This window comes from Hemitrygon akajei, chromosome 15 (assembly GCF_048418815.1).
Source record: "Hemitrygon akajei chromosome 15, sHemAka1.3, whole genome shotgun sequence".
Classification (NCBI taxonomy): domain Eukaryota; kingdom Metazoa; phylum Chordata; class Chondrichthyes; order Myliobatiformes; family Dasyatidae; genus Hemitrygon; species Hemitrygon akajei.
The window spans coordinates 97383162-97455250 of NC_133138.1; positions in this window are offsets into that span (position 1 = coordinate 97383162).

Below are 72089 nucleotides of genomic sequence, written 5' to 3' on the forward strand. Positions count from 1 at the left end.
CCCCACTCCACACTGGGTAGTACAGGAGTGTCTGTGTTTCCCCCCTCCACACTGGGTAGTACAGGAGTGTCTGTGTTTCCACACTCCACACTGGGTAGTACAGGAGTGTCTGTGTTTCCACACTCCACGCTGGGTAGTACAGGAGTGTCTGTGTTTCCCCACTCCACAATGGGTAGTACAGGAGTGTCTGTGTTTCCCCACTCCACACTGGGTAGTACAGGAGTGTCTGTGTTTCCCCACTCCACAATGGGTGGTACAGGAGTGTCTGTGTTTCCCCCCTCCACACTGGGTAGTACAGGAGTGTCTTTGTTTCCACACTCCACACTGGGTAGTACAGGAGTGTCTGTGTTTCCCCACTCCACACTGGGTAGTACAGGAGTGTCTGTGTTTCCCCACTCCACACTGGGTAGTACAGGAGTGTCTGTGTTTCCCCACTCCACACTGGGTAGTACAGGAGTGTCTGTGTTTCCCCCCTCCACACTGGGTAGTACAGGAGTGTCTGTGTTTCCACACTCCACACTGGGTAGTACAGGAGTGTCTGTGTTTCCCCACTCCACAATGGGTACTACAGGAGTGTCTGTGTAGTACAGGAGTGTCTGTGTTTCCACACTCCACAATGGGTAGTACAGGAGTGTCTGTGTTTCCACACTCCACACTGGGTAGTACAGGAGTGTCTGTGTTTCCCCACTCCACACTGGGTAGTACAGGAGTGTCTGTGTTTCCCCCCTCCACACTGGGTAGTACAGGAGTGTCTGTGTTTCCACACTCCACACTGGGTAGTACAGGAGTGTCTGTGTTTCCACACTCCACACTGGGTAGTACAGGAGTGTCTGTGTTTCCCCACTCCACAATGGGTAGTACAGGAGTGTCTGTGTTTCCCCACTCCACACTGGGTAGTACAGGAGTGTCTGTGTTTCCCCACTCCACAATGGGTAGTACAGGAGTGTCTGTGTTTCCCCACTCCACACTGGGTAGTACAGGAGTGTCTGTGTTTCCCCACTCCACAATGGGTAGTACAGGAGTGTCTGTGTAGTACAGGAGTGTCTGTGTTTCCACACTCCACACTGGGTAGTACAGGAGTGTCTGTGTTTCCACACTCCACACTGGGTAGCACAGGAGTGTCTGTGTTTCCCCACTCCACACTGGGTAGTACAGGAGTGTCTGTGTTTCCCCCCTCCACACTGGGTAGTACAGGAGTGTCTTTGTTTCCACACTCCACACTGGGTAGTACCGGAGTGTCTGTGTTTCCACACTCCACACTGGGTAGTACAGGAGTGTCTGTGTTTCCCCACTCCACACTGGGTAGTACAGGAGTGTCTGTGTTTCCCCACTCCACACTGGGTGGTACAGGAGTGTCTGTGTTTCCCCACTCCTCACTGGGTAGTACAGGAGTGTCTGTGTTTCCCCACTCCACAATGGGTAGTACAGGAGTGTCTGTGTAGTACAGGAGTGTCTGTGTTTCCACACTCCACACTGGGTAGTACAGGAGTGTCTGTGTTTCCCCACTCCACACTGGGTAGTACAGGAGTGTCTGTGTTTCCCCACTCCACACTGGTTAGTACAGGAGTGTCTGTGTTTCCCCACTCCACACTGGGTGGTACAGGAGTGTCTGTGTTTCCCCACTCCACACTGGTTAGTACAGGAGTGTCTGTGTTTCCCCACTCCACACTGGGTGGTACAGGAGTGTCTGTGTTTCCCCACTCCACACTGTGTAGTACAGGAGTGTCTGTATTTCCCTACTCCACACTGGGTAGTACAGGAGTGTCTGTGTTTCCCCACTCCACACTGGGTAGTACAGGAGTGTCTGTGTTTCCCCACTCCACACTGGGTAGTACAGGAGTGTCTGTGTTTCCCCCCCCCACACTGGGTAGTACAGGAGTGTCTGTGTTTCCACACTCCACACTGGGTAGTACAGGAGTGTCTGTGTTTCCACACTCCACACTGGGTAGTACAGGAGTGTCTGTGTTTCCCCACTCCACGATGGGTAGTACAGGAGTGTCTGTGTTTCCCCACTCCACACTGGGTAGTACAGGAGTGTCTGTGTTTCCCCACTCCACAATGGGTAGTACAGGAGTGACTGTGTTTCCCCACTCCACACTGGGTAGTACAGGAGTGTCTGTGTTTCCCCACTCCACAATGGGTAGTACAGGAGTGTCTGTGTAGTACAGGAGTGTCTGTGTTTCCACACTCCACACTGGGTAGTACAGGAGTGTCTGTGTTTCCACACTCCACACTGGGTAGTACAGGAGTGTCTGTGTTTCCCCACTCCACACTGGGTAGTACAGGAGTGTCTGTGTTTCCCCCCTCCACACTGGGTAGTACAGGAGTGTCTTTGTTTCCACACTCCACACTGGGTAGTACAGGAGTGTCTGTGTTTCCACACTCCACACTGGGTAGTACAGGAGTGTCTGTGTTTCCCCACTCCACACTGGGTAGTACAGGAGTGTCTGTGTTTCCCCACTCCACACTGGGTAGTACAGGAGTGTCTGTGTTTCCCCCCTCCACACTGGGTAGTACAGGAGTTCTGTGTTTCCACACTCCACACTGGGTAGTACAGGAGTGTCTTTGTTTCCACACTCCACACTGGGTAGTACAGGAGTGTCTGTGTTTCCCCACTCCACAATGGGTAGTACAGGAGTGTCTGTGTTTCCCCACTCCACACTGGGTAGTACAGGAGTGTCTGTGTTTCCCCACTCCACAATGGGTAGTACAGGAGTGTCTGTGTTTCCCCACTCCACAATGGGTAGTACAGGAGTGTCTGTGTTTCCCCACTCCACACTGGGAAGAACAGGAGTGTCTGTGTTTCCCCACTCCACACTGGGTAGTACCAGACTGTCTGTGTTTCCACACTCCACACTGGGTAGTACAGGAGTGTCTGTGTTTCCACACTCCACACTGGGTAGTACAGGAGTGTCTGTGTTTCCCCACTCCACACTGGTTAGAACAGGAGTGTCTGTGTTTCCCCACTCCACACTGGGTCGGACAGGAGTGTCTGTGTTTCCCCACTCCACACTGGGTAGTACAGGAATGTCTGTGTTTCCCCTCTCCACACTGGGTAGTACAGGAGTGTCTGTGTTTCCCCACTCCACACTGGGTAGTACAGGAGTGTCTGTGTTTCTCCACTCCACACTGGGTAGTACAGGAGTGTCTGTGTTTCCCCACTCCACACTGGGTAGTACAGGAGTGTCTGTGTTTCCCCACTCCACACTGGGTAGTACAGGAGTGTCTGTGTTTCCCCACTCCACACTGGGTAGTACAGGAGTGTCTGTGTTTCCCCACTCCACACTGGGTGGTACAGGAATGTCTGTGTTTCCCCACTCCACACTGTGTAGTACAGGAGTGTCTGTGTTTCCCCACTCCACACTGGGTAGTACAGGAGTGTCTGTGTTTCCCCACTCCACACTGGGTAGTACAGGAGTGTCTGTGTTTCCCCACTCCACACTGGGTAGTACTGGAGTGTCTGTGCTTCCCCACTCCACACTGGGTCGTACAGGAGTGTCTGTGTTTCCCCACTCCACACTGTGTAGTACAGGAGTGTCTGTGTTTCCCCACTCCACACTTTGTGGTACAGGAGTGTCTGTGTTTCCCCACTCCACACTGGGTAGTACAGGAGTGTCTGTGTTTCCCCACTCCACACTGGGTAGTACAGGAGTGTCTGTGTTTCCCCACTCCACACTGGGTAGTACAGGAGTGTCTGTGTTTCCACACTCCACACTGGGTAGTACAGGAGTGTCTGTGTTTCCCCACTCCACACTGGGTAGTACAGGAGTGTCTGTGTTTCCCCACTCCACTCTTGGTAGTACAGGAGTGTCTGTGTTTCCCCACTCCACACTGGGTAGTACAGGAGTGTCTGTGTTTCCCCACTCCACAATGGGTAGTACAGGAGTGTCTGTGTTTCCCCACTCCACACTGGGTAGTACAGGAATGTCTGTGTTTCCCCACTCCACAGTGGGTAGTACAGGAGTGTCTGTGTTTCCCCACTCCACACTGGGTAGTACAGGAGTGTCTGTGTTTCCCCACTCCACACTGGGTAGTACAGGAGTGTCTGTGTTTCCCCACTCCACACTGGGTAGTACAGGAGTGTCTGTGTTTCCCCACTCCACACTGGGTAGTACAGGAGTGTCTGTGTTTCCCCACTCCACACTGGGTAGTACAGGAGTGTCTGTGTTTCCCCACTCCACACTGGGTAGTACAGGAGTGTCTGTGTTTCCGTACTCCACACTGGGTAGTACAGGAGTGTCTGTGTTTCCCCACTCCACACTGGGTAGTACAGGAGTGTCTGTGTTTCCCCACTCCACACTGGATAGTACAGGAGTCTCTGTGTTTCCCCACTCCACACTGGATAGTACAGGAGTGTCTGTGTTTCCCCAGTCCACACTGGGTAGTACAGGAGTGTCTGTGTTTCCCCACTCCACACTGGGTAGTACAGGAGTGTCTGTGTTTCCCCACTCCACACTGGGTAGTACAGGAGTGTCTGTGTTTCCCCACTCCACACTGGGTAGTACAGGAGTGTCTGTGTTTCCCCTCTCCACACTGGGTAGTACAGGAGTGTCTGTGTTTCCCCAATCCACACTGGGTAGTACAGGAGTGTCTGTGTTTCCCCACTCCACACTGGGTAGTACAGGAGTGTCTGTGTTTCCCCACTCCACACTGGATAGTACAGGAGTGTCTGTGTTTCCCCACTCCACACTGGGTAGTACAGGAGTGTCTGTGTTTTGTCACTCCACACTGGGTCGTACAGGAGTGTCTGTGTTTCCCCACTCCACACTGGGTAGAACAGGAGTGTCTGTGTTCCCCCACTGCACACTGGGTAGAACAGGAGTGTCTGTGTTTCCCCACTCCACAGTGGGTGGTACAGGAGTGTCTGTGTTTCCCCACTCCACACTGGGTAGTACAGGAGTGTCTGTGTTTCCCCACTCCATACTGGGTAGTACAGGAGTGTCTGTGTTTCCCCACTCCACACTGGGTAGTACAGGAGTGTCTGTGTTTCCCCACTCCACACTGGGTAGTACAGGAGTGTCTGTGTTTCCCCACTCCACACTGGGTAGTACAGGAGTGTCTGTGTTTCCACACTCCACACTGGGTAGTACAGGAGTGTCTGTGTTTCCCCACTCCATACTGGGTAGTACAGGAGTGTCTGTGTTTCCCCACTCCACACTGGGTAGTACAGGAGTGTCTGTGTTTCCCCACTCCACACTGGGTCGTACAGGAGAGTCTGTGTTTCCCCACTCCATACTGTGTCGTACAGGAGTGTCTGTGTTTCCCCACTCCACACTGGGTAGTACAGGTGTTTCTGTGTTTCCCCACTCCATATTGGATATTGCTGGAGTGTCTGTGTTTCCCTCCACCACACTGGACAGTATATGCGTGTCTCTGTTTCTCAAATCCACACTGGACAGTATTGAACTGTCTGTATTTGCACTCTATTCAATAAATATTGCTGGAGGGTCTGTGTTTCCACTGCCTGCTCTGGGTAATACAGGAGCGATTGTGTTTCACTCTCAACACTGTATACTGCAGGAGTGTCTGTGTTTCCCCACTCCATACTGTGTAGTACAGGAGTGTTTGTGTTTCCCCACTCCACACTGGGTAGTACAGGAGTGTCTGTGTTTCCCCACTCCACACTGGGTAGTACAGGAGTGTCTGTGTTTCCGTACTCCACACTGGGTAGTACAGGAGTGTCTGTGTTTCCCCACTCCACACTGGGTAGTACAGGAGTGTCTGTGTTTCCCCACTCCACACTGGATAGTACAGGAGTCTCTGTGTTTCCCCACTCCACACTGGATAGTACAGGAGTGTCTGTGTTTCCCCAGTCCACACTGGGTAGTACAGGAGTGTCTGTGTTTCCCCACTCCACACTGGGTAGTACAGGAGTGTCTGTGTTTCCCCACTCCACACTGGGTAGTACAGGAGTGTCTGTGTTTCCCCACTCCACACTGGGTAGTACAGGAGTGTCTGTGTTTCCCCTCTCCACACTGGGTAGTACAGGAGTGTCTGTGTTTCCCCAATCCACACTGGGTAGTACAGGAGTGTCTGTGTTTCCCCACTCCACACTGGGTAGTACAGGAGTGTCTGTGTTTCCCCACTCCACACTGGATAGTACAGGAGTGTCTGTGTTTCCCCACTCCACACTGGGTAGTACAGGAGTGTCTGTGTTTTGTCACTCCACACTGGGTCGTACAGGAGTGTCTGTGTTTCCCCACTCCACACTGGGTAGAACAGGAGTGTCTGTGTTCCCCCACTGCACACTGGGTAGAACAGGAGTGTCTGTGTTTCCCCACTCCACAGTGGGTGGTACAGGAGTGTCTGTGTTTCCCCACTCCACACTGGGTAGTACAGGAGTGTCTGTGTTTCCCCACTCCATACTGGGTAGTACAGGAGTGTCTGTGTTTCCCCACTCCACACTGGGTAGTACAGGAGTGTCTGTGTTTCCCCACTCCACACTGGGTAGTACAGGAGTGTCTGTGTTTCCCCACTCCACACTGGGTAGTACAGGAGTGTCTGTGTTTCCACACTCCACACTGGGTAGTACAGGAGTGTCTGTGTTTCCCCACTCCATACTGGGTAGTACAGGAGTGTCTGTGTTTCCCCACTCCACACTGGGTAGTACAGGAGTGTCTGTGTTTCCCCACTCCACACTGGGTCGTACAGGAGAGTCTGTGTTTCCCCACTCCATACTGTGTCGTACAGGAGTGTCTGTGTTTCCCCACTCCACACTGGGTAGTACAGGTGTTTCTGTGTTTCCCCACTCCATATTGGATATTGCTGGAGTGTCTGTGTTTCCCTCCACCACACTGGACAGTATATGCGTGTCTCTGTTTCTCAAATCCACACTGGACAGTATTGAACTGTCTGTATTTGCACTCTATTCAATAAATATTGCTGGAGGGTCTGTGTTTCCACTGCCTGCTCTGGGTAATACAGGAGCGATTGTGTTTCACTCTCAACACTGTATACTGCAGGAGTGTCTGTGTTTCCCCACTCCATACTGTGTAGTACAGGAGTGTTTGTGTTTCCCCACTCCACACTGGGTAGTACAGGAGTGCTTGTGTTTCCCCAGTCCACACCGTGTAGTACAGGAGTGTCTGTGTTTCCCCACTCCACACTGGGTAGAACAGTAGAGTCTGTGTTTCCCCACTCCATACTGGGTAGTACAGGATTGTTGGTGTTTCCCCAGTCCACACTGGGTAGTACAGGAGTGTCTGTGTTTCCCCACTCCTCACTGGGTAGTGCAGGACTGTCTGTGTTTTCCCACTCCACACTGGGTAGTACAGGAGTGTCTGTGTTTCCCCACTCCACACTGAGTAGTACAGGAGAGTCTGTGTTTCCCCACTCCACACAGGGTAGTACAGGAGTGTCTGTGTTTCCGCACTCCACACAGGGTAATACAGGAGTGTCTGTGTTTCCCCACTCCACACTGGGTAGTACAGGAGTGTCTGTGTTTCCCCACTCCACACTGGGTCGTACAGGAGTGTCTGTATTTCCCCGCTCCACACTGGATGGTACAGGAGTGTCTGTGTATCCCCACTCCACACTGGATAGTACAGGAGTGTCTGTGTTTCCCCACTCCACACTGTGTAGTACAGGAGTGTCTGTGTTTCCCCACTCCACACAGGGTAGTACAGGAGTGTCTGTGTTTCCCCACTCCACACTGGGTTGTACAGGAGTGTCTGTGTTTCCCCACTCCACACAGGGTCGTACAGGAGTGTCTGTGTTTCCCCACTCCACACTGGGTAGTACAGGAGTGTCTGTGTTTTCCCACTCCACACTGGGTAGTACAGGAGTGTCTGTGTTTTCCCACTCCACACTGGATAGTACAGGAGTGTCTGTGTTTTCCCACTCCACACTGGGTAGTACAGGAGTGTCTGTGTTTTCCCACTCCACACTGGATAGTACAGGAGTGTCTGTGTTTCCCCACTCCACACTGGGTAGTACAGGAGTGTCTGTGTTTTCCCACTCCACAGTGGGTAGTACAGGAGTGTCTGTGTTTCCCCACTCCACACTGGGTAGTACAGGAGTGTCTGTGTTTTCCCACTCCACACTGGATAGTACAGGAGTGTACAGAGGACTGAGTAAGGATTAATGGTCAGTTACTTAATAGTGTGGATGCACAAAGGGACCTTGAGGTTTAAATCCATACATCCTTCAAGGTCGTTTGCACAGGTTGATAGGGTAGTTAAGAAGGCCTATGGGATGCTAGGCTTCATTATCAGACAAATTGAGTTCAAGAGTAGAGAGGTCACATTGCAACTCTATAAATCTCTGGTGAGACTGTACTTAGAGTATTGTGTTCAATTCTGGTCACCTCTTTACAGGAAGGATGTGGAAGCTATGGAGAGGGTGCAGAGGAGATTTACCAGGATGTTGCCTGGATTGGAAAACAACTCATATGAAGCAAGTTTAGCATAGCTGGGATTTTTCTCTTTGGAGAGTAGAAGAATGAGAGGGGATTTGATAGAGTTCTACAAATTATGAGAGGCATAGATAGGGCAGATAGTCAGTACCTGTTTCCCAGGGCACCAATAGCAAACACTAGCGGGCATATGTACAAAATTAAGGGAGGGAAGCTTAGGGGAGTCATCTGGGGTAAGTTTTTTACTCAGAGGGTTGTGAGTGCCTGGAATGACTTGCCAGGGATGGTGGTGGAGGCTAAAACATTAGGGGTATTTAAGAACCTCTTGGACAGGCACATGGATGAAAGAAAAATGTATGGTTATGGGGTAGTGTGGGTTTAGTACTTTTTTTAAGGATTATATGGGTCAGCACAACATGGAGGGCCGAAGGGCCTGTACTGAGCCGTAGTGTTCTATGGTTCTATGGTTAGGCAACACTTCACGTAAAGTTCGATTGGGCCAGCTGTTATATCAGGCTCCCAGGTGAAGCAACACTCACCTGCAAGTCTTTCAGTTCATCAGTTGCATTCAGTGCTCCAGGTCAGGCAACGCTTCACCAACAAATCTATCAAGATTATCTGTTATATCATGTGCTCCAGGTGAGGATCATTTCTCTTACAAGTCAATCAGGGTAATCTATTGTATCCAGTAGTCCAAGAGAGGCTCACTTCTCTGCCAAGTTGATCAGATCATCTGCTGAATCCTGTGCTCCATGTGAGGCAACACTTCAAATAACAGTCTGTCTGTTGTTTCTGGTCCCCAGGCGAGGCAGCTTTTCTCCTGCAAGTTTATCAGGTCATCAATTGTATGCAGTGATAAAGGTGAGGAACTCTTCACCCTCAAGCCTAGCATGTCACCTATTGTATCCAATTGTGGAAACATTTCACCTACAAGACTCTCAAGTCAACCATTGTATCCTGTGCAGCATGTGAGGAAACAGTTCCAGTAAAATTCTATTGGTGTTCTCGTTTGTATCCAGTGCTCGAGGCGAGGCAGCACAATGTAAGATCTCTCAGTGTCATTGACTATAACCAATGCTCTAGGTGAGGCAACACTTCACATAATAGTCAATCAGGGTCATCCATTCTATCCTGTAGTCCAAGAGAAGCCTGCTTCTCTGAGAGGTGGATCAGTTCATCTTTTGTATCCAGTGCTCTAGATCAGGCAACACTTTGTCTACAAGTCTATCAAGGTGATTTATTGCATCGAGTGCTCTAGGAGTGAAGCACTTCACCTACAAGTCTATCACATAGCCTGTTATATGCAGAGCTCCAGGTGAGGCAGCTCTTCTCCTACAAATATAGCAAGATTCTGTGTTCTCTCAAGAGCTCCAGGTGAGGCAGCTCTTCTCCTACAAATATAGCAAGATTCTGTGTTCTCTCAAGAGCTCCAGGTGAGGCAGCTCTTCTCCTACAAATATAGCAAGATTCTGTGTTCTCTCAAGAGCTCCAGGTGAGGCAGCTCTTCTCCTACAAATATAGCAAGATTCTGTGTTATATCAAGAGCTCCAGGTGAGGCAGCTCTTCTCCTACAAATATAGCAAGATTCTGTGTTCTCTCAAGAGCTCCAGGTGAGGCAGCACTTCTCCTACAAATATAGCAAGATTCTGTGTTCTCTCAAGAGCTCCAGGTGAGGCAGCTCTTCTCCTACAAATATAGCAAGATTCTGTGTTCTCTCAAGAGCTCCAGGTGAGGCAGCTCTTCTCCTACAAATATAGCAAGATTCTGTGTTATATCAAGAGCTCCAGGTGAGGCAGCTCTTCTCCTACAAATATAGCAAGATTCTGTGTTCTCTCAAGAGCTCCAGGTGAGGCAGCTCTTCTCCTACAAATATAGCAAGATTCTGTGTTCTCTCAAGAGCTCCAGGTGAGGCAGCTCTTCTCCTACAAATATAGCAAGATTCTGTGTTCTCTCAAGAGCTCCAGGTGAGGCAGCTCTTCTCCTACAAATATAGCAAGATTCTGTGTTCTCTCAAGAGCTCCAGGTGAGGCAGCTCTTCTCCTACAAATATAGCAAGATTCTGTGTTATATCAAGAGCTCCAGGTGAGGCAGCTCTTCTCCTACAAATATAGCAAGATTCTGTGTTCTCTCAAGAGCTCCAGGTGAGGCAGCTCTTCTCCTACAAATATAGCAAGATTCTGTGTTATATCAAGAGCTCCAGGTGAGGCAGCTCTTCTCCTACAAATATAGCAAGATTCTGTGTTCTCTCAAGAGCTCCAGGTGAGGCAGCTCTTCTCCTACAAATATAGCAAGATTCTGTGTTCTCTCAAGAGCTCCAGGTGAGGCCAAAAGTCAATCAGAGTCATCGATTATATACAAATACTTTATTGGCACCAAACAATTGATACTAGAGTGTACAATCATCACAGTGATATTTGTTTCTGCACTTCGCGCTCCCTGAAGTACAAATCAAAGTAAATATGATAAAAATTTAAATTATAAATCATAATTAGGAAATAGAAAAGGGAAAGTAAGGTAGTGCAAGTCAGGTCCGGATATTTGGAAGGTATGGCCCAGATCCAGGTCAGGATCTGTTCAGCAGTCTTATCACAGTTGGCAAGAAGCTGTTCCCAAATCTGGCCGTACAAATCTTCAAGCTCCTGAACCTTCCCCCAGAGGGAAGTGGGACAAAAAGTGTGTTGGCTGGGTGGGACTTATCCTTGATATCCTGGCAGCACTACTCTGACAGCGTGTGGTGTAAAGTGAGTCCAGGGATGGAAGATTGGTTTGTGTGATGTGCTGGGCTATGTTCACAATCTTCTGCAGCTTCTTCCGGTCTTGGACAGGACAACTTCCATACCAGGTTGTGATGCACCCTAGAAGAATGCTTTCTATGGTGCATTTATAAAAATTAGAGAGGGTTTTAGGGGACAGACCAAATTTCTTCAGCTTTCTCAGGAAGTAAAGGCACTGGTGGACCATCTTGGCAGTGGACTCTGCTTGGTCAGACCAAGTTAGGTCATTTGTGATATTCACCCCAAGGAACTTAAAGCTTTTGACCTGTTCCACCTGCGCACCACCGATGTAGATGGGGTCGTGCGGTCCTCTACTTCTTCTGAATTCAACAACCAATTCCTTTGTCTTGCTGACATTGAGCGATAGGTTATTGTCTTCGCACCATGCCACCAGGTTCTTAATTTCCTCTCTGTACTCAGATTCATCATTACCCAAGATACGGCCTACAATTGTGGTGTCATCAGCAAACTTATATATTGGGTTCAATGGAAACTTGGCTACACAATCATGGGTGTACAGTGAGTACAGCAGGGGGCTGAGTACACAGCCTTGTGGGGCACCGGTGCTCAGAGTGATTGTAGAGGAGAGCTTGTCCCCTATCTTTACAGCCTGGGTCCTGTCTGTGAGGAAGTTGAAGATCCAGCTGCAGATCTGAGTGTTAAGACCCAGGTTCCGGAGCTTCGGAATCAGTTTATTTGGAATGATGGTATTAAAGGATAGTATTAGAGCTGTAGTCGATGAAAAGGAGCCTTACATATGCATCTTTATTCTCCAGGTGTTCTAAGGAGGAATGTAGTGCCAGAGAGATGGCTTCTGCTGTTGACTTGTTGCTCCGGTAGGCGAATTGCAAAGCGTCGAGGTTGACCGGTAGGTTATGGTTGATATGCGCCATAACCAATTGCTCGAAGCACTTCATAGCAATTGATGTCAGAGCCACAGGTCGGTGGTCATTCAGGCATGCCACCTTGCTTTTCTTCGGCACCGGGATTATCGTTGCCTTCTTAAAACACGAGGGGATCTTAGACTGAAGCAGGGAGCAGTTGAAGATGTCAGCAAACACTCCAGCTAGCTCGCTTGCACAGGCCCGGAGAACCCATCCTGGGACACCATCTGGGCCCCTTGCCTTCCTTGGATTTATCTTCAGGAAGGCTCTTCTAACGTCTTCCTCGGTCACAATGAATCTTGATGCCACCAGGTCCGGTTCATCCAGAGGGGGCGGGATGCCCCTTTTCTGTTTGAATCTTGCGTAGAATACGTTAAGTGTCGTCAGGAAGAGAAGCGCTACAGTTATTGATATTCCCAGCCTTTTCTATCTAGTTTGTATCTTGTGCTGCAGGTGATAAAACACTACATGCAAAAATCAGTGTCATCCATTGCATCCAGTCCTTCTGATGGGGAAACATATCTCCTGCAAACCTCTCAAAGACTTTCATTGCATCTAGTGCTGCAGGTGAAGCAACACTTCACCTAAGATCAATAATCATCATCAATTTTATGAAGCAGCACTTCATGTGCAAATCTCTCAAGGTAGTCTATTGTATGTAGTACTCCAGGCGGGGCTACAATTCACTGACAATTGTATCCAGTGCTCTAGGTACATGCTTATCAAGGTGATTTAATGCATTGAGTGCTCCTGAAGAGATAACACTTCCCCTACAGTTCTATCACATAACCTGACATATCCAGTGCTTTGGTGAGACAACAGTTCACCTGCAAGTCTATCAAGGTGAATGATTGAATCCTGTGCTTCAGGTGTGCCAACAGTCCATCTAAAAGTCTGTCATTTTACCTGGATTGAATTGACATTATCTCTTACATCATATACATGAAGGGTAAAAATCTTTACATTACATCTTCATCTAAATGTGCAACGTGTAATTTATAATAAATAGTATGTACAACAGGACAGTCAATATAACATAGAAATACAATTGTATCAGCATGAATTAATCAGTCTGATGGACTGGTGGAAGAAGCTGTCCCAGAGCCTGTTGGCTCTTATGCTGCTGTATCGTTTCCCGGATGGTAACAGATGGAACAGTCTGTGTTGGTCTGTGTTGGTCCTGGCTGTATGCTGCGGTACCATTTCCCGGATGGTAACAGATGGAACAGTCTGTGTTGGTCTGTGTTGGTCCTGGCTGTATGCTGCGGTACCGTTTCCCGGATGGTAACAGATAGAACAGTCTGTGGTTGGGGTGACTCAGGTCCTGGCTGTATGCTGCGGTATCGTTTCCCGGATGGTAACAGATAGAACAGTCTGTGGTTGGGGTGACTCAGGTCCCCACTGATCTTTTGGGCCCTTTTTTCACACTTGTCTTTGTAAATGTCCTGAAAGTTCACACCTACAGATGCACTAGGCTGTCCGCACCACTCTCTGCAAAGTCCTGCGATTGAAGGAAGTAGAGTTCCCATACCAGACAGTGATTAATTGCACTGTCTGATGTGCTCCAGACGATACAAGTTTATCATGTCATCTATTGTATCCAATGCTTCGTGTCAGACAACTGTTGAGTTACACATCTATTAGAGTCATCAATTATATTCACCTACAACTCTATCAGGTCATCCAGTATCCAGTGGATGTGCCAGCAATTCACCTACATCTGTTCACCTACAATTCACCAATAATTCATCTACATCAATGTCTCCATTGAACATTGACTTCTCTAACTTCTGTTAATGCCCCTTTTCCCCTTCTTACCTCATCCCGGATTTATTTATTTTCCCCCCTCCCCTTTTTGTTCTCTCTCTGCCCATCACTCTGCCTGTTCTCCATCTCCCTCTGGTGCTCCCCCCCCTTTCTTTCTCCCTAGATCTCCCGTCCCATGATCCTTTCCCTTCTCCAGCTCTGTATCCTTTTTGCCAATCACCTTTCCAACTCTTAGCTTCACCCCCCCCCCTCCGGTCTTCTCCTATCATTTTGCATTTCCCCCTCCCCCTCCTACTTTCAAATCTCTTACTATCTTTTTTTTCAGTTAGTCCTGACAAAGGGTCTTGGCCTGAAACGTCGACAGTGCTTCTCCCTATAGATGCTGCCTGGTCTGCTGTGTTCCACCAGCATTTTGTGTGTGTTGCTTGAGTTTCCAGCATCAGCAGATTTCCTCATGTTCACCTACAAGTCTGTTGGGGTCATCAATTATATCTAATGCTCCAGCTGAGTCAACACGTCAGCTTCAAGTCTTTCAGATGTATCCGGTGCTTCCGGGGAGTCAATACTTCTTCTACATGTCCATTGAGTTCACCTGTTACATCCAGACCAGGCAACACTTCAGCTAGAAATCTGGGTCATCAATTATGTCCAGTGATCCAGGTGAGGCAATACTTTACCTACAAGTCTATCAGGGAAATCAATTGTATCCAGTGCTACAGATATGTCAACACATGTCTATCAAGTTCACCTATTAAATTCAGTGCTCCAGGTGAGGTAACACCTGACCTACAAGTCCTTCATGTCATCTGTATCCAATACTCCAGGTGAGATAACAGCACGTAGGAGTCTATCAGAGTCGTCGATTGTATTCCGTAGTCCAGGTGAGGCGACTGCTTACCTACAAGTCTTTCAGGGTCATCGATTATGTCCTTGCTCCAGCTGAGGCAATACTTCACCTTCAGGTCTTTCAGCTAATTGCTTGTATCCAGATGAGTCAACAATTCACCAACAGATCCACATACCTATCGAGTTGATCTATTACATCCAACACTTTGCCTATAAGTCTATCCGTGTCTTTGATTGTATCCAGTGCTCCTGGTGAAGGAACACTTCACCTATCAGCATTAGCTGCTGCATCCAATGCTCCAGCTTAGACAAAGACAGGGCTATTTATTTATAGTCCCCAGTGCTACAGATGAGTTAACACCACCGACAGGTCTACCAGAGTCACCTTTGTATCCAGACTTCTAGGTGAGGCAACACTCCACCTACAAGTCTCACAGGGCATTTGATAGTATCCAGTATCCCATGTGAGGCAATTCTTCATTGACATGGCTGTCGGAGACATATATGCATCCAGGGCTCCAGGTGAGGGAACACTTCACCTACATGTCTCTGAGAGTCATCCAGTGCTCCAGCTGATTCAACGCTTCACATCTATCAGGCTCATTGACTGTATCACATGCTCCAAATGAGGCAATACTTCACCCACAAGTCTCTCAGTTTTATCCGTTGCATCCGGGTTTCCAGGCAAGGCAGCACCTCATTAGCAGTGGACAAGTCGATTTGAAGTGTGAGAGAGCTTTGCATAGGTCGGGGAGAAGTATGCAGATGCAGTAGCTCATCATGGCGCAAGGACACTGAGAAAGCTCCCAAATAAAAGAGAGACTTTGTCTCGTGGAATGGTCATCAGAGTAGTGTAAGTCAGGGTAGTAGGGCTTTGACATCGGAGCTTCGGCGAGGATGGGCCTAGGTGAGGTAGGTTTCTGGCTTTTTTTTCCCCCTTCTAACATAAATAATGGGTATGACTGCGAGGTCAGTTTTCTGTTGTGGGTGTCGGATGTGGGATGTCTGGGAGACTTCCAGCCTCCCCGATGGACACATCTGCATCAGTTGCGTCCAGCTGCAGCTCCTCAGAGACCGAGTTAGGGAGCTGGAGATACAGCTCGATGACATTCAGCTTGTTAGGGAGAGTGAAGAGGTGATAGACAGGAGCTACAGGCAGGTAGTCACCCCAGAGCCACAGGAGACAGATAAGTGAGTGACCATCAGGGGAGGGAAGGGAGGTCGTCAGGTAGTGGAGAGCACCCCTGTGGCTATCCCCCTTAACAGTAAGTACTCCATTTTGAGTGTTGTTGGGGGTGACTTACCTGGGGGAAGCAACAGTGACCATACCTCTGGCACTGAGTCTGGCCCTGTAGCTCAGAAGGGTAGGGAATGGAAGAGGAGGGCAGCAGTAATAGAGAACTCTATAGTTAGCGGGACAGACAGGCGATTCTGTGGATGCAAAAAAAAGAAAAAAAAGGATGGTAGTTTGCCTCCTAGGTGCCAAGGTTCATGATGCTTCTGAGCACATCACAATAACCTGCAAAGGGAGGGTGAACGCCAGAGATCGTGCTACATATTGGTACCAATGACATAGGCAGGAAAAGGGAAGAGGTCCTGAAAGCAGAATACAGGGAGTTAGGGAGGAAGCTGAGAAGCAGGACCTCAAAGGTAGTAATCTCGGGATCGCTGACAGTGCCACGTGACAGTGAGTATAGGAATAGAGTGAGGTGGAGGATAAATGTGTGGTTGAAGGATTGGAGCAGGGGGCAGGGATTCAGATTTCTGGATCATTGGGTCCTGAAAAGCTTGAGAATGTAGATATTAAAGAAGAGGATGTGCTGGAGCTTTTGGAAAACATCAAATTGGATAAGTCACTGGGACTAGACGAAATGTACCCCAGGCTACTGTGGGAGGCAAGGGAAGAGATTGCTGAGCCTCTGGCGATGATCTTTGCATCATCTATGGGGATGGGAGAGGTTCCAGAGGATTGGAGGATTGCGGATGCTGTTCCTTTATTCAAGAAAGGGAGTGGAGATAGCCTAGGAAATAATAGACCAGTGAGTCTTACCTTAGTGTTTGGTAAGTTGATGGAGAAGATCCTGAGAAGCAGGATTTATGAACATTTGGAGAGGTATAATATGATTAGGAGTAGTCAGCATGGCTTTGTCAAGGGCAGGTCGTGCCTTACGAGCCTGATTGAATTTTTTGAGGAAGTGACTAAACACATTAGGCAGGAATTTGGGAACATAAATTGGGAGCAGATGTTCTCAGGGAAATTCATAGCAGAAATGTGGCAAATGTTCAGGGCACACTTGCATGGAGTTCTAGAAACATAGAAAACCTACAGTACAATGCAGGCCCTATGGCCCACAATGCTGTGCTGAACATGTGCTTATTTTAGAAATTACCTCAGGTTACCCATAACCCTCTATTTTCTAAGCTCCATGTACCTATCTAGGAGTCTCTTAAAAGACCCTATCATATCCGCCTCCACCACCATCGCTGGCAGCCCGTTCCACGTACTCACCATTCTGTGAGTAAAAAGTCTTACCCCTGACATCGAGGATCGGAAGGTGTGGAGCCTCTATGGGTTGAGTTAAGAAATGGCAAGGGTAAAAGGACCCTAACGGCAGTTGTATACAGACCTCCAAACAGCAGCCAGGATGTAGATTACAAATTACAGCAGGAGATAGAAAAGACATGTCAGAAGGGCAATGTCATGATAATCGCTGGGGATTTTAGAATGGAAATGGATTGGGAAAACCAGGCCAGTACTGGACCCCAAGAAAGAGAATTTTTTATAATTTTTAAGGGATGGCTTATTAGAACAGCTTGTTGTTGAGCCCACTAGGGGATCAACTGTGCTGGATTGGGTCTTGTACAATGATCCAGAGGTTATAAGAGAACTTAAGGTTAAGGAACCCTCAGAGATCAGTGATCACAATATGATCGAGTTCACTTTGAAATTTGAGAAGGACTAACTAAATTCCAACGTGTCAGTATCTCAGTGGAATAAAGGACATTACAATGGAATGAGAGGGGAACTGGCCGAGGTTGACCGGAAAGGGACACTAGCAGGAAGGACAGCAGAGCAGCAATGGCTGGAGTTTCATCGAAAAAATGAGGGAAGTGCAAGACAGATATATTCCAAATAAGAAGAAATTTTTGAATGGAAGAAGGACACTACCATGCTGACAAGTGAAGTCAGAGTCAAAGTAAAAGCAAAAAAGAGGGCATACAAGGAAGCCATGCCCAGGGGTATCTACTTTCAATCTCTCTTGGTGGGCTATAGTAATATGAAAGTAATTGGGTTTTATCTATGTTGATCTTGTATCCTGATAATTGACCACATTGTTCAAAGGATTGCATCAATTTAGGTAAAGAGTATGTTGGTTACCCTAGATAGATCAAAATGTCATCCGCATAACAAGCCAATTTATGCTCTGTCCCTTTAATAGTAATTCCCCTGATACCTTCATTTTGTCTGATGTATTGAGCTTATGGTTCCAGATATAACATGAAGAGTAGTGGTGACCATGCACAACCCTGTCTTGTGCCCCTTTCTAGGGTAAGACTATTTGATAAATATCCATTGATTTTAATCCTAGCAGTAGGATAGTCATATAGTGTCTGTATAGTTTTAATAATTGTGTCTTGGAAACCAAATCTATTATTCTGTTAGTTTTGAAAGTAACTCATTAGATGTTTTTTTTTAAGCTTATATACATTTTTTATATCTTTAACGCTTAAATAGTAAGGATTTAAAAAAAAACTTTTTTCTAAGATGTCGTTTCTTTTTCCATAAGACCTTAGTGCTTGGATATGTCACATCCATTTGGATGTGTCTGAACAAGATTGAGGACTTTCTTTTAAAATATTAATATAATATTATCCATTCTTGGGTTTTAACATTTTAGTATTTTTCTTTTTTCTTTTAATCCTTTTGTTTTATATATATAACACTAATTTTATAGTTTAATCTTTGTTATACTAATCCTTTTGTTTGAATATGGGTGGTTTGTGTCTTTTTTTTACTTTTTCGTTTGAGTTGCCATCTTGAGACATGGGGGTAAAATTAGTATTAGTTTGCCTGCTTGCCTCTTTCCGGCTTTTTTCTGGGGTTTTGAAGGTGGGGGAGGGGGATTCTTTTTTTGCTTTGCTTCTCGCTTAGTTTTACTTCATGGGCTGACTCGAAACTACCAAAATGGTTGGAGTGTCATTACTTCCGGTTCCTCCTTGAACTTGCTTCCCTCTTCCAGATTCATGAGTTCATCTTTTTTAACCTTATGTGTTAATTGCGATAAATATTGGCAATATGGATAAGATTGTCAATTTTGTTTCTTGGAATACTAACGGTTTAAATCATCCGATCAAATGGAAAAAAAATTCAAAGTATTCCACCGAATGAATGCTAATATTATCTTTGTACAAGAGACTCATATGAGGAAGGAAGATAGTCAACGTTTTTTTGGGTTTTAGAAGGACCAACTGTAGCATTCGAATTCCCAAGCCAAAGTAAGAGGTGTTTCTATTTTTATAGATTCCTCAACCTCTTTTATACACTATGAAACAATTTTGGACCCACAAGGTAGATTTCTGCTTCTCACTGGTTAATTTTTAATCAAAAAGTTGTTTTAATTAACGTTTATGCTCTAAATACTGACTGTCCTGAATTTTTTAAGTGTTTATTTACATCTTTCCCTAATTTAAATGAGTACATGTTGATAATGGGTAGGGATTTTAACTGTTGTTTAAATCCCTCGATAGATCTAAGTCCACTCAGGCTCTTCCGAATAAATTGGCCTCTCTTATTAACTCCTTTATGGTTGATTCTGGAATTTCTGAAATTTGGTGATTCTTACACCCCAATGATAAAGAATTTTCATACTTTTCTCATGCTTATCATAATTATTCAAAAATTTACTACTTCTTTATTGATCATTGTTTACTTACAGATGTTATTGATTGTAAATATGATTCCATTACCATCTCTGACCATGCACCTTTGAAGCTATCTATTAAGGCAATGGATTCATCCTCAAATTCCAAATCTTGGATGTTCAACTCTACTTCAGGACTCAGACTTTCTTAACTTCATTAAACAACAAATTGATTTGTTTTTTTCAACAAATTCTACAGAAGAGATCTCTAGTGGAATATTATGGGACACTTTTAAAGCATTTATTCATGGACAGATTATTTCATACTCTGCTGGAGTTAGAAAACGAACTAATACTGAAATACTAACATTGGTCGATAAAACTAAAGAAATTGGTAAGATGTATTCAGTGACCCCCAGTAAAGAACTTTATAAAAAGAGAGTTGAACTTCAAATGGAGTACAGTTTGTTATTATCCTCCTCGATTGAAAATCAGTTAATTAAATCCAGGACTCAATTTTATGTACATGGAGATAAATCTGGCAAATTATTGGCTAATCAATTGAAAACTGCTTCGGTTAAACAACAAATCATTAGGATTCGCAAATGAGATGGCACTTTGACGATTGATCATAAAGAGATAAATAAAGCTTTTCAAGATTTTTATAATTCTTTATGTCAATCAGAATTTGTTAAGGATTCTTCCATTATGGATTAATTTTTAAGAAACTTGAATATCCCAAAATTAACAGCAGAAGATTGTGTACTTCTAGATGCACCTATTATGGAAACGGAAATAAAAAAGGCTATTTTTCAATGAATTCAGGTAAAGCTCCTGGTCCGGATGGTTATACTGCTGAATTCGTTAAATCCTTTTCTTCTATACTCTCTCCTTGGCTTCATAAAATTTTTAAAGATGCGTTAACTGTAGGTAAATAACCAGAATCTTTTTATGATGCCTCCATTTCTCTAATTCTTAACAAAGATAAAGACCCTATTGAATGTGCATCCTATTGGCCTATATCCTTGCTGAATACGGATTCTAAGATTTTTACCAAAATCTTGGCCACTAGATTAGAAAATATATTACCTTAAATTATCTCCGAAGACCAAACCGGATTTATTAAAAACCATTATTCATCTTTTAACATCAGAAAATTAATTAATATAATTTATACTCCTTCATCTAAAATACCAGAATGTGTTATTTCCTTAGATGCTGAAAAAGCGTTCGATAGAGTTGAATGGCCATATTTATTTAATAGGTTGCTGAATTTTAATTTTAGCTTGAAATTTATCTCATGGATTAAATTAATATATTATAAACCTTTGGCTTCGGTTCTTACCAATAATCAGAGATCTTCTTTTTTTCAGTTATCCCGTGGTACGAGGCAAGGATGTCCTTTAAGTCCTCTATTATTTGACATTGCTTTGGAATCTTTAGCCATTGCCATTCGTGAATCACCTAATATTTTTGGTATTACCCAAAATTCAAGTCTACTCAATAATCTGTACTTTAAGGAACAAATTAAAAAAGAAATTGGTCTCTACTTAGAATTTAATGATAATGGAGAGGTTTCACCTCCCATTTTATGGGATACTCTGAAAGCTGTCTTAAGAGGGATTATGGATCATATACAAAAAAAAATTGAAGCAATAGTGATAAGCGTGGACGCTGAAAAAGCATTTGATTCGGTTAATTGGAATTTTCTTTACAGAGTTTTACATAGATTTGGTTTCCAAGACACAATTATTAAAACTATACAGATAGATAGATAGATAGATAGATAGATAGATAGATAGATAGATAGATAGATAGATAGATAGATAGATAGATACTTTATTCATCCCCATGGGGAAATTCAACTTTTTTTTTCCCAATGTCCCATACACTTGTTGTAGCAAAACTAATTACATACAATACTTAACTCAGTAAAAAATATGATATGCATCTAAATCACTATTTCAAAAAGCATTAATAATAGCTTTTAAAAAGTTCTTAAGTCCTGGCGGTTGAATTGTAAAGCCTAATGGCATTGGCAATGACACTATATGACAATCCTACTGCTAGGATTAAAATCAATGGATATTTATCAAATAGTCTTACCCTAGAAAGGGGCACGAGACAGGGTTGTGCATGGTCACCACTACTCTTCACATTGTATCTGGAACCATTAGCTCAATACATCAGACAAAATGAAGAAATCAGGGGAATTACTATTAAAGGGACAGAGCATAGATTGGTTTGTTATGCAGATGACATTTTGATCTATCTAGGGCAACCAACATACTCTTTACCTAAATTGATGCAATCCTTTGAACAATATGGTCAATTATCAGGATACAAGATCAACGTAGATAAAACCCAATTACTTTCATATTACTATAGCCCACCAAGAGAAATTGAAAGTTGATACCCCTGGGCATGGCACACAGAGTCTTTCAAATATTTGGGCATCTTTATGCCAAAAGATTTGGCAAAATTATCAGAATGTAATTATCAGCCTTTATACAAAAAAAATTAAGGAAGATGTGACAAGATGGAACCTGATTCCTTTTTTCAGTCTCAGTTCAAGGATTGAGTCTATTAAAATGAATATACTGCCCAGACTGTTATATCTCTTTCAGACCCTACCAATAGAATTTAATCAAAATCAATTCAATGAATGGAACAAGATGCTATCGAGGTATATTTGGCAGGGTAAAAGGCCTAGAGTTCATCTCTAAACTTTGCAATTAGCAAAGGAAAAGGGGGGATGGGGCCTACCTTCTCTTAGAGATTATTATTTTGCAGCACAGTTGAGAGCTGTGATATGTTGGTGTAACCCATCATATGATGCTCAATGGAAAAACATTGAGGAGCGGGTACTTCCCATCTCCATACAAGCAATTTTGGCTGATAACAACCTGCAAAGGTACATAAATACTATTGATAGCCCATGGGTGAAATTGAGTCTTAAAATATGGAAAACTACTATAAAAGAATTTAATCTAGAGGGAGATATTGCAATTCTTAAATGGTGTGCATATGACTCGGATTTTACACCAAATAAATTGGACGCTAGATATAAGGACTGGACAGCTAAAGGAATAACAGCTCTTTGCAACATAATGAAATAAGGAACACTGTTCAATTTTGAAATGTTTAAAGAGAAACACTTATTAGAAAAACAAGATTTTTATCGGTATTTACAGATGCAGCAATATGTTAGTAGGACGCTTAAAAATGTAACCAAGGCAAATACATGCTTGATAGAGCTCTTTAGAAAAGCATATAATTCAGATAATGGTAGAAAAATCATTTCAAGCATCTATAAGGGGTTGTCAAATCTTAAAACACATTCGACTTCATACATTAAAACAAAATGGGAGAAGGAAGGAGGGATAATTATATCTGAGGAAGAATGGACAACAATATGGAGATATCAATGGAAGTGTACCAGTTCACAGAAATGGACGGAGTTTGGATGGAAAAACTTGATAAGATATTTTATTACACCCTCTCAGAAATCCCATTATGATACTAACATCCCTGTTTGCTGGAGAAATTGTGGAAATCAAAATGCAAATCATTATCATATCTTTTGGGACTGCCCTGTTATCAAAAACTATTGGAGGGGGATACACAATGCCCTACAAGACATCTTTAAATATGAAATACCCTTGGAGAGTGAGACCATATATTTTGGATATATACCTCAAGAATGGTTGAAAAGAGATCAATATTTAATGAATATACTGTTGGTGGCTGGTAAAAAGACTCCTACTAGGAAATGGTTATCACAGGAGAGCCCAACTTTAAGTACATGGATGGAAATTACAATGGACATGTACAAAATGCAGAAGATAACAGCATCTGTTAATCATAAGCTGGAACAATTTGATACATACTGGGAAAAATGGTTTAACTACATAATGCCTCAGAGGCCTGATTTTATTCTCACAAATCAATGAATCTGTTGTAAAAAAAAGATCACTCCCTACTTGTACATAGTTCCTTCCTTTTGCTTGTTTTTTCTTTCCACTTTTTTCTATAATTGTATACCTCAGATAAATACTTTGTAGAGATTTGTGATATATATGATTATATGATATATATGTACAATGTCTGAAATACATCTTATGGAAATGTTTGTTTGATGAACTTCAATAAAAAAATAAATTACAAAAAAAAAAGAAATCCTACAACACAATACAGGTCCTTTAGCCCACAAAGCTGTGCCATACATGTCCCTACCTTAGAAATTACCTAGGGTTACCATATCCCTCTGTTTTTCTGATCTTCATATACTGCTCCTGTCCAAGAGTCTTTTAAATGTATCCAGTGCTCCAGCTGTTTCAACACTTCACCTACAAGTCTATCAGAGTCATCTATTGTATCCAGTGCTCCAGGCGAGCTAACTCTTCACCTGCATCTCCATCGGGATTTACAGCGATCAATTAATCCACCAACTGGTATGTCTTTAGACTGTGGGAGGAAACTGGAGCACCTTGTGGAGAATATAGAAACTCCTTACAGGCAGCAGCAGAACTGAACCTGGGTCGTCTGTACCGTAAAGCATTGTGTTAACCCTATGATACCGCACCGCCCCAAATTGGTATACCTGATGCAAATTGGGGTCTCAGCAGTTAAGCAACTTTGCTCTGTCTGCTATACAGCTAGGATCTTCTGGTGGCCACGCAATTCTATTTGACTTCCCTTTCCCATACCAACTTTTCTGTCCATGTCCTCTTCTCCTGCCATGACAGGGGCACACACTAGTTGAAAGAACAGTATCTCATATTCACTCTGGTAGTTTCCAACCTGATTATATAAACAGTAATTTTTCTAACATCTAGCAATCACTTCTCTCATTTACCCCCCTTCTTTATATTTCCATTCCTCATTCTGGTTGACCTCTCACCCCTTCTCCTTTTCTACCCTGGCCTTATGGCCTGCCTATCACCTCCCCCTGGTTCCCCAATTACTTCCCCTTATCTGATGGTCCACTGTCTTCTCCTGTTAGATTCCTTCTCCTTTAACCTTTTAGCTCATCTTTGTGTTATCACTCAGATTCTTACATAATCCCTACACTCCAACCACACTCCTTCCCCATCACTTGGTCTCACCTATCATGTGCCAACTTGTATTCCTTCTCCTCCTTCTTATTCTGGCTTCTGCCCCTCTTTCTCTCCAGTCCAGATGAAGTTTTTCAACCTGAAATGAGACTGCTCTCCACGTTAAGAGCCCAAGGTATTTCAGGAAAGTTAGGGTATTGGCTGATTGCTAGGATGCAGCGAGTATGAATAAAAGGATCCTTTACTGGTTGGCTGCTGGTGATTAGTGGTGCTCCGTAGACGTCGGTGTTGGGACTGCTTCTTTACATGCTGTATATCAATGATGGAGATGATGGAATAGATGGCTGTTGCCAAGTTTGCAGATGATATGAAGACTGGTGGAAGGGCTGGTAGTGCTGAGGAAACAGGAAGGCTGCGGGAAGATTTAGGCAGATTAGGAGAATGGTCAAGAAAGTGGCAAGTGAAATACAATGTTGGAAAGTGCATGGTCATGCACTTTGGTGGTAGAAATAAAAGCATGGACTATTGTCTAAATAAGGAGTAAGTCACCTCATCTTACTCACCCCTCTAACAGGGCCTTACTAAGGAACATCAGGCCAGTGTCTCCCATACCATGACCGATCTTATTGACTCTGGGGATCTCCCATCTAATGCCACGAACCTCATAGTTCCTGCACCCCTTACCTCCCGTTTCTATCTCCTACCCAAGATCCACAAACCCACTTCTCCCAATAGACCAATTGTTTCAGCTTGTTCCTGCCTCACTGAACTCATACCTCAACTGTTTTATCTCCCCTAGTTCAGTCCTTTCCTACCTACATCTGTGACACCCCACACACTCTTGATCTTTTCAAGGATTTCAGGTTCCCTGGCTCCCATCATCTCATTTTTTCTATTGATGTCCAGTCGCTATACACCTCTGTCTTCCACCAAGAAGGCCTCAAAGTTCTCCGTTTTTTTCTGGATATCAGACCTAATCAGTTCTCCTCTACCACCACTCTCCTCCGCCTAGCAGAACTTGTCCTTACTCTCAATATTTTTTCCTTCGGCTCCTTCCATTTCCTTCAAATAAAAGGAGTAGCTATGTGTACACCCTGTCCCACCCTACTACCTGTAAAAACACCACCCTCTTTTCTCAATTCCTCTGTCTCCACCACATCTGCTCTTAGGATGAGGCTTTTCATTCTAGTATGAAGGAGATGTCCTTTTTCAAAGAAAGCGGCTTCCCTTCATCCACCATCAACACTGACCTCAACCGCGTCTCTTCTATTTCATGCACGTCTGCTCTTACCCTATCCTCCTGCCACCTCACCAGGATTAGGGTTCCTCTTATCCTCACCTACTACTCCACCAGCCTCTGCGTCCAGCACATAATTCTTCAAAACTTCTGCCACATCCAACGAGATCCCACTATCAAGCACATCTTTCCCACCCTATCCGACTTTCTACTTTCTGCAGAGTTCACTTCCTACGCAACTCCCTTGTCCATTCATCCCTCCCCACTGATCTCCCTCCTGGCACTTATCCTTATAAATGGAACAAGTGCTACACCTGCCACTACACCTCCTCCCTCACTACCATCCAGGGATCTAAACAGTCCTTCCAGGTGAGGCAACACCTCACCTGTGAGTCTATTGGGGTCACTTACTGTGTCCAGTGCTCCTGGTGTGGCCTCCTGTACATTGGTGAGACCTGACGTAGATTGGGAGACCACTTTGCCGAGCATCTACGCTTTGTCTGCCAGAACAAGTGAGCACCCATTTTAATTCCACTTCCCATTCCCATTCCAATATGTCCATCCATGGCCTCCTCCACTGTCATGATGAGGCCAAACTTAGGTTGGAGGAACAACATCTTATACTTCATTTGAGTAATCTCCAACCTGATAGCATGAACATTGATTTCTCCAACTTCAGGTAATGCCCCCAACCCCTTCCTTTCTCTATATCCCATCCCCTTTTCCTTCTCTCACCTCATCTCTTTGCCCACCCATCACCTCCTTCTGGTGCTCCTTCCACCTTTTTGTTTCTTCCATAATCTTCTGTCTCTTTCACCAACCAACTTCCCAGCTCTTTACTTCATACCTTCCCATCCAGGTTTCACCTACCAACTGATGTTTCTCTCTCCCACCTTTAAAATCTACTCCTCAGCTTTTTTTCTCCAGTCCTGCCGAAGGGTTTTGGCCCAAAATGTCGACTATGCTTTTATCCATAAATGCTGCCTAGCCTGCTGAGTTCCTCCTGAATTTTGTGTGTGTTGTTCGAAAGTCCAAAAATCTGAGATGCAAAGGGACTTGGGAGTCCTTGTGCAGAACACTCTAAAGATGAACTTGCAGGTTGAGTCGATGGTGAGGAAGGCAAATACAATGTTGGTGTTCATTTCAAGAGGTCTAGAAGGTAAGAGCAGGGATTGATGCTGAGGCTTTATAAGGCACTGGTGAGGCTTCAGCTTCAGTATTGTGAACAGTTTGTGCTCCTCATCTGAGAAAAGATGTGTTGGCTTTGGAGCGGGTTCAAAGGAGGTTGACAAGGATGATTCCAGGAATGAAAGGGTTATCATACGAGGAACGTTTAATGACTCTGGGTCTGTACTCGCTAGAATTCAGAAGAATGATGGAGATCTCATTGAAAAGTTTTGAATGTTGAAAGGCCTAGACAGAGTAGATGTGGAAAGGATGTTTCCCATGGTGAGGGAGTCTAGGACAAGAGGGCACAGCCTCAGGATAGAGAGACGTCCATTTAAACAGAGATGTGGAGAAATTTCTTCAGTCAGAGGGTGGTGAATTTGTGGAATTTGTTACCACAGACAGCTGTAGAGGCCAGATTCTTGTACTTAAGGCAGAGATTGATAGGTTCTTGACTGGACAAAGGTTACGGGGAGTGGGGCTGAGAAGGTGAAAAAAGGATTAGCCTTGATTAAATGGTGGAGCAGACTCAATAGGCCAAATGGTCCTATGTCCTACAGAAATGTTGACTGTTTATTCCCCTTCTTAGATGCTGCCTGGCCCAATCAGTTCCTCTAGCATTTCATGTATGTTGCACAAAATTTCCAGCAATTTGTAGCCAGTGTTACGTTCCCAGTAACCGGGTGACTTACCAGCAAAGATAGAGAGGTCCGCTGAAGTCTGATGGTACTATTTTCAAACGTTTTTTATTTATAAAGGGGCACAAACGTATGGTTAATACAAAACATTCAGATCATATACATCGTCAAAACTCAATCTAAAGCACAGGTATAGTAATAATCAATCAGAAATAAGCTCTATCGTTGTCTAGGGGATAATACTGAGTCCAATGGAATATAAGAGTCACTCAAAATCTGCAGGCTTCCCCGTTTCGGGAACCGCTGGCATTTCACGTGTTGGAGAGAGAGAGAAGGAACACTTGCCCGTCGTCTTTGCGAAGCAAATCCCTGTTGTTAGTTAAAACGGTTTTCCTTTGGTTTCAGTCACAGACTCCCGATCCAGAATCTAATGCACGTGGCTTCCTTCAAAATGGCTTCCCGCTCCGACGGGAAGCGCTATCGTGTCTTCTTCGTGTGTCTCCTTGGTGCGTCTGAGGCCCCGCCTCGGCAGCCCACCTTTTATCTGGACTGGCAGGGTTGTAGATGTCAATCAAGGTGGGGGTGAGGCAATCTTTCCCCCATCACCCATCTCACATTGCCCTGAGGGTTTGCACGTAGGCCAGTTCCTTATTCCACAAAGGTGTCTCCCAAGACAATGGCTATGTCCAAGGCTTTTGTCTGGCTGAGAGGCCAGACCACATTCCAAACCGTAAGGCTCTCTCTCTCTCTTGCGATTCTCACAAAGGAGGGGGCTGGGGTCATAACACCAGGTGGTACAAGTTGGCATGAGAACAAGTTAGAAATCCATGATATGGTGCCATGGCAGGGTAACGATTTGTGTACTACTAAGTTCAGAGTAGAATTCTGTTACCATCTGTAAAGAGTTTGTATGTTCTGCCCATGAACATAGCAGAAGGCAGAGCAGGGTGATGAAAGCACTAAATGGCGACTGCTTTGCTTGCATCTTTGGAAACAGCTCTATTTCCATCTTTGATATCTTTTTTTTCCCTTTCAGGGTTCTTTTGAAGACCCTGACCTGGAGTTACACAGTGACTTTGAGGGAATGGGACCTGCTCTCAGGGTTTCATAACCAGCAGTTGTGGTTCAGCACGCCAAGGGCTTGGCCTAAGAGTCTGGCTTGGATTAGGAAGCCTAGGATCTTGGGGCTCTGGAGACGGGTTGGTCTCACGTGGGTCATTAGGGGAGTTGGAGCATCTGCGGTTGTGTGCCCAGTTGTGGTTCAGCACGCCAAGGGCTTGGCCTAAGAGTCTGGCTTGGATTAGGAAGCCTAGGATCTTGGGGCTCTGGAGACGGGTTGGTCTCACGTGGGTCATTAGGGGAGTTGGAGCATCTGCGGTTGTGTGCCCAGATTTTTGGGCTCACAGCTCAAAAGAAGCAACTTTTCCATGGCAGACCTTTAACATTGTAAACCAGCGAGTTGTTTGTTATGTCTCCTCACTTGCTGGGAAAACAGAGACACCCTTTTCTCCATTATTAGGGAGAAAGAGAACCTGTGGTAAGTTGAATATCCAGTGAAACCCGAAGCGTTTGGGGTAACTGCAAGTCTGCGTCTTTGCTGTTGCTTTGATCACGCTTGAGGGCTCCGTGGTAGGTGCTGATACTTTTTTTTGCTGGTGGGGGGAGGGGGGATTGTTACTTGCTGCCACGTACGCATGGGAGGGGGGAGCTGTGGGGGGGTCTTTGGATTTTAACATTTGACTGTCGTTCATTCTTTGGAGTTTGCTTTGTTCTTATGCGTTGTGAAATTTGAGAGGTGATTTGATAGAAGTGTTCAAAGTCTTGAAAAGTCAGGACAAGCTAAATAGAGGGAAACTCCTCCCGTAAGTTGAAAGACTGAGATCTGGAGCTTTAAAAGCTGGTGGTAGATGTACTGTACATAAAATCATGATTTCCAACGGAGAACTTTGAAGAAGCAATTCAAAGAAAAAAAATCTAAAATTTGTGAGAAAAGTTGAAGGGAATGGGACAAGCTGGATTTGTCCTTGCAAAACCAATGGCACAGGTTCTCTGGGCTGAAAGCATCCTTCGAGCCTATCATTGTCCTTTGACTCCATTCCAAATTGTGCCATGGGTGTTGGCAGAAATTACGTCAAATATGGGGAGAAATTTTAGAATAGGTAGTACACTGAAAGCAGATATACTCAGCTGTTTCACTCTCATAAGGTCAGAAGTGACGTTCATTGATGAATTTACAACGTCACCAGTTTCCAGCTGGAGGCTGTATCAGGGATGGGTATAAATGGCAAGTAATATGGCCATTTCCAACAGCTGAAATTCTAACAATGATCTCTCAGCATTCAATGACATTATCATTACAATACCAATGAAGTGGCTTGGTAAGCTATTCTATTTAGAGGCTTTGAGCAAAAGTATTGGCTTTGTCAGTAATGTCCACATTCCAAAAACAAAACAAATAAATAAAAATAAACAAATGCTTTTACAGAACCATGGTGAAGAGCTGGTAAAACAAGGGAAAATGCTTGAGCGTAGGGAAACTGGTAGAAAGATTTATTATGCACATGTATTCCAAGTGTAATCTGCAGTGTTAATATTATAGTAATAAAACTATACAGCATTGTGTTGAAGTAGTTAGGTTACTTGACTAATAATCTAGAAAGTGATTTCAAATCCCATTGTGGCAGTTTAAAATTATGTGGTCAATTTTAAAAGATATATAAATAAAAACTTAGTATCTCAGTTTTTTCACTTTAAGCATGAAGAGCTTATTAGACTCAGTATTGCCATCTACAGGGTAAAGTCAAGTCAATCCAAGATTCCTAGTACGCTCCTCTTCAATTCAAGTAGTGTGGACCTGGGAGCAGAGCTATTGGACCATCGACAACCTGCTGACCTCAATCCTATTTTCCTTCTTCCATTATCTTCCTTCTCAGCTTAGTCTTCTGCCACCCATCTATATTATGGGAAATCTACTGTGGCCAATTGACCCAACACTTCTGCAAATCTAGAGCACCAGGAGAATCCCATGCAATCGGGTGGAGAGTGTGCAAACTCCCACAGATAGTACATGAGGTCATGACTGAATCTTAATCTCTGGAGCTGTGACACAGTAACACTAACACTGCAGCATTCTCAAAATCATCATCACATCCTTGTGGATGAATATCTACAAAGTTTGTGTAAAACTATGAAAGATTAATTAAATAGGTGTGTTTCTGAATTTTGTCTCAGAATCTGGTGGCACAGTGGTTATGTGACTGAACCAGCAGACCAAAGCCTGACTGTTCATTGACAAAAAGTCATTATGGCTGTGGGGCAATTTATATTCAAAATATTAAATAAATGTTAGCATTACTAATGTTGATTGCTGGAGGCAAAAATCAATCCCTTGTAAAAGTAATCAGCTCCAAACCCTTTGTTCACAACAATGAGTATTACAACTAGTGATATTGGTTAATTTAACTGAGAATTTTTATTTGTGATTCACATGCTCCTTTTTTCACAAAAGACATAAAATACATGTAAAGTATGAAATACTAAATATTCAGAAACTGAAATGTCAGCAGTTCAAAAGTATTCAACCCCCTTTGCTTAGTACTTAGTTGAACCACCTCTTGCTCGATTACAGCCAGTGACCTTTCTGGATAAGTTTCTATTAGTTTTTTACAATGGACCAAGATTTTCCCATCCCTCCTTGCAAAATTACTCAAGCTTCGCCAGGTTAATGGGGGAATGGTGGAGGACAGCAAGCTTGAGGCCTTTCTAGAGATGTTCAATCAGGACTCTGACTAGAACACTCAGAGATTTCAATTTTCTTCATTGAAGCCACTCCATGGTTTGCTCTGGCAGTGTTCTTTAGGTCGTTGTCCTGCTGAAAGACAAACTCCCTCCCCAGTTTAAGCTTTCTGGCAGAGGCTAGCAAGTTTTTATCCAGGTTTTTTGTCCAGGATTTAGCAGCTTTTATCTTCCCATCAATCCTGAACAGATTTCCAGTCCCTGCTGCTGAAAAGCCTCTCCATTACATGATACTGCCTCCACACTACTTTACAGTAGGGATGGTGTAAGCTGGCTGATGTGCAGTATTATATTCATGTACTTAGTGTTGAGGCCAAAACATCCCACTTTAGTCTCATCCGACCACAAGACCTTCTTCTAGATCTTTACAGTATCTTCTAAGAGACAGTTTGCAAAGTCTTTACGGAGAAAGTCTTTTAATCAGGGCTTGTTCCTTTCCATTCTTTCATAAGTACCCTTTTTGTGCAGGGCCTTAGAGATTGTGGAGCCACAAACTGTCATCTTTCTCTTTCTTTGTCCATTAGTGCCTAGCTAGAGCAGTGAGAATAGATCCTAGGTTAGTGGTGTGCTCCTCATGCAGAGTTATTTCTTTCTTTATTGAGATACTGTGTGGAATAGGCCCTTCTGGCCTTTTGAACTGTGCCACCCAGCAATCCACTCATTTAATCCTAGTCTAATCATGGGACAATTTACATGTGGGAGATTTAGGAGGCCTCCAAGCTCCCTGATGGCTACCTCTGCAGGAAGTGCATCCAGCTGCAGCTCCTTACAGACTGTGTCAGGAAACTGGATGAACCTCAGCTCATTCAGGAGAATGAATGGATGATAGATAAGAGCTACAGAGAGGTAGTCATATAGAAGATGAAGAGGCAGTAGCAAATTGACTGTCAGGAGAAGAAAACAGGTAGTGCCCTGTGGTCTTTCCCCTCAAGTGTATTGCTTTGGAGACTGTTGGCAGGAAGCCAACTAGCTGGGGACAGCTACAGCACCAAGTCTCTGGCACTGAACTTGGCTCTGCCCCTCAAAGAGTAAAGAAGCAGAAGAGTAAACACAAGGAAATCTGCAGATGCTGGAAATTCAAAGAACACACACAAAATGCTGGTGGAACGCAGCAGGCCAGGCAGCATCTATAGGGAGAAGCGCTGTCGAAGTTTCGGGCCGAGACCCTTCGTCAGGATGAAGCAGAAGAGTAATGCTGTGGTGATGATAGGTGAGCAGAATGGAGATTTTGTCGACGTGAAAGAGACACCCAAATGGTATGTTATCTCCCAGTGCTAGTGTTAGGGTGCCTCATATTTGGTTCAGAGCATTCTAAATGGAGAGGGTGAGCAGCTGAAAGTCGTACTACATATTAGTATGAACAACACAGGAAGGAAAGGGTACGAGGTCCTGAAGAGAGAATACAGGGAGTGAGGAAGAAGCTGCAAAGCAGGTCGTCTCTGGTTGGCTGCCTGTGGCGTGTGCCAGTGAAGGTAGGAACAGGATGACGTGGCACATGAATGTGTGGTTGAGGAATTAGTGCAGGGGGCAGAGTTTCAGAGTTGTGTATCACTGGGATCTCTTCTGTCCTTTGCAACCAGATGGGAACCAGAGTAATGGGACAGAGGATGAGACAGTTGGTATACAGGTAGATGCAGTTTATAGAGACTGTGAGGTACGATAGGCAGTTGATAGGGCAAAATTTCAGTCAGTGGGATGGTTTGATGTACGTCTATTTTAATGCAAATGGTACCAAGAACGAGGAAGATGAATTTTAAAACATGGGTTAGTACACGGAACTAGGATGTTGTGGTCATTACAGAGACTTGACTATCACAAGGGCAGGAATGACTGGATGCTCTGGGGTTTAGATATTTCAAAAGGAATAGTGATGGAGGCAAAAGAGGTAGGGAGTGGCTTTGCTAATCTGGGGTAATATCACAGCTGCAGAAAGGGAGGATGTCATGGAGGAGTTGTCTACTGAGTCAGTGTGGGTGAAAATCAGAAACAGGAAGGGAGCAATCACTCTATTGGGAGTATTCCATAGACCCACCAGTAGGAACAAAGACATTGAAATGCAGATTGGAACCCAGAATTTAGAAAGATGCAAAAATAAACAGATGTTTTCATGGGTGGTTTCAACTCTCCTAATATTAATTGGCACCTCATTAGTTCAAAAAGTTTAGGTAGGGAGGAATTTGTTAGGTGCGTCCAGGAAGGATTCCTGACACATTATGTAGACAGACAGACTAGAGACAATAGACAATAGACAATAGGTGCAGAAGTAGACTATTCGGCCCTTCGAGCCTGCACCGCCATTTTGAGATCATGGCTGATCATCTACTATCAATACCCAGTTCCTGCCTTGTCCCCATATCCCTTGATTCCCCTATCCATAAGATACCTATCTAGCTCCTTCTTGAAAGCATCCAGAGAACTGGCCTCCACTACCTTCTGAGGCAGTGTATTCCAGACCCCCACAACTCTCTGGGAGAAGAAGTTTTTCCTTAACTCTGTCCTAAATGACCCTTCCCTTATTCTCAAACCATGCCCTCTGGTACTATAATGGATCTTGAACTGGTTAGTTTTCAGATCTCTCAGTGTGTGAGCATTTTGGAGTGGGTGACTACAACTCGCTGACCTTTAGCACAGCCTTAGACAGGGATGGAAGCAGAACGTATAGAAAAGTACTTAAATTTATGATGTTATTAGGCAGGAGCCTGGGATTATAAATTGAGGTCAGGTGTAAAATGGAAATGCGGTTCTGGATAGGTTTGTCCCATTGAGGTAGGGAATGGTGAAGAAACAATAGTTGACAAGAAATGTGAAAATCCATGTCAAGAGGAAGAGGAAGAAAGAAACATAAACACGAGGAAATCTGCGGATGCTGCAATTTCAAGAAACTCGCAAAATGCTGGTGGAACGCAGCAGACCAGGCAGCATCTATAGGGAGAAGTACAGTCGATGTTTCGGGCCGAGACCCTTCGTCAGGACACCTGATTAAGGGCACTGACGAAGGGTCTCGGCTTGAAACATCGACTCTACTTCTTCCTATAGATGCTGCCTGGCCTGCTGAGTTCCACCAGCATTTTGAGTGAAGAAAGAAATGTACTTAAGATTTAGGAAGCAAGGATCAGATAGGGGTTTACAAAGTTACAAGGTAGCTAGGAAAACACTCAAAAAGGACTTTGAAGAGCTAGATGGAAGCATGAGAAGGCCTTGATAAGTAGGATTATGGAAAACCCCAAGGTGTTCTACATAAAAGTAAGCAATAGAAAATATGACCAATCAAGAATAAAACAGGAAACATTTGAGGAGTCAAGAGTTGTTGACCAGTGAATCCTACGTCAGTGGTGGACAACTATTGGAAAGGATTCTTAGAGAAAGGATTTATGAACATATGGAGAAGCATAGTCTGATTGTGGATAGTCAACATGGCTTTGTGAAGGGCAGGTTGTACCTCAAGAGCCTGATAGAATTCATTGCGTAAGTGACAAAAAAAATTATGAAGATTTGAAAAGTGGATGTAAGGTTCCTTTGGCAGGCTCACTCAGAAAGTCAAGGATCTAGGGAAATTTGGTTGTGTGGATACAGAACTGGCTTGGTTGTGTGGATATAGAACTTGGTTGTGCAGATACAGAACTGGCTTGCCCAGAGAGAAGGCAAAGTATGGTAGTAGCTGGAGAGTGTTTTGCCTGGAAGTGGGGACAAGTTGTGTTCCTCAGGGTCCCCTGTTCTTTGAGATTTTTATAAATGAATCCAATGAGGAAGTTGAAGAATGTGTAAGCTTGCAGATGACACAAAGGTTGGTGGTGTTAAAGATAGTATTGAAGGTTATCATAGGTAACAATGGGAAATTGATAGGATAAGGAGTTAGGCTGAGAAGTGGCAGGAGGAGTTTCATCTGAAAATATGTGAAGTAATACATTTTGGAAGGTCAAATTGAAGGCAGAATCTAGGGTTAACAGTAGGATTCTTAACAGTGTAGAGGAACAAAGGAATCTTGGGGACAACATCTTGTCACGGTCCTGACCGTTAATTCCCCATTTTCTCCTAATTTCCTTTGATTACGACACACCTGGTTTTCATCAAGACCTGCAGTATATGAACCCTGGCTTTGCAACCACCAGTTGCCAGATCGTTGGTTTTGCCAGTGTGGTAATTAACATTTCCCGGCTGCTTAGGATTATGTATTCTAAGTTTTGCTTCAGTACCAAGACTTACCTGTGCAACTGAGTCTCTCCGAGTCAAGATAAGTTTTCTAAGTTCAACAGTTCTGACGTTTACCTGTGGAACTCTGTCTCTGCGTGTCAAGATAACGATTCAAAATTTGCTCCAGTACTGAGGTTTATCTGTCTAACTCCGTCTGTCCATGCTAAAAAAAGTTTTGTCTTCCGCTTCCCTTTCTACGCTCCGTGTCAAGAAATGTTCTGTCTGTCTCCTGCTTTCCTGCACTCCCTCCTATTTGCCGTTCAACGCTGACGCCCACGTCTGCATCCTAACTCTATCTCCATGCTTGTGTCTTGCGTTTGGGTTCACCCCGTTCGTTGCAACACATCTGGAGACTCCTCAAAGTTGCAGTGCAAGTTATTAAGGCATATGGTGTGTCAAATCAAACTTGAGTTTCTAGAAAGTATTGGAACTTAGAGGCAAAAGAAAATAAAATTTAAAAGTAATTCACTGAGAGACTGGACGGAACCTACTACCTGAGGGCTGCTTCTGCCCGGAACATTTGGGCAGTCCGAGAACAGCGTCACAGTGGCAGTCCTGGAGCAGCGGTGGAATCTGCGGTAAGATGCCGAATGTTAAATAACTTGACTGTTTGACGGAAAAGAGCACTGCTGTCACCGCGTTTGGGTTAACTCCGCCACTGGGATCATCGCGCACAGGCACTTCTTGGAAATGGCACGAAGCTTAAGTAGAGCTCGCGAACCTTCAAGAGAATTTGCCCAGTTTGAAACCATAATGGTTGGAGGCCATAACAGACCATTAGAGAAACGGAAGTGCAGGTCCGAATTCATCTACAAAGTCCAAGAGACAGCCAGTTTCTCACCTTAACTTTAACCTAATGCTTATCCTTAACTTTAACCTTAACCTAATAAACATATAACAATTACAGCACGGAAACAGGCCATCTCAGCCCTTCTAGTCCATGCCAAACGCTTACTCTCACCTAGTCCCACTGGCCTGCACTCAACCCATAACCCTCCATTCCTTTCCTGTCCATATACCTATCCAATTTTACTTTAAATGACAATACCGAATCTGCCTCTACCACTTCTACTGGAAGCTCGTTCCACACAGCTACCACTCTCTGAGTAAAGAAATTCCCCCTCATGTTACCCTTAAACTTTTGCCCCCAACTCTCAACTCATGTACTCTTGTTTGAATCTCCCCTACTCTCAATGGAAAAAGCCTATCCACGTCAACTCTATTTATCCCCCTCATTATTTTAAATACCTTTATCAAGTCCCCCCTCAACCTTCTATGCTCCAAAGAATAAAGACTTAACTTGTTCAACCTTTCCCTGTAACTTTGGTGCTTAAACCCAGGTAACATTACTCCAAATTTGGCCTTACCAATGCCTTGTACAATTTTAACATTACATCCCAACTCCTATACTCAATGCTCTGATTTATAAAGGCCAGCATACCAAAAGCTTTCTTCACCACCCTATCCACATGAGATTCCACCTTCAGGGAACTATGCACCATTATTCCTCAATCACTCTGTTTTACTACATTCTTCAATGCCCTACCATTTACCATGTATGTCCTATTTGGATTATTCCTACCAAAATGTAATACCTCACACTTATCAGCTTTAAACTCCATCTGCCATCTTTCAGCCCACTCTTCTAACTGGCCTAAATCTCTCTGCAAGCTTTGAAAATCTACTTCATTATCCACAACACCACCTACCTTAGTATCATCTGCATACTTACTAATCCAATTTACCACTGCATCATCCAGATCATTAATGTATATGACAAACAACATTGGATCCAGTACAGATCCCTGAGGCACACCACTAGTCACCGGCCTCCAACCTGACAAACAGTTATCCACCGCTACTCTCTGGCATCTCCCATCCAGCCACTGTTGAATCCATTTTACTACTTCAATATTAATACCTAACGATTGAAACTTCCTAACTAACCTTCCGTGTGGAACCTTGTCAAAGGCCTTACTGAAGTCCATATAGACAACATCCACTGCTTTACTCTCATCAACTTTCCTAGTAACCTCTTCAAAAAATTCAATAAGATTTGTTAAACATGACCTTCCACGCACAAATCCATGCTGACTGTTCCTAATCAGACCCTGTCTATCCAGATAATTATATATACCATCTCTAAGAATACTTTTCATTAATTTACCCACCACTGACGTCAAACTGACAGGCCTATAATTGCTAGGTTTACTCTTAGAACCCTTTTTAAACAATGGAACCACATGAGCAATACGCCAATCCTCCGGCACCATCCCCGTTTCTAGTGACATTTGAAATATTTCTGTCAGAGCCCCTGCTATTTCTACACTAACTTCCCTCAAGGTCCTGGGAATGTCCTGTCAGGACCTGGAGATTTATCCACTTTTATATTCCTTAAAAGCGCCAGTACTTCCTCCTCTTTAATCATCATAGTTTCCATAACTTCCCTACTTGTTTCCCTTACTTTACACAATTCAATATCCTTCTCTTTAGTGAATAGCAAAGAAAAGAAATTGTTCAAAATCTCCCCCATCTCTTTCGGCTCCACACATAGCTGTCCACTCTGATTCTCTAAGGGACCAATTTTATCCCTCACTATCCTTTTGCTATTAATATTACTGTAGAAACCCTTCAAATTTATTTTCACCTTACTTGCCAAAGCAACCTCATATCTTCTTTTAGCTTTTCTAATTTATTTCTTAAGATTCTTCTTACATTCTTAATATTCTTCGAGCACCTCATTTACTCCATGCTGCCTATATTTATTGTAGATATCTCTCTCTTTCCAAACCAAGTTTCCAATATCCCTTGAAAACCATGGCTCTCTCAAACTTTTAACCTTTCTTTTCAACCTAACAGGAACATAAATATTCTGTACCCTCAAAATTTCACCTTCAAATGACCTCCATTTCTCTATTACATCCTGAAAAAGTACTTTGAGCTGCATAACCGAATCCAAGTTGGGAGGTGGTACCACTTCGTTGATAGCCAAACAGTCCTTAGTGCAATTCAGCGTGAAAGCTATGGCTATCAAGCATTCTTTGCGAATAGGATCGGAGAGATTCAAAACAGCACAAGGATCCAGGACTGGCGGTGGATTCCTGGTCCGCAAAATATTGCTGATGTGATCGCCAGAGGAGCCAGCCTTCAAGACCTGGATGAAGACTCAGAGTGGCAAAATGGGCCAAAGTTTTTGAGTTTGCCAGTGAGTGAGTGGCTGATGAAATCAGCCAAAGACCTAGCAGCCACTGCCAGGGAAAGCATCAACAAGTTTCAAAACAAAGCACTTGTTGCTGCTTTGACAAGGGCCAAGGCAGGGAAACAAGAACTAGCACACAAACAGTACCAGGTCAAAGCAGAACAATGGAGACCGCCTGCAGCATCAGCACTCCGAAGCCTTGTGGACATCTAGCGGTTCAGTGTTCTAACTCAACTAGTCAAAACAGTTGCATGGGTCTGGAGCAGCAAAAAAGTTCATTGGACGAAACCGAGCCATGGACAGTCCAAAGTGGGAGGCCGTTTCTTTGGCAGGAGTCATCTCAGTAAGGGAACAGGAAGATGCTCCAAGAGACATTTTTCTAGCAGCACAAGAGGGTGCAATCTTCCCAAGCTACAGTGTTCCTGTGACAAAATCTCTGAAAGTAACAACAAGGCATCCAATCTCTGATGGGAAAAAGACAGGAACCAAGGCACCATCCTTCACAGGGACGTCAGGCGGCTAGTTGTCTTACTACCTGCTGAGGAACAGATGGAAAGTCAAGTCAACAATATATCGTAAGAACACCGAACTGGGACCACCAAGTTTGCCTTTGAAGCTGGCGATCTCCCCAGTGTTTCCATGGGAAGATCGAGTGGGAGGTGTCAAGTCAAACTTGAGTTTCTAGAAAGTATTGGAACTTAGCGGCAAAAGAAAATAAAATTTAAAAGTAAGAGCAAGAATTCACTGAGAGACCGGACGGAATCTGCTGCCTGAGGGCTGCTTCTGCCCGGAACATGTGGGCGGATCCCGCGTTGAGACTGTTTCACTGCCGTCACTGGGTTAACTCCACCACCGGGAAACGGCGCGAACCTTCGAGAGAATTCACCCAGTGCGAAACCATAACGGTCCATTAGAGAAACGGAGGTGCAGGTCCGAGAGACAGCCAGTTTTTCACCTTAACTTTAACCTAATGCTTATGCTTAACCTTAACCTTATGACTAAACTTCTAAGGACTAAGAACTATCAAACTGCCGCACTTGCTAAAAATAAAAGGGGAAAAAAAAGGAAAAGTTGTTTGGTCATTGAGTGGAATCCGGTTAAAAACCTTCGGGTAGGCGATCGAAATCCCTTTCAAGTGGGGAAGCTGCTCATGTTCAAAAAAGAACAAGAACTGTGACTTGTGCTGACTATATTAGACAGGGGATTGAATTCGAGAGCTGTGAGATAATGTAGCTCTGTGAAATTCTGGATAGACCAGACTTGGAATACTGTTCAGGTTGCCTTTTAATAATAAGGGTGTAGAAGCTGTGGAGAGGGTGCAGAGCAAATTCACCAGCATGCTGCCTGCATTAGAGAGTATATCTTATGAGGATAGGTTAAGTGAGTGAAGGAGGATTAGAGGTGACTTGAAGGTGTACAAGAGAATGAAAGGCATATATAATGTAGACAACTGTAGATTTCTTCACGAGGTAGAAATGGCTAATATGAGGGGGCATAACATTAAGGTGTCTAGAGGAAAATATAGGCTGGATGTTAGAGGTGGGTTTTTTTAAACAGAGAGTGATCAGTGTGTGGAACCTGTTGCCAGGGTTGATGCTACAGGCAGGAACATAAGAGGCATTTAAGGGACTCTTAGGGACATAAGTGAAAGAAAAATGGGGGGCTATGTGGGAAAGAAAGGTTCAGATTGGTCTTAGAATAGGTTAATGGCTCGGTACAACATTATGGGCCAAAGGTCCTGTATTGTGCTATACTGTTCAACATTCTAGGCATTGTGGTAAGATAAGCAGAGGTAATGACTGATTGCAGAAGCAAGATGGTCACTGGTATCTGAAGGCAGGGTTTCTAATAGATTGTAAGGAGACGGTAATGAAATTTCCTTGTTCCCCACAATCTGAGGACTCAATAAATGGCTATCTTTGTATAAAACTCACTCTGGTACTATAGTAAGGACACAGCTACTCAAACAGTATGGTGTAGTTGGTTCAGAGCAAACACAATCCCTCTGAGATCCTATTACAGGGCAATCAACATGTGCTGTTAAAAGGAAAAAAAAGGCAGAGTAATTGATTTTTATGTTATTATACAACAGATGGCGATGCATTGAGCCAACAATAGTCAGATTGTTGCTTTCACAGTTAATGGCATTTTTTTCATCTAGTCTAGAAGCATAACAAAAAAAAAACATGAATGTGGATCCAAGGAAACCTTGCTTTGTGGATCCAGAGTTGGCTTGACCACAGAGGGCTAAGAGCGGTTATGCATGCAGGACGGTGTCCAGTGGCATTACACAGTGATCTGTTCTGGGATCCCTCCTCTTTGTTATTTTAATAAATGTCCTGGATGTGGAAGTAGAAGGGAGAGTTACTAAGTTTGCTGATGACACAAAGGTTTGGGGGTGTTGTGGATAGTCTAGAGACTATCAAAGGTTACAGCGGGACATTGATAGTATACAGAACTGGGCTGAGAAGTGGCAAATGGAGTTCAACCCAGATAAGTGTGAAGTGGTTCATTTTGGTAGGTCAAATTTGAAGGCAAAATATTAATGGTAAAATTCTTGGCAGTGTGGAGATCTGAGAGATCTTAGGGTCCATGTCCATGGGACACTCAAAGCTGCTGTGCAGGTTGACAGTGTTGATAAGAAGGTGTATGGTGTGTTGGCCTTCATCAACTGTGGGATTGAATTCAAGAGCTCTGGGGTAATGTTACAGCTATATAAAACTTTAGTTAGACCCCACTTGTGCTCAGTACGGGTCACCTCACTACAGGAAGGATGTGGAAGCCATAGAAAGGGTGCAGAGGAGATTTACAAGGATGTTGCCTGGATTGGGGAGCATGCCTTATGAAAATAGGTTGAGCGATCTCGGCCTTTTCTCCTTGGAGCTACTGAGGATGAGAGGTGACCTGATAAAGGTGTATAAAATGATAAGAAGCAGTGATGGTGTGAATAGTCAGAGGCTTTTTCCTAGGGCTCAAATGGCTGACACGAGAGAGCACAGTTTTAAGGTGCTTGGAAGTAGGAACAAGGGAGATGTCAGGGGTAAGTTTTTCACACAGAGAGTGGCGGGTGCGTGGAATGAACTGCTAGCAAAGGTGGTAGTGGTAGATACAATAGGGTCTTTTAAAAGGTACATGGGAGCTTAGAAAAATAGAGAGCTACGCGGTAGGGAAATCCTAAGCAGCTTCTAGAGTAGGTTACATGGTCAGCACAACATTGTGGGTCAAAGAGCCTGTAATGTGCTGTAGATTTTCTATCTTTCTATGTTCTATGAACAAGAAATATTGACCTTCATACTTGCACAGCTAGATCTGCAAGCTTGTTGGTGAGGCAGTACAAGGTATAAAAAGAACTCGAGGTCTTTCAGGACTTTTTAGTGGGCTGCAAGCATGTTTTTGGGGATGGAATGCAAGGTTAAAAAGATAGGTGCCTTCAGGACTCTTTGGGGAACTGCAATCATAATGATCTATTGGGCACTCAGCAGAGGCTAATAAAAAGACATGAGGTGTAAGTGAACAGTAGCTGTTATGGGAACAGCCACTGTGTGAGTGAACAGTGCTATAATGGTCATAATAACCATAAGACTAAAAAATATAGGAGCAGAATTAGGCCATTCAGCCCCTCAAGTCTGCTCTGTCATTTCTTCAAGATAGATTTTTCCTTTCAGCATCTTTCTCCAGCCTTCTTCCTGTATCCCTTCATGTCCTGACAAATCAAGAATGCATAAAGACGAGGCCTCCACAGCTGCCTGTGGCAATTAATTCCACAGATTTCCCAATCTCAGGCTAATGAAATTCCTCCTCATCTCCGTTTTAAAAGGACGCCCCTCCATTCTGAGGCTGTGTCCTCTGGTTCTAGACTCTCCCACCACAGGAAACATCCTCTCCTCATCCACTCTATCAAGGCTTTTCAATATTCAATAGGTTTCAATTAGGTCAGCCCCCATTTTTGAAATTCAACCAAATACAGGCCAGGACTATCAAACGCTCTTCATATGAAACCCATTCAATCCCGGAATCATTTTCATGAACCTCCTTTGAACCCTTTCCAGTGTCAGCACATCCTTTCTGAGATAAGGTGCCCAAAACTGTTCACAATACCTTAAGTGAGAGCTCACAAGTGTCGTATGAAGCCTCAATATTCATCTTTGCTTTAATATTGTCGTCCTTTACAAATGAATGCTAACATTGCATTTGTTTTCTTCACCACTAACTCATCTTGCAAGGTAACCTTGGTCAAGCTTTGGCTCGGAAGGCTCAGGCAAGAAGAGACCTGGGCAAGCACAGGCAGTGGTTCTAGTGAGTTTATTTTCTGTTCATACATATCTAGTGTGCCTAGAAAGGATCCAGAGTTATTGGTATGTTCTTTGTGTGTGATGTGGAACTTTGAAAGACTCCCTGATAACTCCCTCATGAAGTGCAACGCTTTGTAGCTCTTTAGAGAGGTGTTAAGGAATTTGAACTGAAGCTGGATGACATTTGATTCATACAGAAAAATGAAGAAGTATTAGATAGGAACTTCAGGGAGTAGTCACACCTAAGTTGCAGGAGACAAGTACCTGGACAGGTGAGGGAATAGGCTGCCAGTGCAGAATACCCCTGTTGCTGTTCCCTTCAATAATACGTGTACTGCTTAAGATACTTTTGGGAGGGACATGATACCTACTGGGGAGAAGCAGCTGCAACCTGTTCACTGGCACTGAGTATTTCCCTGTGACTCAGGGGAGAACAGGCGTGCAATAGTCATAGGGGTCCCAGAGTTAGAGGAACAGACAGCGGATTCTGTGGATGTGAAAGTGACAACTGGATGGTGTTGCCTTCCTGGTGTTGGCATTAGGGATATCTCAAATCGGGTCCACAGCAAAGGGGGCGAGGGGGTGAACAGCTGGAAGTCATTGGTATCAACAGCATAGGCAGGAAAAGGAAGTAGATCCTGAAGACAGAATACAGCATACAAGACCATAAGGCATAGGAGCAGAATTAGGCCATTTAGTCCATTAAGTGATTCCCCATTCAGTCATAGCTGATCCTTTTTCCCCTCTCAGCCCCACACCCAGCCTTCTTCTCACAACCTTTGATACCATGGACAATCAAGAACCTATCAGTGTCCACCTTACACCCAACAACCTCCACAGACGCCTGTGGTAACAAATTCACCACCCTCTGGCTAAAGAAACTTCTCCGCATCTCTGTTTTAAGTGGATGCCCCTCAATTCTGATTCTGTGCCCTCTTGTCCAAGACCATGGGAAACATCCTTTCCACATCTATTCTGTCTAGGCCTTTCAACGTTTGAATGGTTTCAATGAGAGCCCCACTCATCCTTTAACTTCCAGTGAGTACAGACCAAGAGCCATTGTATGATAACCCTTTCATTCCTGGAATCATCCTTGTGAATCTCCTCTGCGCTCTCTCCAATGCTAGCACATATTTTTTCAGATGAGGAGCTGAAAACTGTTCACAATACTCAAGGTGAGGCCTCACCAGTGCCATATAAAGCCTCAGCATCACATCCCTGCTCTTGTATTCGAGATCTCTTGAAATGAATGCTCTAACATTGCATTTGCCTTCCTCACCACCGACTCAACTTGCAAGTTAACCTTGAGGGTGTTCTTCACAAGGAATCGCAAGTCGCTTTGCATCTCAGATTTTTGGATTTTCTCCCCATTTAGAAAATAGTCTACAAATTTATTTCTACTACTAGAGTGCATGACAATGCATTTTCCAACAATGTATTTGATTTGCATCTTTCTTACCCATTTTGTCAAAGTCCTTCTGCAGCCTTCCTGTTTCCTCAACACTACCTGCCCCTCCACCAATGTTCGTATCATCTCCAAACTTAAAAACAAAGCCATCTATTCCATCATCTAATCACAAACAAGAGAAAATCTGCAAATGTTGGAAATCCAAGCAAAACACACAAAAAATGCAAGAGGAACTTAGCAGGTCAGCTAGCATCCATAGAAAAGAGTACGGTTGACATTTTGGGTTGAGACCCTTCAGCAGGACCGGAGAAAAAAAGATGAGGGGTGGAGTTAAAAGGTGGGAGGAGGAGAGGCAGTTGAAACCAGGAGAAGGAGGATTGAAGTAAAGTGCTGGGAAATTGAATGGTGAAAGTGATACAGAACTGTGGAAGGGGGAATTTGATAGGAGAGGACAGAAGGCCATGGAAGAAAGAAAAAGGGACAGGGGCATCAGAGGGAGGCAATGGGTGGGCAAGAAGATAGGTAAGAGAGGGAAAAGAGAAAGGGGAATGGTGAAGGGGGATGGAGCCATTAGCGGAAGTTCGAGAAATTGATATTCATGCCATCAGGTTGGAGGCTACCCAGACAGAATATAAGGTGTTGTTCCTCCAACCTGAGTTGGATAAAGCCTCTGACTATCCATATGATCAATGTCTCTCATCATCTTATACACCTATTGTCTATTGTCACCTCTCTCCGTCACTCCAAGGAGAAAAGGTCGAGTTCACTCAACCTATTCTCATAAGACATGTTCCCCAATCAAAGCAATATCCTTGTCAATCCCCTCTGCACACATTCTATGGTTTCCACATCCTTCCTGTAGTGAGACAACCAGAATTGAGCACAATTCTCCAAGTGAAGTCTGACCAGGGTCCTATATAGCCGCAACATTACCTCTTGATACTTAAACTTAGTCCCATAATTGATGAAGGCCAATGCACCATATGCCTTCTTAACCACAGAGTCAACCTGCGTAGCAGTTTTGAGTGTCCTATGGACTCGGACCCCAAGATCCCTCTGATCCTTCACACTGCAAAAAGTCTTGCCATTAATGTTATATGCTGCTATCATATTTGACCAACAAAAATGAACCACCTCACACTTATCTGAGTTGAACTCCAGCTGCCACTTCTCAGCCCAGTTTTACATCCTATCAATGTCCTGCTGTAACCTCTGACAACCCTCCACACTATCCATAACACCCCCAGCCTTTGTGTCATTAGCAATTTACTAACCCATCCCTCCACTTCCTCATACAGGTCATTTATAAAAATCACGAAGAGTAGGGGTCCCAGAACAGATCTCTGAGGCACACCACTGGTCACCAGCCTCCATGCAGAATATGACCCGTCTACAACTACTCTTCGCCTTCTGTGGGCAAGCCAGTTCTGAATCCACAAAGCAATGCCCCCTTGGATCCCATGCCTCCTTACCTTCTCAATAAGCCTTGCATGGGGTACCTTATCAAATGCCTTGCTGAAATCCATATACACTACATCTACTTCTCTTCCTTCATCAATGTGTTTAGTCACATCCTCAAAAAATTCAATCAGGCTCGTAAGGCACGACCTGCCCTTGACAAAGCCAAGCTGACTATTCCTAATCATATTATACCTCTCCAAATGTTCATAAATCCTGCCTCTCAGGATCTTCTCCATCAATTTACCAACCACTGAAGTAAGAATCTGGCTTAAATGTAAAGGAAAAGCTAAAATCACTTGAGATCAGTAACTAAAAAAAAATCTAAAAATAAAAGCCCAGACAATTGAAGTGGACCTTCTCAATCTTGTTCCATCATTAACATCCTAGTCGATCCTACAATTAATTTCATTTAAGTTCAAAGTACACTTATTATCAAAATATGCATACAACTTTGAGATTAATTTCCCTACAGGCAGCCACAAAACAAAAAGAACCCATTAAAAAAAATCCAATCACAAACATGAGGAAATCTGCAGATACTGGAAATCCGAGCAACACACACAGAATGCTGGAGGAACCCAGCAGGCCAGGCAACATCTAGTACAGTTGATGTTTCAGGCTGAGACCCTTCAGTGGGACTGGAAAAAAACATGTCAAACACACACTGTGCAGAAAAAAAACAAATTGTGCAAACAGTGAAAGTAAGAAAATAGCATTCAGAACAAAAGTGAGTTCATAGACACAAAGCCTGGATCAGCTGGAACAGGTCACAGCCTCAGCCTCATATCGGAATGGGAATGGGAAGAGGGATTAAAATGGGTGGCCACTGGGAGATCCCACTTGTTCTGGTAGACAGAGCGTAGGGGCTTGGTGAAGTGGTCTCCCAATATACTTCCTTGGCCTTCTTTCTACCCTCTTCCTTCCATGGCCTTAAACATCAAATGTACTCTTTTCCATAGAAACTGCCTGGCCTGCTGAGTTCCTCCAGCATTTTGTGTTTATTTCATCATCTAAATTATTGATATACCGCATAAAAAGACGTGGTCCCAAAAGTGATCTCTGCAGAACTCCACTAGTCACTGGCAGCCAACCAGAAAAGGATCCTTTTATTCTCGCCTGCTGCCTCCAACTAATCAGCCAGTGCTCTAACCATGCCAATAAATTTCCTGTAATACCATGGGCTCTTAACTTGGTAAACAGCCTCATGTGTGACATCTTGTCAAAGGCCTTCTGAAAATCCAAATACACAATATCCACTGCATCCCTTTTATCTATCCTACTTGTAATCTCCTCAAAGAATTCCAATAGGTTCCTCAGGTAAGATTTTCCTTGAAGGAAGCCATGCTGACTTTGTCCAATCAACACAATGAAATATTGCTATGCCCTATCAAATTTCAAGTTGAACTCAATCATATTGTGATCACTCTTGTAAAGGTTCCTTTACCTTAAGCTCCCTAATTGCCTCCGGTTCATTACACAACACCCAGTCCAGTATAGCTGATCCCTTAGTAGGCTCAACAACAAACTACTCTAAAAAGCCACCTCATACACATTCAACAAACTCACTCTCTTGAGATCCATTACCAAACTGATTTTCCCAATCGACCTGCATGTTGAAAACTTCCGTGACTACCCTAACATTGCCCTTTTGGCACGCCTTTTCTATTTCCTGTTGTGATCTGTGGTCCACATCTCAGATACTCTCTGGAGGCCTGCCTATAACTATTACGGTCCTTTAACCCTTGCAGTTTCTTAACTCAACCCACAAGGATTCAACATCTTCCTAATGTCACATCTTTCTAATGATTTGATGAAATTATTTACCAGCAGAACCATGTCATCCCCTGTAACTACCTTTCTATCCCTCCAATAAAATGTGTAACCTTAAACATTCAGCTCACAACTACCATCCTTCAGTCACGATTCAGTGATGGCTACAACATCACACCCGACAATCTGTAAAAGTGCAACAAGATCATCTACCTTATTACTCATACTCCAGGCATTGAGACATAACACTGTGTGGCGCGTGGCCAAGTGGTTAAGGCGTTGGACTAGTGATCTGAAGGTTGTGATTTCGAGCCCCAGCCGAGGTAGTGTGTTGTGTCCTTGAGCAAGGCACTTAACCACACATTGCTCCAGTTCACCCAACTGAATATGGGTATCAGTAAAATGCTGGGGGTTAACCTTGCGATAGACTGGCGACCTATCCTCGGGGGAGTCTCGTTTTCTCAGTTGCTTCACGCCACGGAAACCGGCATAAGCACCGGCCTGATGAGACTATAAGGCTCAGGACAGACTTTAACTAACTTTGAGTACTACATTTGTTATCCTTTTTGATTCTGCATACTCACCCTGCTGGCTGCAATTTTGTTCCATCATCTGTCTTACCTTCCCTATAGTTTCCCTGCACGCTATCTTTGCTTTTACAATCCATCCTTTCTGGAGTTCCTTCACTCTGCTTCCCAACCCCCTGGCAAATTACTTTAAACCCTCCCCAACAGCTCCCAAGAGAGAATATATTATCTCTTCAGTATCAGGTAGAAGTCAGAATTAAGGAGAATATTGAATAATGTCAGCAAGACCAAAGAGCTGACTGTGGACTTCAGGAAGGGTAAGTCGAGGGAACACAAACCAATCCTCACAGAGGGATCAAAAGTGGAGAGAGTGAGCAATTTCAGGTTCCTGGGAGTCAAGATCTCTGAGGACCTAACCTGGATGCAGCATATTTATCCAGCTATAAATAAGGCAAGGGAGTAGCTATATTTCATTAGGAGTTTGAAGAGATTTGGTTTGTCACCTAAAACACTTAAAAACTTTTGTACATGACCGGAAAAACATTCTGATTGGTTGCATCACTGCATGGGGTGGGGGTGTGGTTATAGAACATAGAAATCTACAGCACATTACAGGCCCTTCGGCCCACAATGTTGTGCTGACCATGTAATCTACTCAAGAGACTGCCGAGAATTTTCCTAACACATAGCCCTATATTTTTCTAAGCTCCATGTACCTGTCTAAGAGGCTCTTAAAAGATCCTGTTGTATCTGCCTCTACTACCGCTGTCAGCAGTGCATTCCATGCACCCACCACTCTCTGTCTGAAAAACTTACTCCTGACATTCTCTCAGAACCTAATTCCAAGCACCTTAAAACTGTGCCGTCTCATGTTAGCCATTTCAGCCCTGGGAAAAAGCCTCTGACTATCCACACGATCAATGCCCCTCATCATCTTATACACCTCTATCAGGTCACCTCTCATCCTCCGTCATCCAAGAAGAAAAGGCCAAGTACACTCAACCTATTCTCATAAGGTATTCCCTCTAATTCAGGCAACATCCTTGTAAATCTCCTCTGTACTCTCTCTATAGTATCTATATCCTTCCTGTAATGAGGTGACCAGAACTGAACACAGTACTCCAAGTGGGGTCTGACGAAGGTCCTATATAGCTGTAACATTACCTCACGGCCCTTGAACTCAATTCCATGGTTGATGAATACCAACACACCATACTCATTCTTAACAAGACTGTGAGCCTGCACCACAGCTTTGAATGTCTATCGACACAGACCCCAAGGTCTCTTAGATCCCCCACACTGCCAAGAATCTTACTATTTATATTATTCTGTCTTCAAATTGGACATACCAAAATGAACTACTTCACACTTATCTGGGTTGAACTCCATCTGCCACTTCTCAGCCCAGTTTTGCATCCTCTCGATGTCCGGCTGTAACATCTAACAAGCCTCTGGACTATCCACAACACCCCCAACCTTTGTGTCATCAGTAAAATTACTCACCCACCCTTCTACTTCTTCATCCAGGTCATTTATAAAAATCACAAAGAGGAGGGTTCCAGAACAGATTCCTGCAGAACACCACTGGTCACCGAACTCCATGCAGAATATAAACCATCTCCAACCATTCTTTGCCTTCTGTGGGAAAGCCAGTTCTGGATCCACAAAGCAAGGTCTCCTTGGATCCCATGCCTCCTTACTTTCTGAAGGAGCCTTGCATGGGGAACTTTATCAAATGCCTTACTGAAATCCATGTACTCTACATCCACTGCTCTACCTTCATCAATGTGATTTGTTACATCCTCAAAGAATTCAATCAGGCTTGTAAGGCACGACCTGCCCTTGACAAAGCCATGCTGACTCTCCCTAATCCTATTATGTCTCTCCAAATGCTCATAAATCCTGCTTCTCAGGATCGTGTCCAACTTGTGCACCACTAAAGTCAGACTCACTAGTCTATAATTTCCTGGATTGCCTCTATTCCCTTTCTTGAACAGAAGGGCTGGGTTGGGGGTGCTATGGCATAAGATCAAAGTAAGTTACAGAAATTTATCAAATTAGTCATCTCCATCATGGGTATTAGCCTCCATATTATCCAAGACACCTTCTTCTCCTTGTTACCATCAGGAAGGAGGTACAGAAATGTGAAGGCATACACTCAGTTATTCAGGAACAGCTTCTTCCCCTCTGCAATCTGATTTCTAAATGACCTTGAACACTACCTCACTACTTCTTTTATTTCTGTTTTTTCCCCATTACTTATCTGTTTTAAAGACACATATATACTTACTGTTATTTTGTTTTTTTCTCTTTCAGTCTGTTTATCATGTACTTCATCTTACTGCTGTCCTAACATATTGCACAACATATGCTGTTGATATTAAACATGTTTCTGATAGGGAGTTAAGTAGAAAGCTGAAAAGCAGGACCCCCAGGGCAGCATGGCAGTGAAGGTAAGAATAGGATGATTTAGCATATGAATTCGTGACTGAAGAATTGGTGCAGGGGCAGGCTTTCAAACTTGTGGATCTTTGGGATCTCTTCTGCAGAAAGTACTAAAAGGACAGTTTACAGCTGAACTGAAGGGGGACCAATATCCTTGTGGGCAGGTTTGCTAGAGCTGTTAGGGAAGGTTTAAACTTATTTGGCAGGGGTATGGGAACCAGAGTGATGGGGCTGAGGTGGGGACAGTTGGTATACAACCAGATGCAGTGTGTCATGAGACTGCAAGAAAGTGACAAGTAGAAGATAGGACAAAATTGCAGTAGTAGGCTGAGTTAAGCATTAAAGAAGTATACTAAAGGCAGGAGGATGCAACCATGGTTGACAAGGAAAGTAAGTCAAAAATAGCAATATTGAAAAAAAGAGAGCATATAATATATCAACATTTATTGGAAAGTTAGATGATTTGGAAACTTTTAAGGCAAAAAAAAGAAAAGATGAAATATGAAGGCAAGATAGTCAATAATACAAAAGAGGATACAAAAAGTTTTTTTTCAAAGTGTATAAGAGAGATGATGGTCGAGATTGGACCATGGGAATATAACACTCCAGAGGTAGTAATGGGGGACAAAGAAATGGCTGACAACCTTATTTTGCATCAGTCTTCACTGTAGAAGATACTAACAGAATGTCAGAAGTTCAAGAGTGTCACGGGGCAAAAGTGAGGGTCATTACTATTTTTCTAAGCTCCATGTACCTGTCTAAGAGGCTCTTAAAAGAGCCTATTGTCTCCTATTGTAGGAAAAGGTGCTTGGGAAGTTGAAAGGTCTGAAGGTAGATAAGTTAACAGGACCAGATGGACTACACCCCAGGGTTCTGAAAGAGGTAGCTGAAATATTGTGGACACATTAATAATGATCTTTCAAGAATCACTGGATTCTGAAGTGGTTTCAGAGAACTGTGAAATTGCAAATGTCACTCCACTCTTTAAGAAGGGAGGGAACTAGAAGAAAGAAAAGTATAGAGCAGTTAGCCTGACTTTAATGGCTGGGAAAATGTTACAGTCTATAATAATGGATGGGGGTTTCAGTGTACTTGAAGGCCAAAATGCCTAGACCAAAGTGGTTTCCTAAGGGGAAAGTCATGCCTGATAAATCTGTTGGAATTCATTGAGTAAAGAACAGGCAGGATAGAAAAAGGAGGTTCAGTGGATAGTGTTTACTTGGACTTTCAGAAGGCTTTTAACAAGGTGCCACACATGAAATTGCACACATGAGATAGGAGCCCCATGGTATTACAGGAAAGATACTAGGATGGATAGGACATTGGCTGATTGGCAGGAGGCAAAGAATGGGAATAAAGGGATCCTTTTCTGATTGGCTACCAGTGACTAGTGGTGTTCCATACGGGTTGGTGTTAAGACCGCTTCTTTTCATGCTGTATGTCAATTATTTGAATGGAGGAATTGATGGTTTTGTGGCCAAGTTTGCAGATGATACAATGATAGGTGGAGAGGCAGGTAGTGTCGAGGAAGCAGGGAGTCTGCAGAACTGGGCTGAGAAGTGACAGATGGATTTCAACCCAGATAAGCGTGAAGTAGTTCATTTTGGTAGGTCCAATTTGAAGACAGAATATAGTATAAATGCTAAGACTTAGATTGAAAGAATAGTCAAAGAAGTGGCAGATGGAAAGTAGTAGTCATGTTCTTTCATAGAAGGAATAAAGACTTGGACAATTTTCTAAATGAGGAGAAAATTCAAAAATCATAAGTACAAAAGGATTGGGAGAATCAGGTTGAATCAGTAATAATGAAGGGAAGTGCACTCATTTTGTGAAGTAATGTAGAGGCTTTATAATGCATTAGTCACTCCACACTTGGAGTGTTGTGAGTAGTTTTGGGCCCCTTATCTAGAAAAAGACATGCTGGAATTGTAGACTGTCCAGAGGAGTTTTACAAGAATGATCCCAGGAATGAAAGGCTGAAAATATATGAAGCGTTTGATGGCTCTGGGCCTGTAATCACCGGAGTTTAGAAGAGTGAGTATTTCCCTGAATATTGAGTGGATATATCCTATAGTGAGTGAGACTAGGACCAGAGGGCAGCGCCTCAGAATGTCCATTTAGAACAGAGATGAGGATACATTCCTTTAGCCAGATGCTTGTAAATTTGTGGAAATCATTGCCACAGATGGTGTTGCAGACCAAGTCATTTGGTATATTTAAGGCACAGGTTGATGCGTTCTTATTTAATGAAGGCATAAGTGTTACAGGAAGAAGGCAGGGGTATGGGATTGAAAGGGATAATAATAAATGAGCCATGATGGAATGGCAGAGCAGACCCGATGGGCTGAATGGCCTAATTTGGCTTCTATGTCTTATGATCTTCCACTCTTATGGTCTTACAGTATATAATACTTTTGTTAAAAATAATGGGGCTGGGCTGATCCTCATAGCCACAGGAAACATAAGTTTCAGGTTTACTATTCCTGAATGATTTAATTGTCTCAACACAGCAGAAAATAACAAAATGGAAGCACATATCATACTACATAAACAAAGTACCTGCTGAAAGAATTCAGCGGGTCAAGCAGCATCTATGGAGATGGAAGGAACTGTTGACATTTCAAATTGAAATTACATTGGGACTGAAAATGGAAAGGGAAAAAGAAGAGTGATAAAGGTGAGATACCTTATTAATCTTGGTCTCTCCATAATACTTTCTAAAGCAGTGTATATGCATTGAAGACCATTAACACATTTAAAAGGTGCAACAGGAATAATACAACACAGAAAACACTTCTTTTAATTCAGTCTGAAAACTAATCTAAATATTAGCTTTAAAAAAAAAATCACATTTAAAATGGTAAGACAGCAGGACATCGATAGGACACAGAACTGGGCTGAAAAGTGACAGATAAGTGTGAAGTGGTTCATTTGGTAGGTCAAATTTGAAGACAGAATATAATATAAATGGTAAGACACTTGGCAGTGAGGAGGATCTGAGAGTTCTTGGAGTCCCAATAGGACACTCAAAGCAGGTTGACAGTGTTGTTAAGAAAGTGAATGGTGTGTTGGCATTCATCAACCGTAGGATTGAATTCAATAGCCGTGAGGTAATGTTACAGCTACATAAGACCTTGGTCAGACCCCACTTGGAATACGGTGTTCAGTTCTGGTCACCTCACTACAGGAAGGATGTGGAAACTACAAAGCAGAGGAGATTTACAAGGATGTTGCCTGGATTGGAGGGCGTACCTTATGAGAATAGGTTGAGTGAACTTGGTCTTTTCTCCTTGGAACAATGGAGAATGAAAGTGACCTGATAGAAGTGTATAAGAAGCTGAGGGGTATTGATTGTGTGGATAGCCAAGGCTTTATTCCCAGGGCTGAAATGGCTAACACAATGGGGCATAGTTTTAAGGTGCTTGGAAATAGGTACCGGGGGTAAGTTTTCCACACAGATCGTGATGGGTATGTAGAATGCACTGCCAGTGGCGGTGGTCAAAGCTGATACAATTGGGTCTTTTAAGATCCTCTTAGATAGGTACATGCAGCTTAGAAAAATAGATGGCTATGCGCTAGGCAAATTCTAAACAGCCTCTAGAGTAGATTACATAGTTGGCATAACACTGTGGGCCAAAGGACATGTAATATGCTGTAAATTTCTTTGTTCTAAAACGTTAATGCAGTGAAGTAATAGAATATTTTAAAATTTCGATGTTCAAAGTTTTTCCAATGGGTCTCCTGATTTACACGCAGTACAAACATGCACCTGAGTGCACAATGGATGATTGTGCTCCTCTTCAGTGGAAAACTAACAGCAGGATGGAATGCACTTGTCTGTATGTTCCAGAGTCTTATGTCTGGGCTCTGCAGCTTGGAAGTACAGAACCCATAAAAGGTCTGATGACAGATTCTGGATATTTTTTAATATACTGAGTCGATACAACTTGTATCAGCTTTAGCTCTTCCAGAGTGGCTACTTCATAATAATTGGATTGCTAACATTCATTAAAATACCAAGGTTTTCTAAAAAAATATGTTAATTGCTATTATGCTTCTTAGTAAATTTATGAGGCATTAAAAAAGCTATCAGCTTTGAATCCTTTATTACCTTTTAATTTTAAAGAACTATTCAGAAGTTTTCAATCTTTTTCTAAGTGTCCTCAAACATGGACCCCATGTTTCTGCAGAGTGTATTCTCATCGAGTAGCTTGCCTCATAGAATGGGCTGCAGAACTAAGGGTTGCTAGACATGGGGTTCTTTGCAGACACAGAAGGAGAGTGCAAGTGTATGCTATCATGAGAAGACAATGCAAGGTGTGTGTTGGATGATGTTCAATCAAACCCAAGTATACATGTTGCCTAAGCAGTGAAATATGAGGAGACACACTGTTGCACCAAAACAGAGGCCTTTCTACTTTGGAATACTGTGTGAGAGACTGGTATTGCGTGTTAAATTTTAATTTGTTTATGTGAATGAACAGCTATTTAAAGCTATCTATACTGTATTCTTTCTAACTCGAGTGCTTTACACACAGCTTTCAAATGAAGAAAATGGAAAGCAATGTGTACAGTTCTGGTCACCTAACTATAGGAAGGATATCAGTAAGACTGAAAGAGTGCAGAGAAGATTTACTAGGATGTTGCCAGGTCTTCAGGAGTTGATTACAGGGAAAAATTGAACAGATTAGGACTTTATTCCTTGGAGCGCATAAGAATGAGGGGGCATTTGTTAGAGGTTTACAAAATTATGAGGGGTATGGACAGAGCAAATGTGAGTAAGCTCTTTCCACTTAGATTAAGAGAGATAAATACGAGAGGACATGGCTTTAGGGTGAAAGGGGAAAGGTTTAGAGGGAACATTAGGGGGAACTTCTTCACTCAGAGAGTGGTGGGAGTGTGGAACGAGCTGCCATCTGACGTGGTAAATGCGGGCTCACTCTTAAGTTTTAAGAATAAATTGGATAGATACATGGATGGGAGAGGTCTGGAGGGTTATGGACTGGGTGCAGGTCAATGGGACTAGCGGAATAAAGTTTCAGCACAGACTAGAAGGGCTGAATAGCCTGTTTTCTGTGCTGTAGTGTTCTATGGTTCTAATGTCGACCCAATGTTACCCCCCCCCCACCTCCGCCCTGCACTTTTTTCTCCTTTTTCTTATTAGAAACTAATTTCTCCACTTAACACCTGGCACCAAGGAGTCTGGCATGACAATCATTTCCACCAGCTGGATTGGCTCAGGCTGTTACCTCTCAGGGCTGGGGCAGAAGGACAAGAGATTGCCCTGAACGTAGTCTTTAGTCAGTAAGAGGACAGAAATATTTGCACAATTACATTTCATAACTAAAACGAATTAGAGCTGTCTTATAGAACTACTTGAACAGAGAAGCAAAGGAAAACACAAGAGAAGAGACAATAAGATTAAGAAAAGGAGAACAAACACTAGAGAGAAAGAAAAATGAAGGAAAAGTTTTTTTTAGAATGTTAAGAGCCATGATTGGAATCGGAAGTGGTTTATTATTGTCACATGCTCCAAAATACAGTAAAAAGCTTGCCTTGCAAACTGTTCATACAGATCAAATTACTGTTCATTGAGGAAGAACAAAGTAAAATAATAACAAAATGCAGAATAAAGTGGAAGAGTTACAGAGAAAATCCAGTGCAGGTAAACAATAAGAAGCAAGATCATAATGAGGCAGATTGTGAGGTCAAGAGTCCATCTTCTTGTTTTAGGGAACTACTCAATAGTCTTATTACAGTGTTGTAGAAGCTGTCCTTGAGCTTAGTGGTCTGTGCTTTTAGGATTTTGTATCCTTGGACTGATAGAAGAGGGGAGAAGTTAGAATGTTTACAATGGGGTGGGGGAGTTTAGATTATGTTGGCTGCTTTACTGATGCAGTGAGAAATTTAGACAGAGTCCATGGAGGGGAGCTGGTTTCCTTGATGTGCTGAGCTGTGTCCAGAACTCTTTGCAGTTTCTTGTGGTAATGAGCAAAGCAGTTGCCGTACCATGCTATTATCCAGCATCCAGGTGTGCTGCTGTCTATTGTGTATGATAAAAATGGATAAGGGTTGACATGGTCATACCAAATTTCTTCAGTCTACTGAGAAAGTAAAGGCATTGGTGAGCTTTCATGACTGTGACAATGACAGAGTTGGGCCAGAACAGGCTATTGCTGATGTTTTTTCCTAGGAACTTGAAACTCTCAAACATCCCGACCTGATCAACATTCCTGACATTGAAAGAAACGTTGTTACTATAACACCCCCTCTTTATCTCCAACTAATTATTATTCAAAATACAGCTCATGGCATTGGCAATATCTGCAAATTTGTAGGAGTTACAGCTCAAATATAGCACATTATACAGATCTGAAAATCACATTCATGAAAAGTATAGTGCGCTTAGTTAGATCATTATCCACTGCATTCCTTACTGATGTCACTAGAAGAACAGGGCAGAATCTCAATTTGTCTTGCCCTGTATCTCTCGACCTGTCACCTTTATCCTGTATTAAAAGAGGAGAAGGAAGGAAGACAGATTCATTGTTCTATATTCCTTACAAGTGTTTGCTTCGTAGGTAGGCTAGTTGCAAAACTTTGCAAAAATCTGCAGGGATCACAATTTATTTGCCAGCCTTAACTTGTTCCTGTCTGGATGAAGAAATGCTGAGCTGATGTGAAAATCATCAACAGCAACACAAAGCATTAGTCAAACAGAGAGTTACCTCAGTAAATCCAGCCAACAGTTTCCCTGGTTTATTCATTTTGATTCAATCTCAGGGTCAAGGATAACCTGCTGACACACATAGAGCTGATTGACATCATTTGTGGAATACAAATCTGACGAAGCAGGGGCCGGTGTTTGATGGAACATATAGGCAGATTCTTTGGGATGTTGTGTGTTCTTTATCCTGTTTGTACAAAGCCTTCTCTTGTTCCCATTGTAGAGAATTGAAGTGCCTGATCCCTTCCCTCATGCTCCATCTCTGTATTGATCAATCAGAAACCAGAGATTCCCATGAGCTGCGACATTTTGAGGAAACTTTGAGAATACGACTTTAGTTTTCCTTCTGTCCTCCTGGAGATCCCTCTCCCTGACAGAACTTGGTGCACAGTGTCTCATCTGAGAGTCAGGTATCTGGTGTGGGGATGGTGGCTCACACACTAGAGATGGTTTTGCATGATTGGAGGCTTCATGCTGCAGCTTGGAAGAGCACACTGACATTAGTTCAAATATCCCAACAGTCGATTTTGAAAATTCAGTAGAAACAGCACTGGTAGTATATCTTTAAGGGCTATTTCAAAGTTTAAAGTAAATTTATTATCGGAGTGTATATATGTCACCATATACAACCCTGAGATTAATTTTCTTGTGGGCATACTCAATCAATCCTTAACACTGGACAAGAATTTTTTTCAAAAATTCTGCTTCCTCAGAATTTTTTTTTGTTTATGATAGACCACTTGAAGCCGAACACAAATATAATTTCAAATCACTTGTATTATGTAGGTATTTAGAGAAACAAGAAATTAACTTTAATTCCATAATCGTGCTGACACTTTGCAGTAGTTCAACTAAGCTAAAAATGTTTTATTCATGATGTTCATTTGTACTCAGTGTTTGAGGCTTCTCATTTAAGTGTCCAACAATTATTAGCCAGCATGATAGATTCCAGTTGCCCTGATACTGTTTCTCCATGACTGCATTGTCTTGGTGAAACCTTTCATTATGCTCGTCACTGACAGTGGCAAGATTTGCGAGGAAGTCAAAATGGGAATTTTTAGTGACATGTTGCACTTCATATGTTGCTTGAAGCATGTTGTCAACCAGCTGCACGTAGTTTGGTTTTCAGCAGTTGTCAAGAAAATTTTCAACAGCATCCTTGATTGCCTTCCATGTGATTGTCTCTGGTTCCAGAAGTTCTTTGAATTGCCTGTTATTGATGACCTGTTTGATTTTTGGGCCAACAAAAATGCCTTCCTTAAACTTCACATCAGTTATTCTGACTTGAATTATGAATTGAAATAACAAATACAGATGATTAAAAAATGGTACATGTTATTGAAATTTCACAGTGATTTTCATAATCAGCAACCCAAAATCCATAAGATGCACCAAAGATATTCAGGAAGCAAAATCTTTGTTGTCCAGTGTAATATAACCATGATAGAATAAAAGTTTGCATCATCCAGGTGTTCGACCAGTGTGCAAAAGGCATCACACTGCAAATACAAAAAGAAATAAATAATAATAATAAATGCATAAGTGTGTGTGTGTAGGCCTCCGTTAGTCTCGATAGACCATGGATTTGCACCTTGGAAAGTTTCCAGGGCAGGAGCCTGGGCAAGGTTTTTTTAATGGAAGACTGGCATTTGCCCAAGCTGCAAGTCTCCCCTCTCCATGCCACCGATGTTGTCCAAGGGAAGGGCATTAGGACCCGCACAACTTGGCACCGGTGTCATCGCAGAACAATGTGTGGTTAAGTGCCTTACTCAAGGACACACACGCAGCCTCAGCTAAGGCTTGAACTAGCAACCTTCAGATCACTAGACAAATGCCTTAACCACTTGGCCATGCGCCAACACATGCATAAGCAATAAATATCAGGAAGATGAGATGAAAGGCCCTTGAAAATGAGTCCAAAGGTTGAGATATCAGTTCAGTGATGGGGCGAGTGAAGTTATCCCCTTTGGTTCAAGAGCCTGATGCTTGAAGGATAATAACTGTTCCTGAACCTGGTGGTGTGAGTCCTGAGGCTCCTGTACCTTCTTCCTGATGGCAGCAGTGAGAAGAGAGCATGACCTGGGTGGTAAAAGTCCCTGATGATGGACACTGCTTTCCTGCAATGCTAGTTCATGTAAATGTGCTCAGTGGTGGGGAGGGCTTTACCTGTGATGGACTGGGCCGTATCCATTACTTTTTGTAGGGTTTTCTGTTCATGGGCAGTGACATTTGTACACTAGGCTATGATGTAGCCAATCAATATAATTTCCAGCACACATCTATAGAAATTTGTCAAAGTTTTAGATGTCATGCCAAATCTTCGTAAACTCCTGAGGACGTATAGGTGCTTCTGTGCTTTCTTCGTAATTGCACTTACACACTGGGCCCAGGACTGAACTTAGAAAATTATAACACCAAGACATTTTAAGTTACTGATCCTCTCCATCTCTGATCCTCTGATGAGGACTGGCTCATGGACCTCCTCCTGAAGTCCATATCAGCTCCTTGGTCTTGCTGACATTGAGTAAGAATTTGTTGTTGTGGCACCACTCAGCCAGATTTCCAATCTCCCTCCTATACGTTGATTCATCACCACCTGTGATTCAGCCCATGACAATGGTGTTATCAGCAAACTTGATTATGGCATTGGAGCTTTGTTAGAAGTGTAAAGCGAGTAGAGCAGGGGGCTAAGCAGCCCCACAACCTTGTGGTGAAGTGCACTGATGGAGATTATGGAGGAGATGTTGTTGTCAATCCGAACTGACAGGGGTCTACAAGTGAGGAAATTAAGGATCCAATTGTATAGGAAGGTATTGAGATCTAGATCTTGAAGCATATTGATTACTTTTGAAGTCATGATAATATAGATACTGAGCTGTAATCAATAAAGAACATCCTGATGTATTCATTTTGCTGTCCAGATATTGTAGGGTTGAATGAAGAGCAAATGAAATAGGATCTGCGGTGGAGTTGTTGTGCAGGTAGGCAAATTGGAGAGATCCAACTCACTTTTCAGGCAGGAGTTAATAATGTTTGTCCACCAGCCTCTCAAAACAATTCATCACTGTGGATGTAAATGTTACTGGACAATAGTCATTGAGGCAGGTTACTACGTGAAGCCTGCTTGAAGCAGGTGTGTACCTCATGATGTCAAAGTGAGAAATTAAAGATATCAGGGAACTCTCCAGCTAGTTAATCAGCATGTGGCCAGATACTCTCCCTGGGCTTATTGTCAGTTCAGCCTGGTGAAGAATGCTCACACGTTGGTCTCAGAGATTGAAATCACTGAGGGGTTGTGGGAATTCATGATGGTTCATCCATGTTTTGATGGTCAAAGCAAGATTAGAATTTTTTTCTCAGATTAACAAAGGCTATGCTGGTGCACTGACAACTGTTGTGAATTTTCACATCTACATTCACTCCCCCAGATGTGGCTCTCAGAATATGAGAAGAAATGCACATTTTTCAGGGTCTTGGCATGAATGTTGATTATTGGGAGGATTGTATAATATGAAAGGGTTTTGCAGCCAATTTTAATTCCAATCAACCAAACCACTTTTCTTCCTCTCTATCTTTGCCTTTCATTTAACTTATTTAGTGAGAAAGCGGGGATGTAGAGTTTAAAGGTAATCCGCTCACACATGACAATGTAACAATAAATGGTGACAGCATACCTGACACTAGTGTGGGCATATAGCTAAAGATGAAACACGAGACTACACTCCACAGTGCATGTATCCAAAGAAGAGAGTTCTACATCCAGTGTGCATATATCCAATGAAGGAAGAAGGAACTACACTCCAGTCTGCATATACCCAATGAAGAGAGAGGGAACTACACGACAGTGTGCATAACATCCAATGATTAGATAAGGAACTACACTCCAGTCTGCATATACCCAATGAAGAGAGAGGGAACTACACGACAGTGTGCATACATCCAATGATAAGATAAGGAACTACACTCCAGTCTGCATATACCCAATGAAGAGAGAGGGAACTACACGACAGTGTGCATACATCCAATGATGAGACAAGGAACTACACCCCAGTGTGCATATATACAATGACGAAACTGGGAATTTCATCCCAGTGTGCAAAAAATCCCATGATGAGACTGGGAACTTGACCCTAGTGTGCATATATCCAATGATGAAACTGGCAAATTCACCCCATTATGCATATATCCAATGAAGAGACAGGGAAATACACTACAATGGGCATATATCCAATGATGAGTCTGGGAACTTCAGCTTAGTGTGATTACATCCAATGATGAGAACAGGAACTTCTTCCCAGTGTTCATATTTCCAATAATAAGGCAGGGAATTTCACCCAGTGTGATTATATCCAATGATGTGGCTGGGATCTACACTTCAGTGTGGTTATTTACAATGATGAGACTAGGAACATGACCCTAGTGTGCATATATCCAAAGATGGAATTGGGAACTTCACAGCACTGTGCATATAACCAATGAACAGACAGTGAAATACACTCCAGTATGCATATATCCCATGATGAGACAGGAAACTTCACCCCAGTGTGCATATATCCAATGAAGAGACAGGGAAATTCACTTTAGTGTGCATATATCCCATGACGAGACAGAGAACTTCACACAGTGTGCATATATCCAATGACGAAACTAGGTATTACACTCTACTGTGCATGTATCCAATGAAGAGAGATCATACTAGAATCCAGTGTGCATGTATCCAATGAAGAGAGAGGGAACTTCTCCTAGTGAGATTATATCCAATGATGAGACTTGGATCTACACTTCAGTGTGCATATATCCAATGATCAGACTGGGATCTTCACCCCAGTGTGCATATATCCAATGATGAGTCTGGGAAATTCACCCCAGTGTGCATATATCCAATGATGAGACAGGGAACTTCACCCCAGTGTGCATATATCCAATGATGAGACAGGGAACTTCACCCCAGTGTGCATATATGCAATGATGAGACAGGGAACTTCTCCTAGTGTGAATATATCCAATGATGGGACTGAGAACATGACCCTATGTGCATATATCCAATGATGAAACAGGGAACTTCACCGCTGTGTGCATAAATCCAATGATGAGCGCAGGAACTTCTTCCAAGTGTGCATATATCCAATCATGAAACAGGGAACTTCACCCCAGTGTGTATTTATCCAATCATGAAACTGGGAACTTCACACCACTGTGCGTATATCCAATGAAGAGACTGCGAACTTCACCCCAGTGTGCATATTTCCAATGATGAGTCAGGAAGCTTCTCCTAGTGTGAATATATCCAATGATGAGACTGAGAACATGACCCTACCATGCATATATCCAATGATGAAACAGGGAACTTCACCCCAGTGTGCATATATCCAATGAAGAGACAGAGAACTTCACCGAAGTGCACACTGGGGTGAAGTTCCCTGTTTCATCATTGGATATATGCACGGTAGGGTCATGTTCTCTGTGTGCATAAATCCGATGATGAGCGCAGGAACATCTTCCAAGTGTGTATATATCCAATCATGAGACTGGGAACTTCACACCACTGTGCGTATATCCAATGAAGAGACTGCGAACTTCACCCCAGTGTGCATATTTCCAATGATGAGTCAGGAAGCTTCTCCTAGTGTGAATATATCCAATGATGAGACTGAGAACATGACCCTACCGTGCATATATCCAATGATGAAACAGGGAACTTCACCCCAGTGTGCATATATCCAATGAAGAGACAGAGAATTTCACCGAAGTGCACACTGGGGTGAAGTTCCCTGTTTCATCATTGGATATATGCACGGTAGGGTCATGTTCTCTGTGTGCATAAATCCGATGATGAGCGCAGGAACATCTTCCAAGTGTGTATATATCCAATCATGAGACTGGGAACTTCACACCACTGTGCGTATATCCAATGAAGAGACTGCGAACTTCACCCCAGTGTGCATATTTCCAATGATGAGTCAGGAAGCTTCTCCTAGTGTGAATATATCCAATGATGAGACTGAGAACATGACCCTACCGTGCATATATCCAATGATGAAACAGGGAACTTCACCCCAGTGTGCATATATCCAATGAAGAGACAGAGAACTTCACCGAAGTGCACACTGGGGTGAAGTTCCCTGTTTCATCATTGGATATATGCACGGTAGGGTCATGTTCTCTGTGTGCATAAATCCGATGATGAGCGCAGGAACATCTTCCAAGTGGGCATATATCCAATCATGAGACAGTGAACTTCACAGCATTGTGCATATATCCAATGATGAGAAACGGAAATTCACCCAGTGTGATTATATCGAATGATTTGAGTGGGATCTACACTTCAGTGTGGTTATATCCAATGATGAGACAGGGAACTTCACCCCAGTGTGCATATATCCAATGATGAAACTGGGAATTTCACCAGTGTGCATATATGTAATGAAGAGAATGGGATCTTCACCCCAGTGTGCATATATCCAATGATGAAACTGGGAATTTCACCAGTGTGCATATATGAAATGAAGAGAATGGGATCTTCACCCCAGTGTGCATATATACCATGATGAGATAGGGATCTACAACCCAGTGTGTATATATCCACTGATGAGACTGGGAAATTCACCCCACTGTGCATATATCCACTGATGAGACAGGGAACTTCACCGCAGTGTGAATATATCCCATGATGAGACTGGGAAGTTCACCCCAGTGTGCAAATATCCAATGAAGAGAGAGGGAACTTCTCCTAGTGAGATTATATCCAATGATGAGACTTGGATCTACACTTCAGTGTGGTATATCCAATGATGAGACTGAGAACATGACCCCAGTGTGCATATATCCAATGAAGAGACAGAGAACTTCACCGCTGTGTGTATAAATCCAATGATAAGTGCAGGAACTTCTTCCAAGTGTGCATATATCCAATGATGAAACTGGGAATTTCACCCCAGTGTGATTATATCAAATGATGAGACTGGGATCTTCACTCCATTGGCAATATATCCAATGAAGAGTCAGGGAACTGCACCTCGGTGTGATTATATTCAATGATGAGACAGGGAACTGCAGTCCACTGTGCATATATCCAATGAAGAGAGAGGGTACTAGACACCAGTGTGCATATATTCAACGATGAAACAGGGAATTTCACACCAGTGTGCATATATCCCATGATGAGTCTGGGAGATTGACCCCAGTGTGCATATATCCAAAGATGAGTCATGTAACTTCACCCCTGTGTACATATATATTCAATGATGAGACTGGTAACTACACTCCTCTGTGCATATATCCCATGATGAGTCTGGGAACTTTTTTTAATATATTTTTTAAATTCAATTTTTAAGATAATTACATAGAGTGAATAGTATAATAGAATAATAGAGTATAATATCAGCCCTCCCCCTCCCCTCAACTGTTCCCCCCTTAACATCCCCATTTGAAAAAAAAAACTGGGAACTTGACCCCAGTGTACATATATATCCAATGATGAGACAGGGAGCTTCGCCCCAGTTTGCATATATGCAATCAGAGACTGGGAAATACACCCTAGTGCACATATATCCCATGACAAGACAGAGAACTTAACCAATGTGCATATATCCAAAGATCAAACACAGAACTACACTCCACAGTGCCTATATCTAATAAAGAGAGAGGGTTCTAGAATCCAGTGTGCATATAAACAATGAAGAAAGAGGGCACTACACTCCTGTGTGCATATATCCTATGAAGAGACAGGGATCTACAACCCATTGTGCCTATATCAATGATGAGACTGGCAACTTCACCCCTGTGTGCATAAATCCAATGATGAGCACAGGAACTTCTTCCAAGTGTGCATATATCAAACCATGAGACAGGGAACTTCACAGCAGTGTGCATATATCTAACGAAGAGACTGGGAACTCCACCCCTGTGTTCAGATATCCAATGATGAGACTGGGAACTTCATTCCAGTGTGCTTATATCCATTGATGAGACTGGGATTTTCACCCCACTGTACATATATATCCATTGATGAGTCAGGAAACTTCACGCCAGTGTGCATATATATCCAATGATGAGCACAGGAACTTCTTCGGAGTGGGCATAAATCCAATGATGAGACTGGGAACTTCACCCCTGTGTGCATATATCCCATGATGAAACTGGGAAATTGACCCTAGTATGCATATATTCAGTGATGAAACAGGGAACTTCACCCTAGTGTGCCTATATCCAATGAGAGACAGGCAAATATACCCCAATGTGCAAATATCCAATGAAAAGACAGGGAGCTTCACCCCAGTTTGCATATATGCAATTAGAGACTGGGAAATACACCCTAGTGCACATATATCCCATGACAAGACATTAACCAATGTGCATATATCCAAAGATGAAACACGGAACTACACTCCACAGTGTCTATATCAAGTCAAGTCAACTTTTATTGTTATTTCAACCATAACTGCTGGTACAGTGCATAGTAAAAATGAGACAATGTTTTTCAGGACCATGGTGTTACATGACACAGTACAAAAAACTAGACTGAACTACGTAATTAAAAAAAAAACACAGAGAAAGCTACACTGGACTACAGCACTACACTGGACTGCATAAAGTGCACAAAAACATTGCAGGTATTACAATAAATAATAAACAGGACAGTAGGGCAAGGTGTCAGTCCAGGCTTCGGGTATTGAGGAGTCTGATAGCTTGGGGGAAGAAACTATTACATAGTCTGGTTGTGAGAGCTCGAATGCTTCGGAGCCTTTTCCCAGATGGCAGGAGGGAGAAGAGATTGTATGAGGGGTGCATGGGATCCTTCATAATGCTGTTTCCTTTGCGGATGCAGCGTGTAGTGTAAATGTCCGTGATGGCAGGAAGAGAGACCCTGATGATCTTCTCAGCTGACCTGAGAAGATCCAATAAAGAGATTGGGTTCTAGAATCCAGTGTGCATATATATAATGAAGAGAGAGGGATCTACACCCCAGTGTGCCTATATCAATAATGAGACTGGCAACTTCACCCCTGTGTGCATAAATCCAATGATGAGCACAGGAACTTCTTCGGAGTGTGCATAAATCCAATGATGAGGCAGGGAACTTCACCCAAGTGTGCTTATATCCCATGATGAAACTGGGAACTTCACCCCTGTGATTCAATATGTTCAAAGACTCATTCTACCGAGATGCCACACTGAGTGTCATAGGAAGTCATTCCTGCCTGTGGCCCTCAAACTTTACAACTCCTCCCTCAGAGTGTCAGACACCCTAAGCCAATAGGCTGGTCCTGGACTAATTTCCACTTGGCATAATTTGCTTATTATTATTTATGGTTTTATATTGCTATAATTCTACACTATTCTTGGTTGGTGCGACTGTAACAAAACCCAATTTCCCTCCGGATCAATAAAGTATGTCTGTCTGTCTGTCTGTCTGTCTGTGATCAGAGTGGGAACTTCACCCCAGTGTGCATATTTCCAATGATGAGTCAGGAAGCTTCTCCTAGTGTGATTATATCCAATGATGAGACTGAGGACATGACCCTAGTGTGTGTATATCCAATGATGAAACTGGGAACTTCATCCCAGTGTGCATATATCCAATGATGAAACTGGGAACTTCATCCCAGTGTGCATATATCCAATGATGAAACTGGGAACTTCATCCCAGTGTGCATATATCCAAAGATGAGACATGTAACTTCACCCTAGTGTACATATATATCCAATGAAGAGACTGGGAACTTCACCCCAGTGTGATTATATCAAATGAGGAGACTGGGAACCACAATACAGTGTGCTTATATCCAATTATGAGACTGGGATCTACACTTCAAAGGGCGAAATTCCGGTGGTGGTGCTGACCAGGGAGTTGTGGGCGTACTCCACCCGAGTGAGATGGGTGCTCCAGGTCGACGGGTTGTTGGCGGCTATGCAGCGCAGTGCTGCTTCCAAATCCTGGTTTGCTCCTTCCGTTTGACCATTAGTCTGTGGATGGAAACCGGAAGGCAGACTTACTGAGGCTTCAAGAGCTTGACAAAAAGATCTCCAGACTTAGGAGACGAATTGGGGGCCCCAGTCAGAAATAATGCCAGAGGGAATTCCATGAAGGCGGAAGATGTGATGAACAAGGATGTTTCACAGGCTGTAGGGAGTTTGGGAAGGGCTACGAAGTGCAAAGCTTTGGAGAAGCGGTCCACCACAGTGAGTACAGCAGTGTTCCCATGTGAAGGGGGTAGTCCAGTAATGAAATCCAGTGCAATGTGAGACGAAGGCTGGCTAGGGACAGGTAGGGATGAAGCAACCCAGCAGGTGGTTGGTGGCAGGCTTTTCCATGGGCACAAACTGAACAGGCAGAGACAAAAGAACGAATGTCAGTGTCCATGGAGGGCCACCAGAAATATCTCTTCGGAAGGAACAGAGTTCAATCGATTCCAGGATGGCAGGTGAAACAAAAAGTATGCCTGCACTGGAGAACCTGAGACCGAACAGAGTCAGGCATGGTCCATTGCCTGGGTCAGGTTGAGTCCGTTGGGCCTCTCTAACTTTGGATTCGATCTCCCATGTGAGGGCAGCCACCACACAGGATGGTCTCGGGGTTGGGAAGGCCCTCCTCGGAGATGTATTGATGAGAGAGTGCATCGGGTTTCCTGTTCTTGGACCCTGGACGATAGGTGAGTGTGAATCTGAAACAGCCAAAAGATAATGCCCAATGGGCTTGGCAGGAATTCAGGCATTTGGTGGTTTGCATGTATGCAAGGTTCTTGTGGTCTGTCCAGACAATGAATGGATGTTCAGCTCCCTCCAGCCAGTGCCTCCACTCCTCCAAAGCGAGTTTGACGGCCAGTAACTCCCGGTTCCCTACATTGTAGTTCCGTTCAGCGGGGGATAGACAGTGAGAAAAGGTGGCGCAGGGATGGAGTTTTTGGTCTGGGTCGGAGCGTTGGAAGAGGACCGCTCCCACCCCAAAGTCAGAGGCATCGACTTCCACAATGAGAGGGGTCAGATTGGACCAGGTTGGGAGCGGAGGTGAAACACCTCTTCAGCTCTGAGAAGGCTGAGTCTGCTTCGGGGTCCAGTGAAAAGGAGAGGTGAGCCACCCAGCTGTAATCCCTGATGAAGTGACGATAGAAGTTTGCAAACCCCAGAAATCGCTGGAGTTGCTTGAGTGTTTGTGGGTTTTGGCCACTTTGCCATTGCCTAGATCTTTTCGGGACCCACCCTCACTTGCCCGGTCTCGATGATGTACCCCAGGAAACCGACAGAACGGGTACGAAACTCACATTCTCAGCCTTCACGAATAGATTGTTCTCCCAAAACCTCTGCAGAACTTGACAGACATGGTGTTGTGCTCCTGAAGACTGCGGGAGAAGATTAAGATGTCGTCCAAATAAACAAAATTGAAATGGTTTATAAAGTCCCTAAGGACGTCGTTTACCAGGGCTTGGAAGACAGCGGGGGCATTGGTGAGACTGAATGGCATGACCAGATATTCGAAAAGACCAAGGAGGGTGTTAAAAACTGTTTTCCATTCATCTCCCTCCCTTATCCTGACCAGGTGATAAGCATTCTGTAGATCCAACTTAGAGAAAATGGTGGCTCCGTGAAGGGACTCGAATGCAGAGTTGATAAGGGGCAGTGGATATTTATTCTTTATGGTGATGCTGTTCAGGCCACGATAGTCAATGCAGGGGTGCAGTGAGCTATCTCTCTTCCCCACAAAGAAGAAACCTGCACCTACAGGGGAAGATGAGGGTTGGATATTGCCAGCCGCGAGAGAGTCAATTAGATAAGCCTCCATTGCTTCCCTTTCTGGTTGGGACAGGTTGTACAGCCGACTGGTGGGCAGAGGGGCTCTGGGGAGAAGGTCAGTTGCGCAATCGTAACGGTGGTGAGGAGGCAGGGAAAGAGCCCGTTGCTTGCTAAACACTTCTCCCAGATCCTGATACTCTGCTGGAACCTTGGATAAGTTGGGGGGTTTGAGGGGCAGACGAGGTCACGGTGACTTCCACTGGGGAAAGGGCTGATTGTAGACAAGCGAGTGACAGAACGAACTTCCCGGTGGACCAATCAATGTGGGGGTTATGGCGGCTTAACCAGGGGTAACCAAGAACTATAGGAGCTTGAGGAGAGGAAATTAAATTGAATCGTTCCTGTTCCCGATAATTCCCGGAGAGAAAGAGAAGATAACAAATCCCCAGGTCCAGATGGTCTGCATCCTAGGGTACTAAAGGAGGTGGCCCTGGAAATTGCGGATGCATTGGTAATCATTTTTCAATGTTCCTTAGATTCAGGGTCAGTTCCTGAGGATTGGAGAATGGCTAATGTTATCCCACTTTTTAAGAAAGGAGGGAGGGAGAAAACAGAGAACTATCGTCCTGTCAGCCTAACATCAGTAGTGGGGAAGATGCTAGAGTCCATTATTAAAGATGAAATAGTGGCATATCTAGATAGCAGTGATAGGATTGGGCCGAGCCAGCATGGATTTACCAAGGGCAAATCATGCTTGACTAAACTATTGGAGTTTTTTGAGGATGTAACCAGGAAGTTAGACAAGGGAGATCCAGTGGATGTAGCGTACCTCGATTTTCAGAAGGCATTTGATAAGGTCCCACATAGGAGATTGGTGGGTAAAATCAGAGCTCATCGCATTGGGGGGAAGATTTTGACATGGATAGAAAACTGGTTGGCAGATAGAAAGCAAAGGCTAACGGTGAATGGGTGTTTCTCGGAATGGCAGGTGGTGACTAGTGGGGTGCCACAGGGCTCAGTATTGGGACCACAGCTGTTTACGATTTACGTCAACGATTTAGATGAAGGCATTGAGAATAACATCAGCAAGTTTGCTGATGATACTAAGCTGGGTGGCAGTGTGACATGTGATGAGGATGTTAGGAGAATTCAGGGTGACTTGGATAGGCTGGGTGAGTGGACAGATACTTGGCAGATGACGTTTAATGTGAATAAGTGTGAGGTTATCCACTTTGGGAGTAGGAACAGGAAGGCAGATTATTATCTGAACAGTGTAGAGTTAGGTAAGGGAGAAATACAAAGAGATCTAGGAGTCCTTGTTCATCAGTCACTGAAGGTGAATGAGCAAGTGCAGCAGGCAGTGAAGAAGGCTAATGGAATGTTGGCCTTTATTACAAAGGGAATTGAGTACAAGAGCAAGGAAATCCTTTTGCATTTGTACAGGGCCCTGGTGAGACCACACCTGGAGTATTGTGTACAGTTTTGGTCTCCAGGTTTAAGGAAGGACATACTGGCTGTAGAGGAAGTGCAGCGTAGATTCACAAGGTTAATTCCTGGGATGTCCGGACTGTCTTACGCAGAGAGGTTAGAGAGACTGGGCTTGTACACGCTGGAATTAAGGAGATTGAGAGGAGATCTGATTGCAACATATTAGATTATTAAGGGATTGGACAAGATAGAGGCAGGAAATATGTTCCAGATGCTGGGAGAGTCCAGTACCAGAGGGCATGGTTTAAGAATAAGGGGTAGGTCATTTAGGACAGAGTTAAGGAAAACTTCTTCTCCCAGAGAGTTGTGGGGGTCTGGAATGCACTGCCTCGGAAGGTAGTGGAGGCCAATTCTCTGGATGCTTTCAAGAAGGAGCTAGATAGTTATCTTATGGATAGGGGAATCAAGGGATATGGGGACAAGGTAGGAACCGGGTATTGATAGTAATTGATCAGCCATGATCTCAAAATGGCGGTGCAGGCTCGAAGGGCCGAATGGTCTACTTCTGCACCTATTGTCTATTGTCTATAAGAGAGACAGGGGTGGTGTGCAGCGTGTGACTTGGGCCAGTAGTCTACCATCCAGTGCCTGGGCTTCCCGGGGGTTACTCAACAACTCATGAGGAATTCTGGCTTGGAAAGCTAGGTTTTCATCCAAAAGGTTTCCCTCTGCGCCGGAGTCCACTATTGCCGACAGAGGCAGGGACTATTGGTTGTAACGCAAAGTAGTTTGCAACTGCATCCGGGTTCGAGGAATGGAAGGGAATGTTGTCTGGCTAACCAGGATCCCCCTGGTTATCTACTGGTGCCTTCCCTTTTTGTCCATAGGGGACAGGTAGCACAGAAGTGGTCAGACTGACCGCAATATAGACACTCACCCGCTCTCAATCTCTGTAATCGTTCTGTGGGGGAAAGGCAGTTCCATCCCAGCTGCATGGGATCCCCTCTGGAAACAGTCAGGTTGGGAGCTACTCTGGGAGCAGGAGGAGGAGAGAGGCTTGTTCCGTAATGAGTGCCGAGGAGTGGCTAAAGATGGTGGATGCCCAGTTCTTTCCCTATGGCATTCTAGGAGACAATTGTCCAACCAGATGGGTAGGGAGATCAAGGAATCCAGGCTGTCGGTGTCATTTCTTGCCGCCAACTTAACTTCCACCATGTGGCTGAGACCATTCCGAAATACCCCTTGGAGTGCCTCATCGTTCCACTCCAAATTGGCCGCTAAAGTCCAGAACTCCACGGAATATTTGGCAACAGTGAGTGAGCCCTGGCAGAGAGTGAGTAGATGCTTGGCAGCGTCTTTACCACGGACGGGGTGGTCAAAGATCTTTCTCACTTCCGTGATAAAGGTGGCAAAAGAAGAGCTGATATCTGGTTGATTATCCCAAACAGCTGTGGCCCACGCTAAGGCACTTCCCCACAACAACCCCATGATATATGCAATCTTTGACTTATCCGTGGAGTACGTGGATTAC